The 72,089-nt window shown below is 38.2% G+C and overlaps 1 protein-coding gene across 2 annotated transcripts; it reads right to left on the bottom strand.

The window, feature by feature from the left end:
- Nucleotides 1-13,626: 13,626 nt before the first annotated feature.
- On the bottom strand, nucleotides 13,627-64,142 carry VIPR2 (vasoactive intestinal peptide receptor 2). 2 transcript variants are annotated; one of them, XM_023921901.2, is made up of 13 exons: nucleotides 62,686-64,142; nucleotides 59,201-59,303; nucleotides 47,569-47,676; nucleotides 43,834-43,931; nucleotides 35,970-36,067; nucleotides 32,801-32,942; nucleotides 29,941-30,091; nucleotides 28,927-28,987; nucleotides 26,518-26,587; nucleotides 23,549-23,640; nucleotides 20,806-20,935; nucleotides 20,678-20,719; nucleotides 13,627-19,170 (listed from the first exon to the last, which is right to left on the bottom strand). In XM_023921901.2, the coding sequence occupies exons 1-13, from the start codon at nucleotides 62,851-62,853 to the stop codon at nucleotides 18,997-18,999; spliced, it is 1,437 nt and encodes a 478-aa protein (XP_023777669.2). In that variant the 5' UTR covers nucleotides 62,854-64,142; the 3' UTR covers nucleotides 13,627-18,996. The 2 variants fall into 2 exon arrangements, with proteins under 2 accessions (XP_023777669.2, XP_086721037.1); XM_086864911.1 differs by lacking the exon at nucleotides 62,686-64,142 and adding an exon at nucleotides 62,175-62,510.
- Between the last annotated feature and the right edge of the window lie 7,947 nt (nucleotides 64,143-72,089).

Raw genomic sequence — 72,089 nt, 5'->3', positions numbered from 1 at the left:
AAACTAATAAGCATGAACTGCTTTTAACTGAAATTCCTCTCATGGTCTCTTAAATATTTCTGATCATGATGAAAATGAAAAGACTAGTGAAAAGGAGTTATGGCTAGTATTTGAGAATTAGAATTTATATTTTTATTTATTTAAATAAAAAAATTTCTATTAAAGGAAAAGAATTTCTGTTACAATCTTTGTAAATACAACCACACCAAAACTCTGTAGCTGAAGTAACTGTTTTCAGTAATTTGGTTTGGGTTTTGTTTGTTTGTTTGTTTGTGGTTTTTTGGTCTTGATTTTGTTTTGCCTTGGGTTGTAGGTTGTGGGGTTTTTTAGTTCCTTAGGAATCAAATTACTTTAATTAAGGATTGCATTGATTTTACTTGACTGGAATGCAAGCCACATAAGAAAAACCACAAAGGGAAAAAAAAAGAGAGTCTTGTAGGAAGATGGATGTGAAAAGAACTGTATACTATATACAACTTTTTACATTCTGTTTTACACTGAGTATAAATTACTTTACAATCAACTCAAAATACTTCTGCTATGTCATGTAATGGAAAGAGAAACCAAATATTACAGAAAAGAATATTCTGCTGACAGGATTCAGATTCATGTTCAGTAATTCTTTTTTGTTCAGGTATTTTGTCCTGTGAATGTAAATTGACAGGACTTCTGTGCTGTAAAGATTCTAAGGTAGTGTGTTCTGAAAAGAAGAAATTGAAAACATTGTGAATGAGATTCACAGAGTCCTGATGCATTCTTTTCTGTCACTTTTGGTCTGGAAGGTATGCCTGTCAAAAGATGGAACAGTAAAATCCCCAGCTGTAGGTCTATATGGCATAAAATGAGCCACAAATATAGGAAACATGTTCACTCAGAAAGGTGTCTTTTGATAATTTTGTGAAAATGCTGTCTGACTGCTTAGTAATGGTCAGAAGTCAAAGAGAATATTAAATAAGGATCTTCAATTAAGATCCCTTATTACATATTTCTTAACAGAAAAGAAACATATCTAAGTCATATAAACCAATGGTGGAGCCATCTCTTTGTCACTATGTGCAGCTCTGGCTCCCTCTGGGAAGGAGATGCAGCAGAACTAGTGATGATACAGAGAGGGCAGGAGGACAGGATCAGGGAGACAGAGCATCTTCTGCACTGGGATGTATTAAAGAGTTGCTGTGGATTGAGCCTGAGAGGGAGCTCAGCCCCACACAGCCAGGCACTGAACCTCCCTCAGTGGGAAAGGGACAGAAACAGAAGGGTGAAGAGGAGAAAACTCATGGGTTCAGATAAAGGTAGTTTAACAGGCAGAAAAAAAGCCATTTACACAGAAGCAAAGTAAAACAAGGAATTCATTCCCGTGGGCAGCAGGTATTCAGCCACACCTAAGAAAGCAAAGTTTCATCACACACATCAGGGACTTGGCAAGACAGTAATTCCAAATGTACTCCCTTCCTCCTTCTCCCCTCAGCTTTTGTTACTGAGATAACACGTGCTGTGGGACATCCCTTTGGTCAGTTGGGGTCAGCTGTCCGGGCTGTGTCCATCCCAACCTGTTGTGTGCTCCCAGTGCTCGCTGGTGAGGCAGTGTGAGAAGGCCTTGATGCTGGGTATGGGCAACAGCTGAAACATTGCTGTGTTATCAACACTGTTGTGGTCACAAATCCAAAACAGCACCCTACAGACTGCTATGAAGAGAATTAATTCTGTCTCAGCCAAACCCAGGAGAGCTTCCAGGTACTACCTGGTTTAGAGGAGTGATGATTGCAGAGAGGCAGTCATCACTCTGGAGCAAACAGTGAGTGGGCAACAAGGGAAGTGTTATTCATGACTTCCCATAACAGAAAACTCAAGGGACCCACGAGTAGATTATTAAGTTACAGTGTTCAAATAAAAATAAATACTTTTTCTGACAATGCATAGCAAAATTGTAGTATTCAAATTCTGAGGATGCTGTGGCAGTCAAAAAGATGTAATTGTATTCAGTTCAGGTGATGGAAGACAAGTTTAACACGGATTCCTAACACTGGATGCAGCTTTGACTCACGATGCTTCCAGGCTTATAATAAGCTGAGAAACTGGGAGAAGAGACACAGGAAAAATACATTTACCCATAGTTTTCTTCCCATTCCTTTTCCTTCTGCCTCCACCACAAGCTCCTGCCAGAGGCAGCCTAATCATCTGGGCTGATTTCTGGGTCAAGACAATATGGCATTTATGTTCTTATTCTCCACAAATTTTTTAACAGGTGAGCACAAACCAAGGCTGAGGGAGGGAAAATCATCACATCTCACATGTGCTGGTGGGCATGGCTGCAACCACCTCGAAACATCACACTCTGGGACAATAGGAAGCTCAGTTCACACTGCACATAATTAACATCTCTAAGAAAAGACTGAAAATGCACCTGTAAAACTGAAACTCTTTGGAGATTGGAATTAAACAGTGTCACCCTGGCAAGCAAATATTTAGAAGAACAGATAAATCCTCACTGTTATCCACACATTAATATAAGCAGTAAATGCAGGTTATGGGAAGATGTTATCATAACCCAAGCTCACAACCACCTTGCTATTCTCTGCAATTGCCTGGGGAAAACATTTCTGCAAAAATATAAAGATAACAGCTCAGTTAAATTTAGTAGACTATTTTAATCTTAAAATTCAGCCTCTAAACACATGTAATTGATGGTATATGAATGAGTCATGGAAACTTGCTTTTTATGAAGAAAATTACTAATGTTCAGTTCTGGCTCTTTTCATTACTTTTTATATCACTAGCTTTCTTCCAGTATGCAATTTAGTGATCCTTGATCCACAACATTTACAGCAATTTAAATGTATTTCAGATGCTGGTAACATGGCTCCTGCCATTTCAAATGTTCATGAGTTTCCAAGCTATTCTGCTTCCATTTTTGTTCTTTATGAGCAAATCATTATTTATGAAGTCTTTAATGATAAACTCCTGCTTTCTTTAGGCTGGAATGCCTCTCTTTCATAGACAGCTTGCTAAATCCTCTTCATTGCACTTCCAGTCCAACACAACTGGGAAGGCCAGCTGCGATCAGCAGAAAAAAGGCAGTGGGAGCGGAAAGGCAAAGGAGTTTTTGGGTGATGCATGATGTATCTTGATGAGCTCAGACAGCAGCTGATCACAGAATCACAGAATCAGCTGAGCTGGAAGGACCCACAAGGATCACCGAGTCCAACTCCTGGCCCTGCACAGGATCTGTGCATCATCTGATAAAGAGATGGCTCCACCATTGATTTATAAGCCCCAAGAGGCACACCACATGCCTGGCAGCACTGTCCAAACACCTGAGCACTGATTTCACAAAATGTGGGTTTCCAAGTGAGATGTTTTATGCTGCTCATAGTGATGTGCTCAGGAACTTTAACTTAAGACTGGGCTAAAAGGGCAGGATATGACTAGGAGTCAGCCAGGATTCGGGATGTACCTACCTAGATCTTTGAATTGTAGAAAGTGTCACAGAAAACAAACTATTTTGGGTTTTTTTCAACAAAAATTCAAGATTCAGTGGAAAATAATTTAAAAAAATAATATTTTTCTTAAAAAGTAAGATAGAGTGAAGTATCAAGAAATCAAATTTAGAATGAATTCTGGGGTGGCTCCAGTCTGGACTGTAGGATAAATTGCAAAGTTATGTTTCTACTTTTCTTCCAAAGATCTGAATAATGTCGGATTTGAGAGACTCCAGCATGCTGATAAACTGATGGCAGATAAGGAAGGAATAGAGAGTAAAAAATTTCATCTTTCAAGAAAAGCAGGTTACACAGACTATCTCTTCTCCAGAATGATTTCATAAGAATAGTCCAAGCTGGTCAACAAAAGTTTTAGTCAACTAGCACATATTTCATGAACAGGTGAATGTCAGCAGACAAATGGCTGATTTGTCCCCAGAAAGGGAATAGATGATGTCTCATCATGTACAGTTTGCATGCAACCCTGCAGCATGTCCATTTAAAACTTTCAAAAATGTCTGTATAGCTCTCAAAATTTCTGTGTTCTCTCTTCCTTTTCAGTGTCAAGCTAACCAGTCTTCTGATAGATTTGGGGTCATCTCCATGCAAATTCTCACCAATAGCTCCAAAAATGTAATACCATTAATCTTCTTTGGAATTAAGGTTTTGGTTCTTTGGCTTTTTTTTTTTTTTTGCAGTGGAGGGAAGGAGGTAGGAGAAGGAGGCTCTTTTGGATTACGAAATATGACTCAAAACAAGTCAAGTCTAAGGAAAGATGAATTTATAGCTAAATACAGGGCTGATATTCAGAAGATCTGGATTATATCCTGGACTGCCACAGACTTCCTGTATGATCCAAGCAGATGAGAAATATTCAGTTTTCTCCTAGGAAGAATATGATCAGTTTTATCAAAGTAATAAACTGGGATAATTTATTAACTGATATTTTTCAAGTGCACTGACATGTACGTTTGAGACAGTATAGAGCCACAAAAAATGGATTTAAATTATATTTCATCACTGTGCATAACAGGGTGTCTACATCTGGAACTTATTCACTTTTTTAGTGGAAATCATTCATGCACAGTAAATTTTACCATTAAATATTAGTATATTCTTATCTCTCACTTGGAAAAATTAATTTTATTTGATTTGTTTCTTCATCATTAATTTTCCAGCCCTTTCTCTTGAAGCTACTAAGTTTCCCCTATATTTATACTTTACCAGTTGCTCCTATTCTACGGAGATTCAACTTACAGCTCCTCAGATAAGCCACAGATAGGACTTTATATTGCCCCCACACATGGGCACACATCACAAGTCTTCCTTTTTGGCTCAAGCAGCTTCTGGCCCCCTTTTTCCATCCCCTTTCCTTTGTCAGCAGCTCTCAGTGTGCCAAATTAACCTTTTGCAGGGCAACATGATGAAACAGAGCCTGGAGTTGATCTAAGATAAAAATAACCGTATTTCCTGATTTTCTTTTGAGATAGACATCCACAGAATGGCACCTTTGCCAAGGCGCCAGAGAGAAGGTGAGATTAACCAGCAGCACCTCTCCTGTCTGTGCTCAAAACACTGCCATTCCCTTCCCTTGCCTGCTGGCCCAGGATCTTGTGAAGATTGCTCTGCACCACCTACTGCTCCTGCTTTTGAAGAGAGAGGCAGAAACCAACCCCCAGCTTCCAGCTCCACTTCAGTGAAACTAATCTAAAACAATGAGAATTGACAGCCCCTACAGGATCATTAACCAAACAGTTTGATTGCTTAATTAACTGCCTGATCAGTCTTGCTCCTTTCCAACAAAAGCAGTTCAACTGTCCCTTCCAGCTCTAAACAGAAGTAAGCTGGTCTTTCCACAAAATCACTCAGAGCTGGCAATACCTGGGATATGCCACATTATTGGAGTTCTGGATGTCACTCTCAGAAATAAATGCTGTGAGCTGAAACCCACAAATACAGCCAACATGCCCATAATTTATTCCTGAATTCAACAGGATATGAGTGCAATGCGTCCTAAACACCAGGTATTAGGGAAAGGGATATTAGTCAAATTAAGTAGCTTTGTTTCAATTTCACCACCTGTGGTATCTTTAGATCTTTTTACAGCCTCACAGGCAGAAAACAGCTTTGAATCAGGAAAAAATGTGCTTTGAAAATTATTCATATGATGCTACAAAAGGTTTTGCTAACCATTTTCTAAAGGACATGATATATGAAAGAAAAAAAAAAAGAATAAAAGAACTACTACACATTTTCAAAGAGAAAATTTTCCTTACTGGGATAATAAGTATCATAAGACAATATAAGACAACAGCAAGAAACAAACAAGCAAGATTTTGTAACAAACAAATGGGTACAACACGCTTGCATGAACATATGAAAATTCTGGGGCTTGGTCCTGTTTATATAGAGGGAAAAAAAGCAAAGGAAGGCAGGAATCTTAAAATTTCATCTTAACTTCACAAAGTTAATTCCACCTTCACTGAAATTGGGATGAAGGAGCCAAAGAAAACATTTATAATTAAATACATTCAATTAATATTTTGCAATTTTATTTGTTCTTGCAAATCTGCAAGGTTTCTGAAACAGTAGAGTCTGAGACATTTGACGTGTGATGAAGATCTTTATTTTTCTGGAAGTGGAAATCTTGAACAAAATCATCAGTACATGGAATTGATTTCATCTGTGTGAGCAGGTTGGGAACTGCTACCCTAAGGGCTGGGGAAAGGCAAAGAGCATCTTCCAGCCATCAGCAATAGCAAGAGAATATCTTGGTGTGCAGGAAAGCAGCATGGAGCTGCACAGGAAAATGCTTCAGCCCAGAATTCTGTAAGGAAACACGATACCTTAATTTGGAGACTTCGCACTAATGCAACTACTGTGTTATTCAGCAAGGAACCACTGAACTTAGAAAATGCACTGATCAGCTCAACAAACAGAGCTGAAAAGAAAGTTACCCTTCAGAAAGGACAGTCTACAGTGGGTAGGATTGGCAAACAGAGAATCAGTCTCAGGAGAGTGTTAGGGAAGAGTTAAAAGGTAGCACGGGGAGCTGGGTGTCGCGTGTGTCTGGGTGTGAGTTGGGGGCTCTGGGTTAGAAAGAGACCAAGCAGAGGTTGTACAGTAAAAATGTTGATGGGTTTCTCCTGAAGCTTTTTCTATATGTGGTCATTGATTTGATCTAGTACTGTACTATGGTATAGCAATGCATTCAGAAATGTTTCCAAGTAGATAAATAAACAGGAAAACCCTCCTGAGCAGTAGCAGACATCTACACAATTTATACTCAGTTTATAACAGGCAGTTGCAGTCTTTATTTTACACCAATTATTTCCCTTTTTAGGGACATCTCATAGAACCTAGTTGAATGATTTTTGGAGTAAAAAGGTACTCGAAGGACATAGCTCTAGTAACAATATTGCATTTGAATGTGTGACTTAGCAGAGATCCTTAAGTACTTTAAATGCACTGAACCATTCTCAAGTGCACTCATTAATTGCGCAGAAACTTGTGTCAGTGTCTTGTGTCAGTGATTTACACCCCATTTTTCAGTGTCCAGCATCATCTCTAGAGTTTGTTAATTTGGTATTAAAACATCATGTCATAAATCATAAAAAAAATATTGCTGGGGTAGTGGAGAGACACAGGAAAAGACAAAAGAAATGTTATATATATATATATATATATATATATATATATATTAGAAGAAAGCTGGAATTAATGTAAATATCATTCAGGATTACTGTTCTGTACAAACAGTGTTATAGACTACTGTTCTTATTATCCATAATAAGATTAATATCCATAATATTACCCATAACATACAACTGTTTTAAAAATAGGTTTGCACTGGAGGTTGCAAGGAAAACCTAGTGGGCTTCTCTGTCCACTTGTTTGAATTCCTCATCTACATTACAATGTCTGATTTTTAAAGAATGGTAAGTGATACTGGGACCTACATGGACTTGTCTAAATGTTTACTGGTTTACTGTCAACTGAAATTCAGCTATAAGCTTGCTTCAAGTTATTATTCACTAAGAAAAGAAACAAAATTTGGTCTCATGTCTGTCTATCTTGGCTGGCTTTGTATCCTCAGACTCCGAGACTGCTTTTAATTTACTCAGTATCTCTTCTTCCACAGTAACAAAGTCAGAGGCCTGGTAGGAGTATTCAAAGTATCTCTTAAGTTCAAGTTTTAAGTAATTAACTATGATAAAACCCATCTTGATTTAAGAAACTGCCATGAAGTTAAAACAAACATTTGTGAGGAGATATCTGAAAGAATAAACAGAAAATTTGAGCAATGGTAGTGAGACTTTCTGATGTATGAGCCAGAGATCCTGCTGGAACCCACAGCTGGGAGGTCATGCTGCAAGTCTGGAGCTGTCTGCACTGCTGTCCAATGGCCCCAGACAAGATTAGGGTGATTTAATCACTCACTGCATAAAGTCAGCTAAAGCCTTCAAAAGCGCTCCTTAGCACTGCTGCAGCTGATCCAAGCTCTGCCCTTATGCTCTTCTGTTGGGCTGTCAATTTATGTCAGCACCAGGATCACTCAGGAAAGGGTTTCAGACCCTCTGTGGGAGGCACTGTGGTATCTCCTTGGCTCTGCCCATGGCAGGATGGGTGCTCAGGGCTCATTTCTGCTGCATGTTGACACACTTTGGTCTTCCAGCACCCTGCCCTGGCACTTGCCCTCTTGGCTCAGTATTCCAATCTGTTTTCTTCCCTGAAGGGTGTCATGACTGCCTTGTCTCAGCTGTATCTGTGATCTTGTTTTCCTCCTGCTATAACAATTCCAAAAATATATCCAGAGACCATAAGTGTTGTATCCAGAGACCAATGTCAGCAAACACGTCCATATAAATTAAAGGGATATATGTACAACATCATAAAATATTCACAATATTGCAAAAGAAGAAACTGCATCCTTGGTGAAGTGCAAAAGATGAGTTACAAACATGCTGTAAGATGGGTAAGTATTGATAAGGGATTCTCAAGATCATATATAATTTACACAATGGAAACCAAAAAGCATAAGCAGGGATGAGCAAGCACTGTTGCTCTAAACTATTTATGATCAGCAAAAGACCAAATCAAAATCCTAAGTTCTGCTGATGTTTCAGGACTTAAGTATAGGCTTAAAGCTTGAGATGTGTGCAGCTGGGTACCTGAATAGGCATGAGAGAATGTGATTCTTTTGCAGGAAATGGGCACATATTCCTAGCTGCTACCAACCTGTCCATTGCACCCACAACAGATACAATAATAGAGTAGCTGGAAATTTGGGCAATAGGTAGATTGTACCTGAACACCTGAATTATTCAGACTGTGTTAGCTGCAAACTGGAGCAATACTGGAAAGGTTTTATATGCAGTGCATGTTTCTGAAAATTTACGTTCTAATTAAGCTTCACACATACACAATGGAAAATATTTAGCAAGATCGTTCACAGTTCCTCATGACAATATTCCTCAAGTAGTGATTGACTCAAATGGGATCTCCAGCACAGCTCCTGGCTTCCTATCACAACCTTTTTTCCAGCCACTTTGTTCTACATGGAGCCTCCCCAAACCAACACTCCCTTTCCTCTTCCATTTTCCTAGATCATAATTGTATTTCCTCAGAGTTAGATCCTAGCTTTTACCTCACTTTATTCCCCAACTTCACATCCTTTTTCTTGATGTTTTTCTTCTTATCATTTTGCATTAATATGAATTTTTCAAATGTGCTAAAGCAGTGGAAAACCAGTCATCCACAAGTTAGTTGTGAAGCTGTTTTCCACCCTACGAGCCAACCAAATACTTCAGCATCCAGATTGTCCAAAGAAACTACTATTTTTGACACCTGATGACACATTGCATGAGGAAAGCTAAAACCACTTGAAAACATTGCCAAATGCTGAGATGAATAATTACAACTCAGAGGAAATAAACTATTCAGCCCAGACATTTGGAGAACATATATAGCAGTACAGTTGTACTATTCATGGATCATTTTATGAATAGGAAATTGGAAGAACTTTTCTATGCTTGTGATGAATACAGAGCACAATAGAGGAAGAAGATGAACTGAGACTAAAAGTCTCTTTATAGTGATCACATTTCTTCCAAAGTATCTACGTCACAGCAGTTTCCATTCATCCAGACACAATGGAGCAGACTGAATCTACAGCTGAAATAAGTGACTGAAATGTCATTAATAGCGAGTTTTGTAATAGCAGTTGACAACAGATTAAAACCTAATGATTTTTGTGACTAATGCATCTGTCTAAACTCTCTGATTTGTATAAGTTTATGACATTTTTTCTAACTTTTCCTGTTTCTTTCCAAAACTTTGGACATATTAATGGGAGAGTAGGAAGTTTAAGTGCATGGGTCATGAGGTCCAAACCCCTGCTGCTTTAGACTCATATCACGTTACTCCTCCTAAGCCATATAAACAAGAATCTAAAAGTGGAATTTTCCTGAGATGCCATGAAGCTTTTTCAAAACCTCACTCCTCTGTTTATTGCAAATAAATTTCTAGTTTCCAGCCTCAGTTTATGTGATGCCAGTCAATATTTGACTTATTCTTGACTATGTAAATTTGCATAGGTAGCAGTACTATAAAAAACACCCACTACTGATTTTTGCGCTTCCAAGAACAGTTGTTAATCAACTTTAATCCTTTAAATCCATTATTATGTTTGAAAGCATTGCTCTAAATTCAATATTTCACTGCAGCGAAGCCAGAAAGGGTGGTAAAGTATTCTCCTACTGGATATTATGAGATTTGGACAGTAAAATCAGGGATCTCATGGTTTAAATTAAGATTCAGATTTTGTAAGTGGCTGAAAGAGTGGGAAAACCTCAGCATACCTATGGCACAGCCCTGTCAGACTGCCAGTGAGAGGGGAATAGTGTGTGAGGGGCAGAATGGCAGACCCTCGTAGGCACCAGGCAAGGGCTCCTCTGGATACATGAAGTATCCAAGAGGCAGGAACACTGCTTGGGCTGGACTTTGAGCTCTGCATTCAGCCAAAAAAGGGAACTGTAAATATAAACCTTAATTGAGAAGTTTCAAGTTCGACAGAGACAGACTAGGCCTCAATGATTAAAAAAAACCCCAATATTGCCCTCAGCTCATGTTTGGGGCATCAGGACAAGCAAGCAGAGCTATACATTGATCGTTGATCAAGGTATATGCTGGGCTTTTAAAAGATTACCCTCCCCCTCCTACTTATTAAAAATATTAATTCCATATGTTTCATGATAAAAAGGTACTTTCAAGTGTCTAAATTGATAAATTATTATTCTAATCCAATAAACAGGATGTTTTGGCCTGCAAAGGCAAAATGAAAATGATTTTTTAAAGATGTTGTGTGTTTGAGGGAAACAGTGTTTTTCTTCATATTTTTGTTGTTGAGTAATAAGGTCAAGTTAGGTGTTTTTTGAAGCAGGCCATATGATTTTGTTACTTATCTCAATAAGAGAAGCTGTAATCTGCAGGTTTGATTAAATTGTCCAATTCATCACCTGGTTAAGGCACAGACATCCTCTATAGCACCATTTTGTGTATTACTCAGATTATGTTTTAATTTTCAAATTGATTCTCGTGAATGCAGTTCTGTATAACAAAATGTCCCCTTGTAGTCAGCATCCATTATTAATTATACTGTTATAAACTTGCTTACTGATTCCCTCATTATTTCTCTCAGTATTTTTTCATATCCTACAGAGACAGGCAGGCAAAGCCCAAGGCACTAATTAAAAGCAGGTGAAGAATATAAGCAGGAAACCAGGGATAAGCAGTGGCCAAGGGCTCTTACTAAATAAAGCCTTTCTGAACAGAGAATTTCACAGCTTAACGGGATTTTGTTGAGAAGCAGTCTCAATTACAAAGGCACCAACTGAGAAATCCAGAAGGATTTAAACATGAAGCACAGCTCTTCATTTTGATTTCTGTTGTCTTCCAAATCTAATATCCATATTTAATGGAATATCCTAGGGTAATTTGTAGGATATTACATGAAAAACATTTACTTGTCCTGTGTGAAGTATCTATAACTATGTTGATGCAACACACAGTTATTCAATGGTTTGATGTAACATATACTTACTTATTAAATGGTTTGATACAATAATTCGACCTAAATGGCATGTCAGCCAGCTTGTAATATATCCCAGTCTATGTTAAAATAAGGATATTAAATATAGTTTATTGTAAATAATAGAACTTAACTAAAAGGTAGCGTTTCATTTTATTCAGTTGGACACGTATGAAGTTGGACTTTTTTAACATTGTGCAGGGAACCCATTTGCAGACTGGAATGACCTGTACCTCTCCAGAGTGACTGCTTTAAGAAAGTCACCCCCAAACTCCACAGACAGGGCAGAATTGCAGAGGGGCCACACACAGACAACCTTTGCAAAACAGACTGCAGGGGGTGGGGGAGATGCTGCTTTTCCTGAGCAGGGGAAAATTGCTTTTCCTGAGTTCTCTGCTCCTCCTCGTGGTCTGTGTCAACCCTCTGCCGCCAGGGATGACCTCTGCCTCGGTACAGGCAGAACTGGGGTCAGTGCTGGGAATTGCACTGCAACTGGGAGAAAAATGGGGATTTGGCTTATGCACTGCCAGGGGAGAACAAGGTGTTCTCTAAAAGTAGCCTCATTCTACAATTCACCCCAGACTGAAAAACAAAGACTCTCTAATACCTTTTCTCTAACTGTCTTCCAAAGCTCTTTGGTTCAGCTCTCTTACAGAGATGAAGGGAAGACAGATGGTCTTTTCTGACTCTGCCACCCTCCTGTCCACTGATCTCCTGTAGCTTTTCAAGTGTCCTGGTTAGAAGCTCTGTGGTGCAGTCAGAGGAAAGGAGTGTGTGTATCCACATACAGTCTGTGCTGTATTCACAGCTGCCTGTGGGTTGCTGTGTACGAGTACAGAGCTAGGAGATTCCTGCAGCTGATACTTCCCAGTGTGACCATGCAGGAGTTGTCAGAGAAGTATTTCCTTCTTTAAGCTGCTTCTGAAGTGCAGTCATCCTTATTCTTCCCCTCCACAGTACACTGCTTGTATTCTGGGGATAACCATGCCTCTAATTATACAGAATTTTTGTAAGGGATCCACTTCAGCATTCGAGAGGACTCAGGGTTGCCATGGAAACTTGCAGGTACTGTTGCCAGAGCTGATGGGAGCTGGTCCAGTGTCCTGTTCACCCTGGCAGTCCTGCACGTTCAGGCTTATCAGCTCCAAGGTGATCTGGTTGTGGGGCTGCCCCTTTAGCTCTGAGGGAGAGAGGGCATGCATGTGGGCAAGGACACTCAAGCACTTTGCTGACGTGGTGTTGGTTGCCAAAGGGTCCAGACTGAGGCAGCTCCTACAAGAACTCACATAAGGTGGGAGAGGATGAGAGCTCAGGTCTCCCAAAGGCTCAGAAGAGCCCTCTGGGTGGTGTGGCTTCTGTGATCATGGAGAAACACAGAAGGGGATGGACTCTCAGTCCATGAGAGACACCAAAAAAGGCTCCATCCTCTGTCCCTGCTAGGTGTCACAGCAAGGGCAGGGATCGCCCCACGAGGTGCCACCTCCTCCCCCACATGTACTCCCCTCTCTCTCTGGCCCCATCAGCAACACATCCCTGCCAGTCTCTTCCCTGTGCCCATTCCCATTACAAGTATAGGAAGAGTTACAAATCTTTTAGACAAAAACACATGATATATGGTGTTGCCTCTACAGGAGAGACCACAGCTTTCCTTTGCTCTCACTGCATTAGATTGTATTCCTGACAGACACCTGTACTTCTGACAGATAACTGGGCAATCAAGTTTGGAGCAAGCAAAAATAAATAATAAATAAATAAATAAATAAATAAAAAATAGCTGCAGGCCATGGAGAATGGTGCCATACACAACATGTGGGATCACCTGGTTCTGCTCTAGCTGTGTGCCATTCTCATCCCCCTGTAAGCACATCTGGTTACAGAAAGCTACATATTCCTCAGTGAAGCTAGGGGCTGCTTTTCTTTGTCATGTGTGTCTAACAGCCGGTGAATTAAAAAGTGGAATATTAACTTATTCATATCCTTCAGCATGGCCATGACCCACTGAATCTGTAACAAAACTGCATCACTGTACACAATTTTTAAAAAACATAAATAACAGAATTTTTGTGCAAAACTTTTAAAATTTTTATTCTCTGATTCCTCTTCAGTCCATTATGGTGTTATTGATTACTATTATCTGTAATAGCATAAAGATGTAAACACTTATTTGTTCACAGCTTTATACATAACATCTCAGAGAAGGCTGTTAAGTTTGTGACATTAAAAACTGAAACCAGAAAAGGACAAAAGAGCAAAACCAGAAGAAAACTGTAGTGAATTACAGTATGAAATCTATTTACACACATTAATCTATACAACATCATAATCTGTACATTTTGTAAAAAATAATCACATTCATTTACATAATCTTTAATTTTTACCATACTTGACAGATACAAAGTTATAACAAAGATGACAAAAGAGAAATCTGAAGTAATACTCATACTAATGTGCCAGGACAAAAAAACCTGCAGGTTTTTCCATAAACTTATTACAGTGCTTTGGGAAATAGAGGGGTTTGGGACATTTCAGTCACTTTTTTAGCTTACAATGCCTGACTTTGATTTAACTACAACCTGCTCCCATTGGGCAGAACCAGATGCAACACAGAGTGGCTAACCCATATCATAGAATGCTCCTTTTAAATGTTGTCCTGATGTACTCTTGTAACATACATGTCAGAACACTTCATAATTTTATTGTTTTTTCAGCAACAGAATAGCACTGCACCCTAACTTCTGCATTTGGTCATGTCAGGGTAGTACTGGCAGCCCACTGCTGATATAGGCACTCATGGTAACATGAAGGTACTCCTGTTGGTAAAGGTATTTTCTGTATCACTATGCACAGACAATAATTGTTCAGATGATGACCCTTATACACATAGCAGCTTTGTTTGTAGGTTACTTTCCTGTTCTTTCTTTTTGTCAGACATATTTAGGGCTTGATTTTTCCTTATGTCTGAAAAAAATCTGTATAGACTGAATCTGGACTTTATCCCAAATCACTTTGCTGAACTGGGCAAATTCACAGTTGACAGGAGATGATTTTTTGAAAAATAAAGGACAAATGATGCAGATGATTCATCTTAGTCTTTGCACATGGACTGTGTGACACATGCACCTGGCAATGCCTTATTTCACCACTCTGCCCCAGACAGAATCTCTGGTTTGCTGAGGGTCTATGCCTGGTGCTTTCCCCTTTGGTGTGTTAAAGGCAAAGGGCTTCAAGCCTAGGGTGAATCAGGACATGAAGCAGATGCTACAGAGTGGGGTAGGATGGCTCCAACTTAACTGTAGAAGGTTTTTTGTAATACTATTTGCCACCAGTTATCAATTGCTGCTACAGTACAGTCCCATCACAAGCTTAGATTGGGTATTCATCAGCTGGCTACTTGCAGTACAACATAAAGAAAATTTTGGGTACTGTAAAGCACTTTCTTTTAGCATATGGCTCCCCCTACAAAAGGCAAAAAGCCAAACACCTAACCCAAAACAACAAACATTGTCTGGAAGCTGAGGCCAGGGAAATCAAAATGAGATATAAGCCTGTGGGCTTTGTCATGGAAGGCAAGGACACCTCAACTGCAGGATCCTCCACTGCCTCACCTTTGGGATTACACTGCACTTTTCTTGGAGATTAAGTTTGGCCCAAGGTAATTGCCTTAAAAAGGGGTATCTGTGTAATATTACCCAGACAGCTTAATGATCTCTTCTGGAGGGATACATCTTACCTGATTCTATCTATGGAGTGAGAAATCTAAGCACACACCAGGCTCATTTTATAGTAAATAAAGAGAAAACTAGGTGCAGCTTTCCTGCCTCAGATACCCAGCTGAACATGGAAGGAATCATCTTCAGCTGGTGCCTCTTTCTCTATGATGACTGTGGAAAGCCCTTTAAAAGTGTCTTTAGCACAAACATGCAGCTTTCAGACACAGGGCAGATGAATTTCACCTGAGTTTATCAAGCACCCAGCTGAAATTGACTGCAGAGGAAAATTTAAGTCAGTGTCCATATATATTTTTGATTGTAATTAGTAAGTGGAGAGCAAGGCGTCACTGTGTTCCTCAGGCAGCAGCAGTAGGTAATGGTGACAGAAATCACTCAGAATTAATGGTGCCTCCAGGAGAAGTAAAGCACAGCAGTTAACCATGGTACTGGGAGTGAACAGTATTACCATTCTTACTCAGTAAGTACAAGCTGTGCTACTGGTTTTTCAGTGGGGATGGACAAAAAAAGCCATGTTTCCTGCCTTGAAGACTTTACAACTCAGTTTGGACCCTGATGCAACCAAAGGTAAAAAGGTAGTAAAGGAATGAAGAAAGGGAAAGGTTACACTTGTCTTGCAGCCTCTACTTCCTCTCCTGATGCTGCTAGGACTGAGTGAGAACTAGGATTAGGGATGACAGAAGGCCAAATGATGTTTCATTGCATTGTACTTTTGACTCTTTAGAGTCACCACAGCACAGAGCAAGAGCATTTAATCCCATACTCCTCAGCAAAATGCAATGAAAGACAAAGCCATGAGAAGCTGCCTTGTTCTGGGTGTTGTAAAGATGAAAACCACTGATTGAGTTCTAGATTTGTCAAATTTTCTGCATCTTTTACAGACATTTTTATTATGTGTATCTGTTCATGAAAAAGCAGCTGAAAGTCAAATTGGTGTACGGGGTTGAAGCTGTAATTTTGCATAAAATTATTTGGAAATCAGAAATTTTCTGGGAGTAAAAATGAGTGAGCGCAGTGCCCTCAGTGTCTTTACTGCTTGCACAAAGCATTATCAAGTTAAACTGTCTCATTAAACAGTACTTAGATTATCTGCATTTACATTATTAATAGAATGATGAGGTTCTCCAAAGTACTGTACTTTTGACTGGGTTGAAAGAAATATATACAGCACCTCTCTCTCCTGTGTGCCATTCTTTCCATGTCCACATTGTCCTTTACAAATTAGTGATACCCCTATGTTCTCCCACTGCAAATTTCTCATGTAGCATTTCACCCTACATGAAAAGTAGAATCAAGCCCAAATGCATCTGCACCCTGTTAAAGGAAACAATGCTGGTTTATTGCAGCATAAAATGTATTTTCTTATTTGGGCTTTTCTTTTTTATAACCCAGAAGTAATTAAAATGCAGATTTTTTCCATGCTCACCTAATTAGAACAAAGACAGTTTTCTCTAAGATACAATGTGTTATAAACACATATAATTGGTGATGCATCATGCAGAGCAGACTGATGGAAATGACTGCCTGAAACATCTATTTCTGTGCTATCATTCTGTCTGTGTGTCAACTCGCTCACATAACCTCATTTGAGCAAAAAGATGAGCACACTTGAATGCTTGTCACATGTGCCTTTCTACCCTAGAAATTAAGGGGAAAAAAGAACATCCTGCACATCACATCTCAGGGAACTGAGCAGTCCCAATTCCACTGCAGACAAAGAATCCTAATGTGTGCAGATGTGTTTAATTTAAGTGTAAGAGCAGCTCCCAAAGCTCCAGTGGGTCTTCATATATTTGCAGTTAAGAGCTTGTGATAAGTTTTTCCAGAGATCCAGGAAACATACTAAATTTTAGCAGTTTCCTTAGTCTAAAGTCTTTGGGAATATATTTAGTTTAAATACATGTGTAAGGGGACATCTTTAGACCCTATGGGAATGTCCTTGGTCAGCCTACTTTCATCCAGAATCTCATAATTTCTTTGCCAAGCAGAAAATATGAATAATCTGGAAGTGATTAATAGCTTCTTTAAATTCAATTTTTGTAAGTAACAATTTTTTGAGTGGTTGTTATTTAACTCAAATGATACCCTATTGGTGTCATGTAACATTCACCATGTTCTGCAGCAATGAACCATGGGGCCTTTTCTATCTTTGGTCTGCCAAAACTTCTTGTGACTCCATGACAATCCTGTTAAAACAAATTGTGTTTGACTGATAAATAGCTGGATTAAATCAGACTAAGAACTGTAGGGACACTTTGACAGCTGCCCAGTACTTTCCCTGTGCTGGTAATATTTTCAAGAATGCACAAATATGCCTGCCAAGAGATGCCCTTGCTGCTGTTCTTCCCTTTATCTGACAAGAGTAGGGACCTTGGATTCTGCTGGCTCCATAAAAATCTGTCTGAAATATGAGGGCAATGGTTTGTATGGAGGTACTCATGCAAATACATATTATTCCAACTTGTAATGTAGGGTGGACATGGTTAAATGTTGGCATGGGAAGAAAACATCACTGCATTTATTTCTGTTAAAGAGCGGAAATGTATACATTTTAATATGACTGTCGGTTCTCTGCCTTTTTTCTTTGTAAATGTGGCAACATAAGAGGCTTGGCATTGTTGAAAATGCCTTCTTTATGCCTTTTATGGTAAGTTTTAGGGATTCTGTTTGTTTTTTTTTCTGGAGTCATATATTTTAAATAATTTCAGATATATATGGAACTGAATAAATGTAAAAGAATTTACATTTTTCATTAAATGTGAGTTGTAACTTCACTGCACTATTCTTTGTCTTTTGTAGTCAAATATGTAGTTTCGAGAGACAGATTTCAATGATAATATTGCAAAAAATGGTATTTTCAGTATGTAATGTGCTATCCAAGACTGTTTATCCTATGCCAGGCTATTTACAAAATAAAACATACCTCTTCAGAAAATTCCTTCACGAAAGTCACATATCTGACTTTAAACAGGGGAGAACAACTGAGAACTACTAAATTCAAAAGTAATATAGCAGTTCTTTATGGATTGTAAAGGTGGCCCTACACTCTGCACTCAAATATTAAACTAGGCACTTTTGAAAGTAACAACAGGATTGAAATCAAACTCTGTAGAAAGTAATCTCTGAAATTTATACCATTAGCCTAGAAGTACTACCTTTTTCCTCCTGTGTAAATCATGTTTGTGATTTCCTGGATTAGCACACTGAATTCCCAGTGTGGTTAATTATAGTCTTAGATATTTTTTAAAAAAAAAAAATATTTTCCATAATTAGAAAATAATTTCCTAACCCTTAAGGCAATGTTTCCTTAAGTAAAAATAAAGTATAAGAAATTTTCTTGCTTCCCATCTTAACCCTTACTTGTGCCAAAGAAGTCTGCATTGAGCAGGATACCGTGCATGGATCTTGTAGCCATTTTGGAAGGTAAAGAGACCTTTATGGAAAATGAGTTTTTGAATTGTTACAGACAGTAAACTGCAAGAGAACATCAGAATTAATATGAATACCATTTGAACAAAACAGAAAGCATCCATGGGGCAGGCTTCTCTGCTATTAACAGCTTGGCTGCACAAACCAATTCCCCAAATACCAACATGTAGAAAAGCAAAGCACTAAACTGTACATTTTATAAAATATCACATCAAGCTGTATAATGAATGATATATCCACAGTTTTTCATGTCTGGGGGGACCTAGCTCATTTATATCATGGTGGTCTCTGTCTGCATAAATGAATGAGCTCTTGAATTCCGGTGGAGCTGGGAAACACTTTCTGATCCATTTCTAGAAATGGACGAGCTGTGGAGTCTGTAATCTCTGCCCGCTGTCTGCTTCCAGCACAAACTCCGCCACTTTCTTTTCAGCTCCCCCTGCACCTGTGTTTAAAAGGAAATGCACAATATGAGCTGAAAATCTTCTTTTATGTGAGGAACTTTTCCACACAGTCTATTGGCTGTCACATGGGCATCTCTAGGACCAGAATCACTGAATGGTTTGGATTTTTACAAATTTTTAAAGATTATGCAGTTCTACCCCCTTCTGTGGGCAGGGACACCTTCCACCAGACTCAGAGCACCATCCAGCCTGGCCTTGGAACAGGGCTTCCACAGCTTCTCTGAGCACCTGCTACAGTGTCTACACCACCCTCACAGAAAAGATATTTTCCTTCCTAAATCTACCGCAGTTATATCAGTTTAAAAGTGTCCTGACACTACAGACCCTGCTAAGAAGTTTCTTTCTTGCCATCTTCCTCATGACCCCCCCATATCCTTCTTTCCAGGCTGAGCAATCCCTACTCCTCCAGCCTGTCTTCACAGGAGAGGTGTTCCAGCCTTCTGGTAATTTTTGCAGCCTCCTCTGGATCCGCTTGAACGGGTCCATGTCCTGTACTGGTGACCATTCACCTCTCTTGACCTGCTGGCCTTGCTTCTTTTAATGCTGAATAGAGCTGGCTTTTTGGGCTACAAGTTGCCAGCTCATCCCTCAGTCAGCACTGCACAGACCCAGGTGCAGGACCTTGAACTCTGCCCTGTTGAACCTCTTGAGGTTCTTTCCCCCCTTTCCACAAGCCTGTCATGGTCCCTCCAGATGGCATCCCTTCCCCCTGGATGGCATCCCTTCCCTCTAGAGTATCCAGTCAGTTTTTACAAAGGTCACATAACTGAAGCAAAGACTGTCTACCCTGTCTGTGAAGAGTTGCCCTAAGGTTACTTCCAAAATTTTGTATCATTTGTGCTCCAACATTAATTTTGGCATCGGGCTATTTATCTCATGTACTTAAGGAACAGAATCAAATGATTAGCCCAAAATCAGTCATCTCCTGAGTATCAAAGACCAGAACAGCACTCAGGAGAGCTGTATGTTAATTGTCTGTGCAGGCAGGTGTCTTCTTCACACAGATTCCTTCTGTCAGACACTGCATGGTGGCTGAAATCAAAAGGAATTCCTTGCATCTTTCTCAGGTGAGACTATGAAAACTACGACATGCTGAGCACTTCTGAAATTCTGTTGCTGTTCTGAGGTTTAGATACTGACAGAACATCACCCCTAAATACTTACTAAATGGTATTTCAAGTTCTGGATAAATTGTCAGGCTTGCTGCACCTCACTCACACTTTGTTCCTAACAGAGCTAGATTAGATCATGAAAAATAGACACTAACACCTCAGTTTGAAAGGAATTAGATTTTAAACAGCTCTTAAAGCTCTTCACCCAACTACACTGATTTCTCCTGTTGTATAAATACTGTTGCAAATATATTCCACTAATAGGAATGCAGACATCTTCTAAAAGAGTTTTGTGTATCAAAACAGAATTACAGGGGCACTTACACATTTACTAAAACCAATATTTAATATTCTCAGTAGGAAAGGTGAGACTTACTTCACTGTTCAAAAAACAATACAGGACTGCAACAATCAACCCCTGGAAAGAGACAATATTCCTTAGTTAGTAGGCAGCACTCACTTAGGTCAATAAAACTTCTTTTGAATAAAAAACTTAAAATTTACCTGAAAAGATCCCAAACACAACTCAAAGATTATTTTATAATTGTTGGAACTGCGGTCAGGAAATAGAGCAAACACAGTGTAGTGAACTCCAAATAATGGAATAAGCAACAAAGTGGATTTTGCAAGTCTCCTGGGAAAAGGAAAGACAAAAAGCTGAAATTTAATGATGAGCTCTCGTTTTACTGAGATGAATGTTTATCTGTATGGTTAGTCTGTACATTGCACATGAACAGTATGCAAACAGTAATCCAGAATCGTCTCACTCGTGAAATTTTCATGAGCTCCAAATACTGAAACTTCATAGCTTTACTGAAGGTATTAAGCATACACCATAAAATGATTTTCAATGTTGTCAATTACAGAACACAATTTAGCAGAAGACACTACTAAAGTTAAGGAAAGAGAACTTTAAATTTCTAAGCAGAACTGCTCTGACAAACAGCTCGTGAAACTACTGGAATGATAAATTGCTACTTTTACCTTATCTGACATTTATTTCACTCTAGTAACATCAGTTCTGTATATTATACAGGGCAAGTCATGCACAATTTTGGATGCCTGGTATCAGATAAAATTTGAGAAGTTATAATGCTGAGTTCTATAATTCATCAATGTCTTGATTCAACAATGAAAGGATGCTGTTGTGAATTCACCTATTTTAACACAAAAGTTGTTTCAACAAATTTTATTTTTTCAGTCAGTCTTCATGGCCTTGCTTTGTTCATAATGTCCCAGGGGCTGCATCTGTTTATGTGGAAATAATAATTTCTGACAACAAAGCTTCTCAAGAATAGTAAACCCCTCACATCTAAAGATGATACCAGAAGCAGAAAAAATAGGGATTCTTTAATAGAAGAAATTCATTTACAACTGGAGGAGATGACACTGGCAGCAAATTTCCTGGTTTCCCAAGTGAAATGAAAAACTGATTTTACTTGAAATTAGACTTATCCACTACAAAAGTAAAATGAACAACAAAAAGGATGGAACCAGATACAAGCAGGTTCTGAGGAAGGGAAGTAAAATGGTGACTTGCATGAGTAGTATTCATTTTAGATTCATATTTCACTTTCACTCCATGCTTGGCTTTGTAATTTTTGTCTACCTGATGCTACTTTCTCTATATTGCACTTATATTTTAGTAAAAGAGACAAACAAAAAAGCCTTATTCTTCTCTGCATTTTAGAAAGTGCATTTGCAATTTTATACCAAGCCCCCCAGATGTTTTAATGTGGTCTGTAAATGCAGTTTCTTGAGGTTAATCTGCTTTCCCATGGGTATCAGCTAAAGACCAGAAATGCAAACTTAATCAGGCAATCAAATGCTAAAAGCAAAGAATTTACAGGGCTGAGTAAGGAAGGACAAGGTTGCTATTAACGTGAATATTTCATATTATAAAGTGCTACAGTAAATTGTGGAAAATGGTGAGACTGAAAGTAAGGGAATGCCTAATTTTCAAAAAGTAAATAAATATCACATGGAAGCAAAGAAAACTTCATGTCACAAGAAGTAAACTTGAGGGGATTTCCTGCCTATAGGTTGGCCATTGTGCTATATAATAATGTGGCAACTGCACAATCTAGATTCATCTAGATTCAATGAGCTCTCCCACATGTTTAGACAGTTGAATCAGCAAACACGAAAACAGGACCCTTATAGCTCTTTAAAATAAATGTGCTTGTCAGTCCAGTTGTGTCGATTTTTCTGTGGCACATCAGAATTTTCCACTTTTTGCATCAAACTTGTCACATTGTCCACAAAACACGTAAGGTCCTGCTTCTCTTTGCTTTAACAATATTCTTAGAACAGGAATTCAGTATTTTTTAAATGAAGGAAAGTTGTTATCCAGGAGCACATTTTCAAAGGCCATTTGCAACAGCTTTGGATTTTCAGTGCTCATGTTAGGTTTTGTCACTGAAGTATCATATTGACACCCTGAACTGTCAGAGTCTGTGTCTGGGCTTTCAAATAAGACTTACTACAACAGAATCTTGATTGCAGGTAATTATATATCCAGCAGCTCTTATAATTGACAACAATAACAGGTATTGCAACAAAAAAACAATTCTAGCAATGCATTTGAATTGTGCCCCAATATCCCTTGATTTTAAAGCTGTGGAAACAAAGAGTCATTTTAGGATTTGATGATCAAATAAAAAAACAAAAGAAGAAAGTCTGAACAGAAATGAAGTTGATTTAAGTCAGAAACAACTGCTTTCCTCTAGAAAAGGAAATATTAAATTTTAAAACATTTAAACATTAAACATTTAAATTAAAACATTATATGTAATTTTTAAATTTTTGCTAACAATGTAAGTCCTTTCCATCTCTTAAAACATATTTAAGTATTTTTAAAATTAAAAAAAAAGTTTTTAAGGAGGTTGAAGGAAAATGTTTTGACTCTGAAATTTTTCTTATGTCCAAATGAAACATATATATATATATCAAAAGAAATATATTACTCTCCATATTTTTGTATCAACATATTCGTTCATGGATTAAACTCAAATTCTAGAATAGCTTGTTGATCTTTCTGAAATGAAATATTTTTAAAATTTAATTTAGTGTTTGATAAAAATATATTTATCTCCATTTCAGCATAGCTGTATTTTATTAAACTATATCTAAAAGTAGTTCCAAATTAAATATAATTACAGTAAGACAGCAGTTGTTGGTTTTCAGCAGATGAAATCTTAAAGAGATTATTTTGGTTCTGTCTATAATATCCAAAAGTATGACTCACTTGTACTGTGACTGGTCATTTCCTCCGACATCTGGAGATCTTAACTTCTGCAGCAAGATTCTTATAATGCTAATGAAAAGTATAAAATTCACCTGCAAAGAAAACAAATATAATGGTGATTTCTGAATTCTCTGCTCAGTGTGCAGCACAAAGAAATGCTTGTCAAGTCAGCATGGGAGTCGTGCACCTCCCTCCAGAACCCCTCAGGCTCTGCAGTGCCAAACCTGTTGTGTTCTGCAGCACCAGCAACCACTTCATGCCCACCAGTCCTGCTCTGGCTGGCAAAAGTCTTCAAAAGCCCCAGTTTTCAGAAATATCTACTACTACTACTACTTCAGCTGAGGGCAGGTTTCCCAGCAGGATGGGACACTGGATGTGATTTTCTGCAACCAAGCACCGTCCTAAACTGTCATGTGGATTCGTAACTAGAAGCCCAAAGGCAGTTTTGACCCTCCCTTGCTCCTCACCTCAACTTTCAGTATTTTCTGTCTGAATTAGGGTTAGAGAAGATTGTTGCACAGCTGACTGTCTACTCCAATCAAGCACAAAAGGGGCCTCTCACAAGAACCTCACTGTCTTGGATATTGATGCTGACATTACCAATGAATCACAGAATAGCTGGGGCTGGAAGGGACCTCTGGAGATCATCTAGTCCATCTCAAGCCCTAATTCTCACAACAGCCTTCTAAGACAGTACAATAGCATCATTTTATTTTGTATTTTACTTCATGTTCTACTTTATATGAAGGCACTTGCAGAAAAAAATCATTATGATCAGTACCTAATCAGTCTAGAAAACTGAAGTATAAAACTCAGTATATCCTAAATCTCACTCCCATTATTTCTTCAGCATTGACTTTCTGCTTCCTCTGGTCACCATCCCTTCTGGTGCAGGATTCTTTGGAGTGGTCTAGAAAGCTGCCCACTAAATACAGCATGTCCTTACTGAAGTTGGAATCCCCACCTTCAGAGGTACAATGTATGCTAAAAACTGCAACTCCAAGCTGCATCAAAGGAACACAGAATAAATTAATCTAGAGAAAAAATATATCACGGTGAAAATGAGAATCTGGTTGTTTTAAACTAACCTCATCCTAAGGCCCAAAATCTGGAGGGGTGAGGTACCTAACCAGGCATGCCTGTCTCACTGCTATGAATCTCTTTCTTCATGTATTGGTGGAACTCTTCTTTCTACTAAAAATTTGGCTCTGGGCTTTCAAGTTCAATTAATTTCTGTGTCTTCTATAACACAGCCCATAGAATTTTGGATTCTAATAAATAAACCATGGTCATAGCAACTGCATGTCCTTCTGTTTTTAACATTTTGTTTGAAATGACAGGGATGAAATAAAATGAAATATAGGCTTTTGCTGGACTTAACATACATTTTTTCAGAAAGATGATTACTTAGAGGCTTATCTATAGAGGTAACAGACAGAAATCTGTTATTGCAGATTTTATCTGCAAAATTAATGCAGCTGAGTGCACGCAGCAGGGGATATTAACTTGCCATATGCACTGGAGCCCGTATTAGTGGACAAGGAGAGAATAGGGGTAACAGCACATTCAGTTGGAACATCCAACTGAGTAACTCTGAAGTGTGTACAGCATGAAGTGTGAACGTCTGCCAAATGACTTCTCACAAGCCAAAATCCTCAGGAGGAAATGCCAGGGACAATTCTGACACACTGAATTAACTGAAGCCATTCCCACTGTGCAAAATGGTATCAGAACTTGCTCTCACGATACTGCTGGACAGATCAAACTCTGCTGCCTGACCAGTACTCCATTTGTTTAAATCACAACTCTCCTCCCAGCCTTCACTAAGATCCAGCTGCAGTTCAGCTCTGCCAATGTGCCCCGGGATAACTCCCACTTCCAGGTCTAGGACTGCTTTGGAGGAGCTTTCTGGCACATGAGGTCTCAGATGGCTGTTCAGACCGAGCATCCAGAGAACAGACTTTCCTGTAAACACCAGGTGGTTTGTTTTGCTTTTATCTTCCAACATATTTTCTTCACTCTGGATTGTTCCCCATTCCCCAGCTCCTTTGAGGTCCAAGTATTCCCTTCATGCTGTAGTTCCGTTGCATGCTCATTTCTTCATACCATAACACATCTTTGAGGCCTAACTTTTTGTCATTTTCACACATATGGCCAACTCTTCTTTCTCTTCAAACAGCAGAATTCACTCTGATGGTGATGACAGAAATTTCTCCCAAAATGATTTTCAGCAGGCACAGATTGAAAGGCAAGCCCAAGCATAATGCAAACTCCTGAAATCTTGTCTAACCTAATAACGCCCTAGATTTTCTGCCTACAATTTTAAAAATTAAACAAATATATCTAAAATAAATTAATTTATTCTATATTTTCAAAAATGGACATATAACCACAGTATATTATGCCCAAAGTTAATTACACAATCATTACAGTGAACAGGAATATTATTACACTACTCCAGTAATTCTGATGAGTTCTAAACAGGAAAAGCCCTGTGAAACTTCTCAAATGGTATAATTTTGCAAATACTTCATGTTCAATATATATTTCAGTAGGCTACCAATTAAAGAAAGATATACACAGACATACTTTTTTATGACTAATATCAGATTCTAAATTTCAGGACTATGTATTTACACACAAAATCAAATCTGCAGTTCATTGAAAAGTATAATTACATTTTTCCTTCCTCCAGCCTCATAAATAGGAGAGATGTTAAAGAAAGAACAACACACAAATAAAAGCAACTGCTCATTTAATAGGAGGCAGATAAATTTTGAAGGCAACAAATTTTAATGGCCTTGGCATCTGTTTAACATTTCTCCTGCAGCACAATTTCTTCTCATTAAAACAGAATTCATGCCTATCTGTAACTAGCAGAAAGAATAATGGCTACATGCACTGCACAATGCTGAACAGATCTATAATTCATGCTTCAAATTTTTAGTTGTATAATAAGTTTTACTTACTATAATAGAAATTAAAATTGGTATTCGTATAACCCACCAGGGACCACCATGCTCATTTGTATCCCAGCAACTATAAAAAAAAGAGGGAAAATCATGTTGACATTAATATCATCTGGCAAGCAAGACCTATGAGGAGTAGTATTTCTTATAAACAAGTCAAAGCACACTAAAATAATGCCTGCTCTAGCTTAGAATTTGGCATTCAGTCACTTCCTGCTATTAATTTTATTTCCTTTGTTTTAATATGCATACTTGATTTCCCCACCAGGAGTACTGCATCCATTTGTGGAGTCCTCCACATTAGGAAGATGTGGATCTGTTAGAACAGGTCCAGAGGGGACCCCAAAGGTGATCAGAGGGCTGAAGTACCTCTCCTACAAAGACAGGCTGAGAGCATCGGGGATGTTCAGCCTGAAGAACACGAGGCTCCATGGAGAAATCATTGTGACCTTTCAGCACTTAAAGGGGGCTTATAAAATAGAGAGAAAATGACATTTTGCCAGGGCATGTAGTGATAGGACAAGGGAGAATGGTTTAAAAATGAAAGAGATTTAGATGTTAGGAAAAAATTCTTTACTCATAAAGTCACAGAATCATTTATGTTGGAGAAGACCTCTGAGATCATTGAGTCCAACCTTTGACCAAGCACTACTAGAACATGGCACTGAGTGCCACATGCAGTCATTTCTTGAACACCTCCAGGAAAGCTGACTCTACCACCCCTGTGGGCAGCCCATTCCAATGCTTTACAACCCCTTCAGTGAAGAAATTTTTCCCAATGTCCAAATTGGGGATGAACCTCCCCTGGCACAGACTGAGGTCATTTCCTCTTTTCCTGTCATTGCTTGCCTGTGAAAAGAGACCCACCTGGCTACAACCTCTGTGCAGACAGCTGTGGGGAGTGATGAGGTCTCCCCTGAGCCTCCTTTTCTTCAGACTAAACATTCCCAGCTCCCTCAGCTGCTCCTCACCAGACTTTTGCTTCAGACCCTTCACCAGCTCTGTTGCCCTTCACATTTCAGCACCTCAGTGTCTTTCCTGTCCAGAACTGGACACAGGTCTCAGGCTGTGGCCTCACCAGTGCTTTACTCCCAGGGTGATGAGACCCTGGCACAGGCTGCCCAGAGAAGATGTGGATGCCCCATCCCTGAAAGTGCTCAAGACCAGATTGGATGGGGCTTGGAGTACCCTGGTCTATAGTCTGGCATCACTGCCCATGGCAAGGAGGGCTGGAACTAAGTGATCTTGAAGATCCCTCGCAACCCAATCCATTCTATGATTCTATGAAATCAGCTAAAACATCAAGCACCTTGGTCTGTACCATTAGATATCATGGGAGATGTTGACCTTAGTGGAAACCAAGCTTAGTCTTACCTTTTGCAAGGATACTTTTTCAGTGTGCACTTAACATTCACCTCTGGGTAGCAGGAAAATCTAAAGCAACTGACAGGTGCAATTGAAATTACACAATTTCTTGTGGGATATTTAGGTTATAGATGCCTGGAACTTGTTTGTGAAAATGTGAACTTGAAACTCTGTCTGAAAAATTAAATATTTAATTTTCACCCTGAGCTCAACACTTTTGATCCAAACACTCTAAGTGCTTTGAAAGGTTAGTCAGATTAAAGATTAATTACCCTTCAGACTTCCTCTGTAATCATAATGACAGAGGAAAAAGGAATTTGCCTTTGGTTTACATGTCAGAGATCTTGCAAAGAAAGCTTTGAAAGTACACAGGATGTGATTTTTCAGTTTAATTACAAAATAAATTGAAAAATAATAGTTAGTTGGACAAAACAGGACTGTTCAAATTGTTTGTCCACTAGTTAGGAATTTTCTCTCATTCCTTGGGAGCAGCATGATCAAATCTGATCTTCCTACAAAATTCTTTTCTCAGATCCCCTTTTCATGCCAGGAGCCAGGCTTAGCTATAGTTAGCTTTAGCTTTACCTGGCTACATGCATCTGACATACTCTTACATCACTTCACTTCTGGGGATGAAATTTTTATGTACCCAAAGTTATCTACACTTCAATCTTCTGAGCTGCTAGTTAGTAAATGAGGATGCCCAGTGCCTTCCTGCACGTGTGGCAGCACTGAACCCAAGGACCCCACTGCTGTTTTAAACACTGACTTCCCAAGCAGATAGCTCTAGATGTGGGTGGGAAGGAGTAATGGTGTATCCTTTCTCTGCTCTCTCCTGCCCTCTGAGTTTTTCAAATAAACATCAAGCACAAACAGCTGAACAGCTCCTAAATACCTGTCCTCTTATTGCCATCTTGGAAATTTGAGTTCTGTGTTTGTCCCCTGCAGAGCAGCAAACCACCTCTGTGGGAGTGACCCCACATCCAAGGCAAGGCATGCACAGGCATGGGGGGGCTTCAAGCTTTCCCTCCCACACACACTCACCCAGTGTCCTCTAGAATGATCCGTGTCACTGTCCACGTGATAATGAATATCGTAGGAATTCCTGAAAAATGCCAAAGAGCTTTAGAGAATCATCACAAAAATGCAAGGCCATGGGACGAAAAAAAAAAAAAAAAAAAAATAATAAAAAAAAAAATCAGCCTTCTAGTAAGCAGTTATTCCCCAAAAACACAGCATACAGTAAAGTTCAGTGAATGGAAGGAGAGGCCCATCTGATGAGCTACATGATTACATGTATACATCAGCAATGTAGTACAAATACAAACAAAGACTGCAGGGAAGTGAATTTATTTCTCATAAAAATGTACTCACAATTACTAGTATACAAAAAAAATGCCTTTCTTAGGTGTCTTGCAACGTGTCAGAGTGACTTACAGGGAAATAGATACAAGTTATGCATTCCCAATGCACCTCCAAGGACTGCAGTATAAAATAGGAGTATAAATCATTTCATAAGGAACCTTGTCCACACACTGGTTTATTTCCATTTCCCAGCAACACCCAATTGTTTTATGACAACCTATTACTGGAAGTATTAAAGTGTTCCATATAAATACCATCATACTTTCTGTAAATGAAAGGAATATATGTATTTAAAACCAGATGGACAGTATTACTGGGCTTTTCAAAAAGGAAAATTGTGTAGTATAGCTCATGGCTGTGCAGCTAAACTTTAATTTTCCTCACAAATTAGGACACCTGAGTCATATGTTTTGCAGTGGCAGTCCTTGCACCAGGGCAATCCCTGGGTGTGGTGCAGATGGCACAGGTGAAAGCCATGCCAGGGATCAAGCCAGCAGTGATGCTGCAGCAGTTTTGTGCCTGCTCTTTCCCCTGCTGCAGCAGCTGTAACCTGTGCTGGAGCTGAGCTGAGGAACCTGTGAGTCTGAGGAATCACCACCAGAGACAGCTCAGCTACCTTGGTATGAAGTACTGAACCTTGCCAACACACACATGGGAAAAAGAACATTACTGGAAAGATGTGGAAGTTCTTACCCCATCCTATCAGCAGGTAGATTGTGAAGTGTCTGTTGGGGGAGAATATTAGCACAAGGAGGATGTGGAGGTAAAGTCCCTCCACTAAGAGCCAGTAAAAGTTTGCCATAACACCATACTGAAAAAACACCAGAATTGCCTTGCAGCCCACCTGAAATATGAGAAGAAGGATCAAATTTGTCGCAGGAAGGATGTCATGTTATTTTTATTACTACAGACAAAAATCTCAGCTGTCTTTGTAATATCAATAAACCAGGTCCAGTAGAAATTTTTATCTTCAGTCAAGTAAATGTGGCATTGTAAATGCTACTGTATATATGAAAAGAAAGTGAATTATTACATTTATTTAGATGGCTCTCATTGCAAATTCACTCAGAAATTTTGAAAAACACAGAGGATAAATATAGAAAATTATGGTGGTTATCAATAAATGCACATTTTGCAACAGTTTGTTTATGAATGGCTATAAAATTAAATTATCACCTACAAGGAGTCTAATAAATGTATTGAAACCTCACATGGCTTCCTAACACAGTAAAAATTAACAAAGAAACTACTTCATGATTTTTTCAAAGCTAAATGTGAAACTGAGTGAAAAATAAAAGTTTATGTGATGACTAAGTAGACTTAGAAGAAAAAGTAGGCTGGACTGTTACAAATAATGTTTTCCCTTTAGAAAATGTTTTAGAGTTTCTCAGTTAACTAAACACATAGACATGTATCAAAAAATTATACTTATAGCCTGTGTGCTGCTCTGCAGAATTAATTTTCAGATGTCTGTGCTGCTGATGTTCCACGGTGCTGGCTGCTGCTACTTTGGTACTTCCCAGCAGGAATCTGGGATGTGAGAATTGAATATGAAAATGTTCATATGGACTGAGAATGTGCTGAGAAATGTGATGATATGGTGAATATAACAGACTAAACAAACTGAGCCAAATAAAATCTCTAGTTTCTGCTAGCTTTATTTCATTTTAAATACCCTTCATACCTGCATTTTTCTTTTAAAATTCCAAGTATACCAGATACCTAAGCAGGTAAATTACTCACTTTCAGTGATTGATTCCTCTCTCTAAATATAGATGTTTATTAAGAATAGAGATGCTAAGCCAGAAGGGCACAGACCTCCTCAGGGATACTTCTTTGTATCCATCAGTTCCCTGTGATGTACCAGATACCTCAGTGCATCCCAAGTAACATTCATGCCTGTGTAGATGCATATACAGAAAATTAAGGAAGAGTCCAAAGGCTAGAATTCATTTCACCTGATTTTAGCTGCCTACAACCAAAGTTTGAAAGCTGGCTAACTTTGGTAAGACTGATCTTACCTCTGGACTTTGGAATATCCACTGCAGATCAGCAGTGGGCCAGAAAAATGTAAGATGGATAAAATTAAGCCTTTCAAAATGTGTGAAAAGTCGAACTTTCCAAGCAAGCTTAAATTTACTTTTATGCTTAGGACTCTTTACAATCAGATCAGCAGTGACAATTTTGTAATCCTTTATAAATTCCAGTATTCCCTTGTATTACATTCTCAGTTTACATACCAGAACCCTGCATCAAAGTATTTTCTCTTCCTCCTATATCAGCTCTATTTGCAGATGCTGAATGGTGAAGGTATCTATCAGTAAAGTTAGCCAAAATTAATTCTCCATGTAACCCAGAGCCAGGACCTACTTATAGAGCCTTATGAACTGTGTGTTTTAGACCTCTGTGAGTGCAGCAGAACTGTGGAACATCACACACACGTGACAAAAGGGGCAAACCCCGTGTGCTGTTATGTGTGAAAGGCAGCACCAAGCCAATGCAAAACAGAACAGCCTTGTCAGGCTGGTGCCAGATTTCAGAACAGAAATTAGCCAGCAGTCCACAAAGTCTTACATATTTAAACAGGAAAGTATAAGGCTTTGTAGCCAAGAATAACGTGAGAATAAATGAAATTGCAGAAACTAAGTAGTATTTTGAGAGTCCAATGAACAGTCTTTCAAGGACTAAGAACTTCTGAGTAGCCCTGGCAATCTGTCTACTCTCTACTTTGCCTAACTGGGATCCACTAACTCAGTTCCTGCTTTTCTCCATTAGAAATATCCCAGATTACGAATTCTTTGAGTTTGGTAGTCACTGCTATGAACTTCATGTTTTGGGACAATATTATTTCATCAAGACAAAAATACCTTCTTCCATTTTTTTCCTCACAAGCTTACACTGTCGTCAATTAAAATTAGAAGGGATTTTTGACTGAAAAAACAAGGCATATCATATAGAGGTCAGTCTTTTAACAGCAAGACTTGAGATTATTTTAAACCCTGTGCATGGAAATGCAGTAAACATATTAGCTTGCCAAGAATACAGATATAACAGTTCTATCATAGCCCAGAAGTACAGAGGAGTTAATGAAGACAACTTCTGCAAATATTTAATTTCCTGAGTTATTTCCCTCCCTCCACTGATACCTGTCCAATTCCTGGACCCCTGATAAAGCTGCTGGAACACTTCCAAAGCAGCTGCCTTTAATCATTCCCAGCTGACGGCACTTCTGTTTGTCTTCAACTCTCAGCTGATTAATGCAGTGGTCATATTTATTCTGAGCTGTATCTGGTTATGATTTGTCATTATCAGATACATAAACATCATGGCTGATGACAAGCTGTCCTTCATGGACATGCAAACAATATTAAAGTCTCCTACTTGTGCTGTAACCTTTATGTGGATATGTCTAACACACCATTCTCCTAGTCATTATATTCTCTTCAGAATTGTCTACACTGAAATCTTGGTACTCCTAAATATTTAAAAGGATCAGGGAGGAAAATTCACTGACAAAATAGTGTTACACCAGGTAGCAAATGAGGTTTATTACCCATGAGGTTTGATCCTCTGGACAGTGAGCTGTGTTGGAGCTGGAATAAAGAATATCATCCTTGACTAAAACAGAGATTGCTCTTAGAATGAAAGAGAGGAACAGGTTCAGATGGATGTAGTTCCGAGTACAATGAAGTTTTCTAAAAAGAGATTTAAAAACAAGCATTTTAGATTATGATGCAGAAACTGTTGAACAAACTTCTACTGCTCTGTGGACACTTCTTAGCAATATGAGCCTTGAGTAAGAGCATACTCTTTCCTTTTCTGTCATTTTGTCAGTGCTGCCTTGCTGTTTTCTTTCATCTCTGACTTCTGTTTAGTATCACAGACTAAAAGATCCCAGTGGCATTTCTCTCACATTTTAACATAAGCTGACAATAAACATAGGTTATTGTATCCTTCTGTGTGTGCACTCAGTGCTTTTCTTGAAAATACAACTTTGATTATCCTGGATATATTTCAGATGTGGTCTCACCTATCATCTGGTTTCATTCTTTTATTTAGCTCATTTGTTTTGCTACATAGTGACTTTTGATCCTATGATGTTGGTGTATGCAGGAGCAATTCAAAATGCATTCAGAACATTTGATCACCTATCCTTTCTATCCAATGAATGCAAAACTTCTTTAGTCTGGCAGCCATGTGAAAGCCTTACAAATAAATGACAGATTAAATATTCCAAGTAAGTGAATGAGTACACAGGGGAAGGAAGCTGTAAGTTGAAGTCTCTTCCCTTAAAATACACTCCCTTCAAGATTTTCCTATTTAAAAGATTCTTTTCATAGAAAATCCCTACAAACCAAACTGCTGAGAGGTTTTTGTGGTTGCAACCAGCACTTTGAGCTGCACCTGGAAATAGACCAGAAGCCAGGGCATTTTAGCAAGCATGAGCAGTGAAAATAATGAAGATGCAACAGGTGTAATGGCAGTGTGCAACTTCCAAGTATTCTCCCAGTAGTGATTTTTACCAAACATATATAATCCCTTCTGAAACTACCGAAGCAAGGATAGTTACAGTGAGTGTATGGAAATAAAGAATAGATCTGTCTTGCTAGCCCTGAATTTGGCAAACGACATAATGCCAGGTTGAATTTTAAACAGCTGTCAAAAGTGCAGTGACTGCTGTGGCCATTGACCCCCTTTGCTGTAATACCACTATTATGTGATTGCATCACAGGTTTCTGTGGAATGCAGAGATACATGCAAGCTGCAAATAGGAGTAAACTATTTTTTTTAATAACTCTTGTAAATGATTAGCTATTAATCCCATTTAGTAGCTCAAATAATAAATGTTGGATATATACAAGGCTGTCAAACCAATATTTTGGAGTTAGTGGGCAGAAATTAATTCCTAATTCAACTTACTATGTTGGGAAGCCCTAACTTTCCCAGCAAATAACAGAGGAAGATTTTTCTTGAAGGGGGGCTTAGAAGATTATATGTTGCCTCCTGAAATAAAGTCTGTCTTTTCCCTGACTCAGCTGGAATACTGAAAAAAAATATCTCTACTTGGATATTTAAATTATAGCTGAAGGTTTTGAGTAAATGCTTGATCTGTTACACCTGACTTCTGGTGATGGGTGACATTCAGAAGTCTGTGATTCTCTGTATTAAATGTGGTTTTAGGTTTTAGCAGTTTTGAAACTGCAGTAGTTTGCATTGGGATCTGCCTGGAGCGTTTGCTGGTAGAAGGAGTATAACCATGACTGGGTGAATACTTTTTTCTAAAATGTATTCCAAACATAAATATGGGTTATGTATCTGCTCTGAATGGTCTCTGAATATTTAGATATTGACAAAATTTGATGGCAGACTGAAAGGTTTACAGAACTTGCCAAAGGAGAGGAATGAGGGTCTGACAAACAACATGCTGTTATCTACATATTATTTCTACCAAAACTGTGAGATGCACTTTCTTGGCTTTCCTGGTCCTAAGTGGAGCAGAAAAGCTGTGTGAAGCTCATAATGGAGAATATAAAGGCTGCTCTGTTAGACAGGTGGAAGTGATACATAAAGGCATGAAGACGGAGAGACAGAGAAAAACTGAGATACTGATAAGACCATTTTGAAAGTTATTTTACTTGTCAAAGATTGCCTTCAGTCTAAGAAAAGTCACAGAAATTAGGCAAAAGCAGCAGGCAGTACTGCCTTTCCTAGCACTGCCTAACAAAAATATTGCAGACCCAGCACAATTATCCATACTTTCACTACTGTGTTGGAACCAGTGAGGCTTGTACCTCGAGCACCGCGTTCAGTTCTGGGCCACTCACTTCAAAAAGGACATTGTGCTGCTGGAGAGTGTCCAGACAAGGGCAATGAAGCTGGTGAAGGGTCTAGAAAACATGTCTTGTGCAGAGAACCTTAGGGAAATGGGGTTGTTTTGTCTGGAGAAGAGGAGGCTTAAGGAAGACCTCATCATTCTCTACAACCACCTGAAAGGAGGGTGTACCAAGATGGGGGCTGGTTCCTTCTGCCACGATTCAAGTGAAAGGATGCAAGGAAATGGTCTTTAGTTGCATTAGGGGAGGTTCAGAGTAGGTATTAGATAAAAAAATTTTCACTGAGTGGTCAGGTGTTGGAATGAATTGGCCAGGGAGGTAGTGGAGTCAACTGTCTTTGGAAGTGTTCAAAAGGTGTTTGGATGCAGCACTTGGGGATATGGTTTAGGGGTGATTATGGCAGTGCTGGGTTGATGGCAGGAGTAGATGATCTTGTAGGTCTCTTTCAAACTTGGTGGTTCATTGTTTTGGTGATTCTGTGATTTAAAGCCCCAGCTGGACAAATTAGAGATTGCCTTTTATTACAGTACCCCTGGAAACCACTCAGAAGCTTCTGCAAAACATGGCTGAACTCTTGTCCAGCATCCAACTAATTCTCAAGAGCAATTCAAGGTGTTGATTTTATTAACCAAATAGAAAATGTTTTATGCAATCATTCCTAAATTACTGTTCTTTCTTGCATGGGCTGTAATGCCTGTACATTTGTAAAATGCTTTGAAAGTTGTTAATATGATCAGTGCTAGCAAAAAATCTAGTGAGCATTACATTACCGTCAGCTGTTTAACTGCAAAAAGTATAAACTCAGTGCATTTTCTAAATAGCTGAGCAATCAGAAAACAGTTAAAGATGTCTTATCATTGTTAATATTTATTCATGAAAAACACATACCTGAAAAGGCAAAGAATTATACTTCCTGTTGTAAGAGCAATCAGAGATACGCTGTGTCCAAGGGTATAAATTGCTTTCACTCTCACATAGAAGTTGACCTGCACAGAAAAATACAGCAGAAACTACTTACTGATATGTCAAATTGTCTGTGAAATGATGTAACTGTCCATTAAATAGCTCTGAAAGCTATAGCATGATTTTCATTCTTTGCTCTACAGTACATGATGAGAATGTTATACCTCTATTCCAACACATTTTGCAAGGCAACATCTCAAGGGAATTGACTTCAGTAGAAAATTCAGCCTCAGGAACTCAAAACTTAGACACACAATCTGGTACTATTCCAGTTGATTATACCATGTCAATGAGGTCAAATAAAGTATCAGATTCATCAATTTCCATGTACACAATCAAACTGGTAAGAGCAAGTCAGTTTGAAAGAACGGATTATCTCTAAAAGAGATAATTTCCCTCAGTCCTTCTGCTCTAGAGTACTTTGTAATGCAGCTATACATGAATTTAGTTTTAAAGACACATTTAAGTCTCATTAATTTCCTATTCTAAATGTTCAAATACTTTATTAAATAGTGACCCAAACAACCCTTTCTTTAGTAAAGTTACTTGCTAAAATTTGGAAAGGAAATTTTTCAACAGAGGAAACGCAGGCCGAAATGCACAGTCTGCTGATTAACTGCATATCTGTAAATATACCAGCTACACACTACAATAAATCTTATTCTGAATAACAACATCAAGAAAAATAGGGCTAAATATTTTCAAAATTAAACTGCTTCTCCATTTATGCCTACAACAAAGTCATTAGACTGACATAAGTTTCCACTCAGACTAGATAAAATATTAAGCGTGAAGATTTTTTTATTACATTAAAATCATGAAATTAAAGACTTTAAAAGCAATGTGGAACATGCCACATATAAGAGACAGAATTTCAACATTTAGTGCACATGGTTATCATTTGCCTTTCCAAACGATGCCAGTAAAAAGCAGCAAGGAAGGAACACTTTTAAGTAAACTAACATAGCCAAAGATCACTTAGTGTATTTATTTTTATAGAATTCCAAAGGCCAAGTAAGGAAGTTATTTTAGCAATCCCAATTCATGATGAAATTAGCTGAACGTTCCCTTTGAAAATGTTATACAGATATGGAAAAGGCAATATGAAATGTGAAATGAAATGAAGACTTTTGCAACTGCACTGTTGTAGATATGGCTTAATGGAAAAATATGGGAAGCAACTGCCATGGATCTTAAGTGCATTCATAGCTACTATTGTTATATATTTCAACTATTAGACTGTAGAGTAAGGGAGTCTTTTGTACTTTGGTATAAAGAAAGTAGCTGTTCAAGCTGCACTGGGATGAATGAGACATGCCCAGCAAGAAAACCGGACTGGTTTAATTTTTCATCATTCCACACAATTTTGAAAATTCTGTCCAGATTTGATTTCAGGAAAAATCCACTGACAGAGACTCTTGAAATTGGACCTATCTGGTTTCAGAATTCCTAAATGAAGGGGAAAAAAAAGTGGAAACCCTGCATGAACTTCCTAACAAAGCGTCAGCCGTCCAGCCACACTGCTGTAACAGTGCCTTGAATTTATCCTCTGGCCTTGTACTCTGAGCTTGACAGAAACTGCCAGGCTGCTGCACATGAAGTGACTGTCACTTCGCCCTGCTAGAGAGAACAGAAGAGATGTCTTCTGCCAGAAAAAAACACACTATTTCATGTAATGTTTCTGGCATTCTGCACACACACACGACCCCTACAACAAAGTCTGACTAAAATCAAAAGAAGCCCGTGTACATTTAGCCCAGCAAACAGCTGTCAGTATCAGCAGGACTGAATCTCTCTGCTGTCCATTCCTTTGCCAAACACATGAATGTCAAATAGTTGCATGGAAGTATGTCAGGATTGAAGTTAATCAGCCAAGAGTGCTTGGACATTACCTTAATAATGACCATGGTCATTTTGCTCAAGCTAAGCATGAGGAAATAAGAAATAATTACATAGTGGAAATTATTTCTCATATGATAATAATTATCCTGTATTCTACACTTGAAATCATAGAAAAGAACACCTTTCCCTTTTCCTCAGATGTTTTAGTGGTTTAGTTTTATAATGGACAGTAATCTTAGATGCTACAAAATTTTCTTCTGACCAAAAATTAACTCTGCTTCTCAAACTGTTGTGAAGGGTAGTAAAAATTAACCCACTTCTAATTCATTACATCAAAAATTACAATTATTCAAATTCATGTGTTATGATTTTCAAAAAAAGTGTAGATTAATAGAATGCTTTAAATTATTAGCATGAAGTACTTTATCAGACTCAGCACCAAAGATGATGCAATCATACTGCTCCTTACATTTCCTGCATGAACATGAAACAGATGTGTCTTAATTTGCCTGTAAGACCTCTATGACTCCAAGTGACTCAATAAAAAATGGTGTTCTCAAATCATGTCTGTTAAATATACGCACAAACTCCATAAAGACAAAGAATTAAATTCCACGTTGTGCTGTGGCAGCTGAAAACTAGAAAATCATTAGACTAATATTGATTAGTCACAGCTATTAAACATTTGTCACTCGTCTGTATTTTAGCTTGTACCCTTTAGAAACAAACTCTTTGTATTGTCTTGGTGCAAAAGAAACAGGCAAAGCAATGCCAAATCTCATAGCACAAAAAGGAATATCTTTTATATACAAAATGAGATATTTGTTTCTTACTACTCTGTGTGAACTGCAATTACTGAAGTAACACTCAGCTTTAACCCCTAAACTTAAAATATAAATGTGAAAGATTGGCAAAAATAAAATGACTGCAACAAGGCATGGACCAAAAAAGAATTTCAGAAATTATATTTTCGACATTTTAACACAGATGAAAAATCATAAGCACTTCAGATTTTATAGCTCTTTTCAAAGAAAAAACTGATTTAAGTCATACACATGAAATTGAAATGCCATTATGAAATTGAAATCATATGAACTCTTCTGCAGGTCTAACAAAATCAGTACTTTTGCAACACAGTAAGAACAGCTGGCCTCTGCAAAATATTCACAGGGTTATTTAAGCAATGCGGATTCCAAAACTGAAATCCAACTATTTATTTTTAAACTTCTGAGGAAAATAATAAAATTACAACCACTACAGCAAAGTCAATAGGTGTTTAGGCACAGAAAAAAATCAGTGGCTAAGATTTTTAGAAGAAATAATGGGAATGGTTACAGGAAGGGTAAATGTTTTCTAAAGAGCTAATCCTAAAATGTTTACCCTTTTTTGTAGCTACTTAATGTTAATATTTTTAAAAGGGCATAAACCCCCACACATAAAATGAAATTGGATTAGTACAAGTTTGCCTAATTTGTCTTAACTTCAATAAATACTTTGCAAAGTCTATTTTTAGGCACGCTTCTGTTTCGTTTTCTTAGAAAAGACACCTGTTTCTGCTAGTGTTTCCTTTAAATTTAGTTTCATATTATTTTTACTGAGTTCAGGAGACAGAATTCTTCTGTTTATTTACAAAATAGTACAGAAGAGCAGAGACACTTCCTAGGCAAAGCTGACAGTCACCCCGTAGATCTCTCAACATCAGCCTTGGTTTGGAAGGACCTCTAGGGGTGAGAAGGTATCTAAGTGCCGAAGGAGAAAACACTGGAGAAAGTTAAGAGCTTCATTCTTTGTCCAAAGGGGTTTTGCTGTTGACCTAAAATCACCCTTAATGTATAAGAAAAGCCCTCAACTTTTTATTCATTTGCTTAAAAATATAACTTATCATTGCTAAGGAATATATGACTATTATCATCCCAACTGGCTCTTCATTTTGTTTATTCTGTGGGATAATATAACCCTGTAATATTGCATGTAAGAACTTCCTCTTAACAGATATAATTATTTACAACTGTATTAGAATTTGTGGTCTTAAATTTTCATGATCCATGTGTCAATATTTGAGTATTTCAAGATATTTGAATATTCATAGTTGAAGAACATATCAGAAAATCTTAAGCTGTACAATGTAAAATAAGAACTGGGCCTAGCAAATGTGTTCAGTGCCTTAGATTTATTACATTTTGTGGAAAATTTAATTTTCTCCTAAAGGACACTTCTACACATTTTAAAATTATGTATGTAAAGAAGAATAGAATTTACCAAAAATACATGTAATAAAATTATTATTCCTCATGGGATTTAATAATTTTTATACAAGTAATTAATGATATCCTTTTTCTGACATTTTTCCTTCAATTCACTTTGAACCTCAACACCACCCAAAATAAAGATGAGATCAGCATTGCCGTAAGTATCTCTTAGTAATAGTGGCATCATTAATTTTAATTATGCCAGTCAAAATGTCTTCTTATTCAAAGTTCCCTAACCACGGTAGCAGAGATGACAACTTTGTAAATGCACAAACTCCCACATTTTCCTGTGTAAATGTGTATCAGCAGATGTATCTGTGAATGTGAACACTCATTGTGTTTACACACATTGAATTTAGCAGTTTATTGAATATTCCACAATTAATTAATTAATTTCTCTCCATGAATTTCTCTTCATATGACACCACACATTCAAATCACACAGCCTGTAACTTGTACATAGTGGGGCTCTTGTGATCTAATAAATCCTGGGCCAATTCCCACCAAGATCAGACAAAGCTGCATTAACTTATTCAGTCATTATATTTAAATAAAGTGGACACATTTCAGTGCTTTACATTCACCAAACATCTTGCTGTGTATTAACAATGCTGACACAGAGTTTAATACCTTCTGACAACAGCTAGGACATGTCTCCAGCTTGTTCAGTCTAGATAGAAGATGCCAAAGTTTGTCAAGGAAAGACTGCAGTGAGGCTTGAGTTTGGTTAACACACCTTGATGTGTGTTCCTAGCATGGTCAAATCAAGCTTGCTTTTTTTGCTCTTTGCATGTTGTACTGCCTTGAGCTCCACAGAAATATAAAAGGGAATAAAAAGATACTTATCTGAATACCTAAGATGAACCTAAAACGTGGTCTTGAAGGTTAGCAGTAACCATTTTACTTACAGAAAAAGGTCTGGAAGTATATAATAAAGGTTTAGATCTACACTTCAATGTCATAACATACAAATAGTTTGCTCAGACATTATCACTGTCAGGCTTTAACCCCAGCAGCAGCAAAACATCGCACAACCACTCCCTCCCTCCTCCCCCTGCCATGGGGTGGGGAGGAGAGCTGGGAAGAACATAAAACCTTTAAAAAGAAAATTCCTTGACTTAGGGTAAGCACTAAGCAACAGATAAAACACCAGTGTGTTACCAACATTATTCTCACACTAAAATCAAAACACAGCCCTGTACCAGCCAGTAGGAAGAAAGTTAACTCTATCCCAGATGAAACCAGGACAGTCATATTTATCAAACTGGTCCCCCATAAATAACGACAAGAGCAGTAAAGAGCACTAAGATCTAGATAGAATAAACCAAGGGTTTAAACAGGCACTTACAGTTAATTTCAAAATGTTAAGCAAATAGTTTCTTTTTATAGAACCTGCTAATATATCATTAACATGGAATAAAAATGGAACATTTTAATGTGAACATGAAATCAATGCAAACTGTGGAAGCATGCAAGATCTTTCAGTAAGGAAATAAGAGGTGACATGTTTATGCTATTTTTAAATAAGCTTTCTTATTTCAGTGCATTTTTAAGCATAGCAATTTGATACCTGTTAACAAATTATTCAATATTTGCTCACAGATCTCTATAATTTAAACCTTCTCTAGAATATTCAAAGCTGCCCAAAATAAATGCATATCTGCAGACAGATATATGCCTGTGTGTATGCATATATATAGAATATGTAGAATATGTATAGAAATAAGTCACCTTTGCATTGAAGATAAAAGTCTGTACCTTAAAAGACAGAAAAAACCCCACTGGAACAAATACTTAGTTGGATCTATAATGGAAATTCATTCAGCAATGAAGATACAGGCACCAAAGCTACACCAAAAACAGTTTCTACCTATTCCTTTAAAATTGTCTTCAAAGGAAAATTTAGGACTCACTCTAGGAAAACTATTTTACCACTTCCCTAAAATATTAGTTAATGTAACTTTGAGGACACCCTCATATGCTTCATCCCCCATACTGCAGAGCATGTTGTTGCATGACATCTTTATGCCCAGAATACTCAGTATCCAAATATTAGGACTTTATTTTTAGCTTTCATAGTTGAAATATTAGATTAAAAAAAAAATAAAAATAAAGAACTACTGATTTATGCTGAGTAAAGATTTTGGTTTGGGGGGCTACCATCGAGCACTAAGATCCAAATTCAAGAAAACATCTGTGTAAACAAGTAGCTGATGCAGAACCTCAAATGCCTCCTGAAATCTCACTGCTGCAAGATACTTGCATTTTTCCATTGTCTCTATGATTTATATTATATGTATGATATTATATTGATTGTATGTTTGCCACTAATTTTCCAGTACCTGCTTTCCACATCCCTCTCCTGATTTTCATCCTCACACTTTTATTATTTGCTTTTTTGCTTTTTTCAAGGCTTTTGCAAATGTTCCTGCTATATCCTATTTCAAGTTGTCTAGGTTAATTCCTGCAATATACTCAATTTGCATTTTGTTCACCTCCTTCAAATTACTAATGAATATGTCAAACAAGAACTGCTTTTCTATTATACTAGTTCATCTTCTGTTTCTCACTACTTGAAATATTATATTTTGTTAATTTGAATTTTTATGCTTTGACCCATTTTCATACCACATGGCAATTCTTGGGTTGAGTGACAATGTTTAAAGTGGCTGTTTTAGCAGTAATACATGTGTGCTCCCAAGCTGTCAGATGACACAGATGTTTTAGAATTTGTCTTCAGAAAAGTTGGGAAAACAATATATTCTCTCAATTTTCTCTATTATCTATTTTCAACTACAGTTGAAATACAGGCTTCTAAATACAGAAAGAAATGCTAAAACCTTCCTGCCTTAGCTGGAATACCAGTGCATCTCTGCAAGCCAGACAGAACAGATCTGCTACAGCTATTCCACACGTACTAAAATCCAGCTGGCCAAGTATCTTTGTTCATGAGAGGACTTAATCTGTTTTGGGTAACAGGAATTTTACTGACACTGTGAGCTCATCATTGTAAACAAACTCTTGGTCTGTTAGCCTCAGTAGGAAAACAGACAGAAAATACATAAAACATGATGACGAAAACTCTTCCCTCGACAAAAAGAGATAGTATCTGCAAAGTGAACAAATTCTGTTTTCCATGCATAGTGTATTTAGGATACCTTGACAGCTTTATGAATAACTTACAATTGCTAGCACAATTTCAAGTCCAGTATAATCCCCAACTGATTATAGTAACTCCAGTGACCTAAATCTATTCTATTTTATTTGTAACTTCAACACATAGCATCAACCAAGTGGTTCACGTAATTCTAACAGATTATTAGTATTAAGTTTTGAGATAACTTTTAAAAATATTCTTTTGAAATAAAAAACTTCTAGAAATAACACAATGCAAAACATATGGTGCACCAGCTGAGTACCACTGCAGTATTAGATATACAGATCCTTTACTGCAATTGCCAACTGTTTATAGCCTTGAGTTTCAAACAGTTACTGGGTTCTATATTCCTGATTTTATCTCATTAGACAACTGCAATCCAAGCATATTGCAACCAGTGCCATGAAAAATTACTACAGATTTTCATTAAATCTCATTTTTATTCAATCTGAGTAAAATAGGATTTATTTAGAAGCAGAATATATCTGGTAGCTGTACTGAACACCATCATCTAAATGAATAGAAAAAGTATTTTTCCTACCTTATAATCGTCTTCGTAGTCATTATATCCACAAGTACTTAAGATGTCAGGAAATATATCTGACCATCCATTACTTGTACAATTTTTGCTAATATTTCCTGTAAAGCAAAATCAGAGAGTTTAAAAAGAAAGATTTAAAACTCTTCTCATCAGTGACTCCTTAAACAATGTGTCATTAACTGGTAGCAGCCTTGCTCTTTTTCTTTTATTTCCTAGAACTCTTCCTTGGAGTTGCCTTTGCACTACAGAAAAACAGAAGTAAACCCCAGACTTTTCCTTTGATATAACAGCTATTTCTGTTGCACATCTGAAAAAGTGTAAATTGTTCTGCTATTTTATTTAAAATACTCAGGAGGGAGCCATACATTTCACTCTGTAAAGGGGGTATTTGTAGGTAAAGTAATTTGAAAGAAAAGTCATTTCAGTGAGAGTTGTTCTAATCTCCAGTTTAAGCTTTCTGAGAAGCCAACAGCAAGGGATCTGCTGAAGAGTTACAAAAGCTCTTAGACATTAAGGTGATGACTTACTGCTACAGCAAATGTTGGTAAGTTTTGTAATGGTTTAAAGGCCAAATTATGCTATAGGCTGAAGAATGAGGAATAAAGATGCATGCTGAATTTCCCTCTTTGAACCAATACTGAAACAATGTTGTACAAGGAATGTACAGGGTGTTTGGAAGTATGGTTGGAAAGGAATTTTGAACATTTATTTATTTCAGAAAGTTTCTGTTTGGAACTGGCAGAAAAAGTTGACTCCAGAGACAAAATCACACAAAAGAGATGGAGTAAACTCATGATTCTACTTGTTAATTTAATTAAAATTATTTAATTTTCATCCAATATGGAACAACTTCAAGAGGGAAAAGCAGAAAAACCTGAAGTCAGACTAATAGTCATCACATTTGTTATAACTTACTATTACAATGTTAATTCACAGTCAACTTCCCCTCACATTTCTTAGAGCAATTTGTATATCTATGATACTGGAAATCTATAATAATATACTGCTTTGGTTTGCAGTTTACCACTGGTTTATAATTGACTTAAAGATGTCTGACTTTTACCATAGAAAAATTAATTTATGTGTAATAGATCAGTGTTGGTCAAGAATAACCAAACTTGTTTATATACACTCCAAACTAAAGCTTTTGTGATATTTACTTTGTTGATTTGTTTCTGGAATTTCTTCTTTGTATAAAGTCTTCAGTGGAAAGTTGTAAATATCCCATATATGGTTCACCAGCCAGCAGTCAAATCTTTCCAGCTAATAAAAAGGCCTTGACCCGAACCCACAGTCTCCTCAAACAATGGGACCACTTTTGCCGTTTGGCATAGAAATGACATTTTTAAAAGAAAATGTAACCTATTTATACACTGTGAAGAGTCTTCACTTTAAAGTACATCAAGATTCTCTGACTAGGCAGAGCAGAGGAATGTGTTAACAGAACCACAAATTGCGTCAAAGCCAGTTTTGCAAGGAAAAACTCAATGTACTCAAGATACTGAAGTATCTTCTACATCAAATACTGCAATACCTTCTAACCTAAAGAGAGTTGGGCAATGTTCTATGGAAGGCAATGTTTATTTCTACACCATCTTTTCATGCAATTAAATATTTCTAATGGCAATCTGATTTAAAACCTGTAACATGACACATACATTTGAATAAAAACTTTACAGAATAACTTTCTAAGGCTCATAAATTTGTACAATACAGGAAAATATTACAGGGTAATATGATTGCTTTTACAGTAAAAATACTTTTAATCAAAAGTTACTAATATTCAATATAAAATAAACCATGTGGCATGCTTAAACTATAATGTAGAGCACCACAGAAGAAACTTAGAGTCAGCTCTCCAAAAGTTCTAAAGATGAGAAGACAGCTACTTTTTTAAATTCACAATTTAAATTTGGAAATCCTTTAAGGAATTGATGGTATTTAAAAGCCTATTGTAGTTTGGAATATTTGCATAAAAATAAGGTAGTCTAGATCATCTTGTAGTAGAATTTTAACTCCTCTAAAACACTAAAAGCTAAAACATACATCTCACAAATCTGGCTAAATAAAAAGATTTATATTTCTTGTTTGAAGGTATTCTCATAATTTTCCTCTATAAGAATGAAATTAATTTGTAATGTGAATGAATTAAATAAATTACATATTCCTGAGCATAATCAACTTATGAAAATACCAAGATGCTTAGTTAGCTCTTAACTGAATCAACCATGTAAAATGTTTGTTGTCTTCCTTCTCTGAAATTATTGAAAGACAAAGTTTATAAAATGTATAAACCTTTATAAAACTTTATAAAACTCTTAATTGAAGAGGGACCTCTAAAAATCAACCCTGTTAGTTCCAGAAGCAGGAAGGAAACCAGTAGTTACAAAAAAAAGCTGGATCTGGGAAAATTATAGCAAACTATAAAATGAAGTAATCTTTCAGTCTTGCTGGCACCATGGTGAAGTGAGATTGGGTTGGAATGCACTGTGAAGATTTCAGACTGAAATATTTATTGCAGTTGTTTTATAGTAAAATTAAAATATTGTTGTAATATAACTAAAGTTTGTGAAATAAAGTCCAGAGAATGTGCATGCTCTAGCTTTTGGCAAATAGACAGAAGCAGTATGATTTAATTCAGATTTTGAATTTTTGATATTTATTAGTTTGCCTTGTCTCTTGACAACACTTTATTATCTTAGTTTGAGTAATTTGAAAACTTTTATAGATTTCACAACATTTAGTGATGATTACACATTCCTTCCCCTTTACAAATTGTTTAGACTATCCATGACAAACTAATCAAGATTCACCAGTTCCAGAAATGAAAACCTTTGCTTGTCTGTAGATTGTTTCACTTACCTATTTTCTACTGGAAAAAGACTTGTTCAACAGTTTTGAGTCTAAAGGTATTTTAGTCATACCCCAAATTAGCCTCTAAGTTAAAAGTAATATTTCTAAAGCTCTCCACAGAGACACCAACCTCCCGTTCCTCACTCCTCAATAAAGAATTATATAACTGTGGTAAGGTTTGCATCTTTTACCAGCTCTGCAGGACAATGGTTTCCCACCTGAGCAATGGGGATAAGGTTTTTCCTAAAGCATTTTGGGATACATGTGAAATACTCTGTGTGCATCATCTATTTTCAAAACCCCACTTAAACGCCACAGGGCAAAAGATGATTTATTGACAAGATGGTGCAGAAGATGGTGGACTTAAACCAGTTAAATGTTTCAGCAGACAGACACTGATGAGCTCTTTTCAAGTTCCATTAAAAAGCAGAATAAAAGCTTTCATAATAACTACCTTAAATTGCAATAGCAGTAATTTTTAGGTATTATCTGTTAATGTAGGCTCTTTATTCTCATGATGGCAAGGCAGAGCTCCCCTCCTGAGGCACAGAAGGAACAACCTACATGTGACCTGCTGGCAACTGTTAGAGATGTCAGTCAGGCTCAGATGCTTTAATAATTAACAAAACAGGTAAGAAAAGAGCAAGCAATGTCTGCAGCTTTGGTGAGTTACTGTATCAGAAAATATATTTAGGATCTAACTCAAAGAACACCAAATAGAACACAAAGATGATAATTTGGTCTTTTCATGGTGTATCCTGTAGCTCTGACATAAACTCCTAATCTATAAAGAAAATTAAATCCCAAATAAAATATTTTTAGCACATTATGTTACAGAATACCAGAGAGAAGCCAGTAAAAGTAAGCCTAAAAATAAAATACCTGGTTTGCCAGAAAAAAGGCTAAATACTTTTGGACAAGGGACAGTGACAGTCTCTCCAATCTTCGCAGGACGCCAACAGGTGATGTTATCCCAAACTCCAACACATCCTGAAACAAAACCAGCATGAACAGACTTGAAAGCTGGGTTTAGCTTATAGAGTCCTGGTGAAAGCTTTGGACAAATGGTTCAAAAAATATTAGACACCTTCAAGAAAGCTGCAAATATGATATTTTCTGTGCAAACTTGAAAGGAATCATGAGTCTGCTGATTAACCAGCCAATTTTTAGGTCAGTTAATACATTGTTTGCAAAATGTCTAATTAAAACAATGTCATTGTGATGTGAGAATGCTAAGAAAAAGTAAGAAATATTAAAAAATTACTCCTGAGCATTGATATCAATCATTAAGAACTGCAAAATTTTGAGAACTTCCTGATCACAGTTAAAATGGAGTTTCTATCAAGCAGATTGAACATCACAAATGAATATGTAAGTAGGTCATTGTACTCAGCACCATGTATGATTGGAATGCATTATGATTGGAGAGTGTTTGGAACAATAGGCATAATTTATATTTATAATTTATTTATAATAGCCTTATTTTACAGGATAATATCTTAAACTAAATAACAGACACTTGAACAGAGAATGCCTCTATATATTGGTTTCAAGAAGGGGAGGGGGCCTTCACATTTTGTAGACATATTTTATAATGGCAGTAAATGCTTGTTGCAGGTAGAGAGTAACTTGCTACCACTTTGCCCATGTCGATGTCCATATTAATGGGGCTCTAAAGCTACATCTTGTGAATGAGTGCAAATCCTCCTATAGCTGCTATAGGCACTTGGCTTAATCATGGCTTAAAGATGTCTGTTTATAATGCAGATCTTCTAAGCAAGCAAAGAGCATGAAAGTTTGTCAAAACAAGCCTTGCAAGGACAAAGAAGTAAGGACATGTTACTCATATTATCTCAGTTGAAGTTATTTTAGAAAAAAGAAATTGTGAAAAATTCTGCGCATTTATGTCTTCAGATAAGGCGATTAAAATTTACATTTGTAATTAATGGTAAGGGCAGAAATCAAACTATTATCCCACTGGCATTATCTCCATAAGATTATTAGCAGTATAAGGGACAGTTTGTTCCTTTCAGTAGAGAACATAAAACTTGGATTGGGAACTGTTCACAGCCATATTATTCTTCAGAATATTTATAGTATTAGCAATTAATTATTAATTTATTGTGTGCCAGTGAGGTCATGCCCAAAATCAAGCCACATGAGTTAAATGAAACTTGAAAAGGAGTATTTAGAAATTCTATATTTGTATAAAAACTTTTTAGTGCGATTAAACTTGGACAGCTTGTGTTGACTCAAAATATGCAGCATTCTGCTTTCAAAGTTTAAGTTACTTTCAAAGCACACTTAAACTAGGGAAGCAAAGAATGTGTAACAGGACCAGCAGCTGGATTTGTCCCAGGGCTGTGTCCTAACTGCAGCACGAAGATAAACCAGTGGCACAGTGTTCCCATGGGATTTACTTTCCTTTGGAAACATCCATCCAAGTGTGATAACTGTGAGGGAGCCTCTGTGTGGTACCAAGAACAAGGTTTGGAAATGATAAATGAAGATGAGAGGAAATTTATGGGGTAAATTCTGCATTTGATCACCAATTCCACAGAGTCCTCTTTATACAGTTTCCCAAGGAAGTGCAATTCTCCAGAGGATTCTCTTGCTTACAGGGATTGGGTATTTCTTTGCTCCTCTTAGGATTGTACAGGTCTAAATGCAGCATCTGTTCTATATTCAGAAAGATGGTGCAAAAATAAGGGACTACTAAAGGGAACATTTCACAAAGTTTATCTCTGTGCATAGATAACGTAATGCCTTATCCTCCACTGCCCTGTATGCTGCAGCAACCTCTCCTGGCATTACCTACAGTATCCCTGAGAGCTCTTGGATGGTGGCGTGGCCATCTGTACACAATTTCAGGGGTTTGCAGTGAGCAGGTCACCTTCATAGCCTTTGAAATGGAATTTGAACATGTTTAGGTGCTTCCTCAGCTTCAGTTCTGGGTCAAAATCAAGTCCAAATCTCTGTGATGCAGCACCAGGGCTTACACAAAGCAAAAGAATGTTTACCTGAACCATGCTTGCTCCCCAGCTGATTTTAAGCCAAAAACAACATCAATGACATGCAAGTAATCAGAAAGACAAAGAAACTATTTTCTTCATCCGCCAGCACTCCGAACTACAGTGACAAAATGAAACTCTTTTGGCTTTGATTGATAGACTGCCTGAGCCAGCATAAACAAGCCCTGGAGTACACAAGAATAATTATCATCTTGTAAGACCTCAGACGTTTTTATTTCAACCCCATTTTCACTAACAGTGAGAGCTGAGTCATGAAACTCTGCACACTCATGGAAGCTGATGACTTTCTCAAATTTTCCCTTTTGTTTAATCCACTCTCTGTAAAATAGTGGGTTACAGTCTGCAAACAGCTCAGAATTTTTAAACTTTATAATTTTTTCCTATCCTGCTGTGTATTGACTGGGCTAAGGTTTTGACAAACAGGCAGCTGAACAGCCTGGACTTTAAAGCTCCATTACTATATTTTCCACAGAAAACACTTAAAAATCTTATTCAAGCCTCAATTGCATGGAATACTATATAGAAAAATTGAGGTTTAATCCCTATTCCTACCAAAATTAATTAACACAATTTGTATCAAATCTCAAAGCTTGCTGGAAGGAACTCAATATACAAGTTTTTGATGTGCAAAACATCACAAGTTAATAGTGGTTTCTGGGGAATATGCTTTTTCCTTTATTTTTCCTCAGTATAATAGGACTTCTATATATACAGGCATCTGTGGCCCAGGAGAGAATGGCACTGTTTCAGATTCCTTAAATCAAATGGATGTAGTTACACCAAAGATGTACTTCTTATATGTAGACTACATTCAAATGCATCACAAATCATGTGAGTGAAACTGAAGTTGCTGTCACCAGAACTCAAAGAATATTAAGCCTCAATTTATGTATATCTACAGGCTTACTAATAATGGTACAGGACATCTGAGAAAACTGCCAAAATGTCCTGGAGGCATCTATAGTCACCGAATGACTGCAGTGGGCATCTGAAAACTGGTTTAGTCTGAATTCTAAAATGGCATTACTGGTGTAATTACTGCTAGAATTACAACTGTTAAACAACAATGGACTTTCTGGGTTTTCAAATCACACCTTTCCTCATTGCCCCCTTCTTCCAATTACTACAGATTTTTACCAATATTGCATTCATGTATCTTCTTTTTCTCTTAGGGAAACATTCCCTTATGCAGAGGTGGGATACAATTAACTAACTTCATCCTAAAACCCATGAAATTAGGCCAGGTTAATTGCTCCCAGCAATTGCCAGTGACCACAAAGCAGTCTATGGAGCTTTAATTGCCTCGCTGTTGGGAAGTGAAGGTGTGGCAAACGATATGTTAAATGTTTCTGGTTTTCTACATACAATATCTAACTTGATCAAACTTGGTATTCTCCTCTCTACTCACTCTACAACTCTCTGTCCAGCCAGTAATTCATTCAGTGTTAGGACTTCTGGACTGTCATCCATCAGTGCAGCACTCATAAGATCATTATCTGAAGTCTCATTTTCTGGAAATTTTACCCATCTCTCACATACACAGGCCTGTTTCCTACTGTCTCTGAAGGATATTAATCAAGTAAGATAAAAAATACTCATATTTTTAGGTTTAAGTAAGGTTTTACATTTTAGTTCTGGCACCAAGATTACCAGTTAAAATGATGCTTTCTAAAGCTAGCATTCTATTTTTTTCTGTAGTTCACTTTTAAGGTAAAACTTTAATTGCACCAATGTTTATTTCATATAATGTCTGTCATTCTTATTTACAATATTTTTAAATACTATAAGTACCCAGAGGTACTTTAATGTACATATTTTATTATGTTCATTATTGGATTTAGTCTCTATGTTTGCACTGTGCTTCAATAAGTTCTCAAGCACTGAGTGTTTTTCTCCCTTCACTTTGATAAGCACACATAAAAAGACAGTCCAGCTTAGATCTGTATTAGCTCCTCAACTTTTTCTGCACATCTACTACCATATTCTTCACCTTTTTCTTTAACTATTGGGCTGGTTCTGGTTGGGATAGAGCTCATTTTTTTCCTAGTTGCTAACATGGGGCTGTGTTTTGGATTTGTGCTGAACAGTAGGTTTTTGCTTTCCCTATTAAACTGTTCTTATCTAAATGCAGGAGTTTTCCAGCTTTTGCCTTCCCAATTCTCTCCCTGGTCCTCCTGGAAGGGAGTGAGTGAGTGTCTGTGCAGGGCTGGGCTGATCTCTGGGGTGAATCCTCTAACAACTTCATAAAACTAGCAAAGGCAAAAAGAAAAAGGGTTCTTCATCCCTGATTCTGTGGTGTTTTTCTGCAGGAGAACACTCCTGTAGCCTGCATAGAACAATCCCTTTTCAATCTCTTCATTTGCACCATTTGTTTCTCTGATGTGTCACACACAGCATATCCAAGGAAACAATCAAACTTCCCCGAAAACCTTTGCTCAGTGACTTGCCCAAAAGTCTCTTACACTGATCCCCTCTCCTGTTCCTCCAGAGGATACTGCAGATGCTATTGTTAGCAAGTTTCAATGAGATCACTTTATTTAAATGTTTGGTCTTTAATGCTTGTCATGTATCTGCACATAGTTCATAATAAAAGGAAACAGACTATAAACTACATTTTTTTCCCCCCATTTTCTTCAGCTTACATAAGTACTGCCACCCCATTCATCATCCTGCTTTTTGAGATCCAGTCTTTGAGCAACAAGTTCACTTACCTACGTGTGCTTCTTTATCTATAAAAACATGAAACACAGGTTTATGCTGGAAAATTTTGTTTATAGACACATTTTATAAATATACAACCACTAGGTGGCACTTCGTATTTGGATTTAAAATTTGTCACTTCCAAGAGAGGTTTAGCATTTTTTAAAACTGTCTAGGCGTGCATAAAACATGCAAAAACAACAGAGTGCTTTGAAAGTGAGTCAGAAAGTCGACAGCTAGGGTTTATTTTTCAATGTTTTGAGTTTTGTACTTGGCAGAGCAGGAGCCATCTCACCTCTTATGGGCAACGATTTCTAGGCTGCAGGTCTGTGTGCCACAGCATGGAACTTAGGTCGCATGGGAATTATGAACATATATGGACTGACATTCCTTCTGCATTTTCACACAAGTGATAGAAAAGAAACGACAAGGAGGTGCTGCACAAGTAGCAAGCTAGCAAACTGGGAGCAAAGCTTAGAGTGGGGGTAGGAATGAGACAGTCCCAAAAAAGGCTGCTGCTCCACCTGCCTTAGGGAGGGAATTTCCCACCTGCTTTTGTCAGAGCCCCAAGAGCAGGAACAGACTGTGATGGTTCTGGGGCTGCACCTGCCTTCATCCTCCTCAGAGCCTGTGCCTGCCTCTTCTCTTGCACTGTGGCCCGGCTCTGATGCTCTGTGCTGGGCCCTGACCTGCCCATGGGGGCTGATGTCCCTGTCCCAGGGAGGTGACACCTGCCCATGGGGGCTGATGTCCCTGTCCCAGGGAGGTGACACCTGCCCATGGGGGCTGATGTCCCTGTCCCAGGGAGGTGACACCTGCCCATGGGGGCTGATGTCCCTGTCCCAGGGAGGTGACACCTGCCCTGCCCTAGGCTGTCCTCACCTGGGGAAGGACCCTGCCTTCCCAAATCCCCTCTGCATCGTGTGCCTGTAAAAACACTGGCAAAAACGTGGTCAAGAAGCAGCCCCAATTACTCAGAAACACTGAAGAAATGCCAGTGTAAAAAGTTTTAATTTCTGGACAACAAACACTACTTGTAGACAGCAAACAGAAATTTGAAATTTTACTGATTTCATCAGATTTAACTAGTTTAAACAGAATGATGAAAACAATACACTTCATCTCATATTAACCTGAAATATTTGCAATTCATAGGTTCTTCAAAAGCCAGTTCTATTATCAGGAATGGCAAAAATCCCCAGATTTCTAGGGGATTTCTGGATTTTCACAAAATTAAACACTTCAGAAGAAATGTCTTATTTTCCTTTTGAAGAAAAGTTTCCCCTTAGAGACTCAAAAATACATTTGCCAGTTTTACACTTAATTTGCTTATTTTTAGGGTTCTGTGAGAAAATATAGAAGTTGCCAGCTAAAACTTTGAAAAAAACACCCTCTCAAAAAAGAAAAAAAAAAAAAAATCATCCAAATTTTCCAGGTAAATCCTGCTTTCCAATTACTCAAAATGTTCTTTAGTGGCAAGAGCACTTATTTTTGTACGACTGAACAGCGTGCTAATCTTACCATAAGAACATTATTTTCTATTCTTATGCAAATATATTAATGCATGTATAGTCAAAGCTGTAAGAGGTACCTTCACCTTTATGTTGCCCCAATTCTGACATGCTGTACATTCTTGAAAATTATCATTAAAAATAAATATCCTGCTCATAAAAAACCCACCACAAAATATTAAAAGTACCTATTAAGAAGTAGGACCATATATTTCTGCTACAGTATATGTTATGTCTAACCCATGTGCTATTTGCTGTATTAGCTGAAGCTTTTTCAGTGTTTTGGTACTCAAAATTCCTTCCTTGTGGTATTTCAGCTTTGGATGTCATGGAGAATAGACTGCCATGGCCACAGCTGTCTTTATCAGGACTGAAGCACAAGACTATGCTGGGCAGTATTTCTTTCAGAATCCTCTGGAAAACACAAAAAAATTCACTTATGGCTGTGCATTTTCTTTCTTCAGGGCTACAAATGCCATATATTAATGTCTACTGCTAAATTTCTGTTTATATTTTGGTTAGAGCAGAAATTTCATGTCTTCAAAATCATTGTGGACACCTGGTGCTTTTCTTCATTCCAAAAGGGTTTGTTATTGTTACTCGTAGTAAACTTTATTATGTGAGATTTTTGAATGAGGCTGATCAGGATGTTTTCTTGGTCTTCACCATTTTATCTACAGTTAGTTAATTTTAGTAAGCAACTCCCTCCATTCAATGTTCTTTCTCACCTTTCTCACCCAGCCTCCTTAAAGGACATAGCTCTGCCTCTCTTCTGCCCTCAAATATTTAAAGTACAGCTTCCACAAAACCCAGATATAGTCAATACCATAAGGGTCAGTTTTATGTGGTGTCATTAATGATGACACTTCAATCAGTGAAATCCAAACATAAAAATATCCAAAGCAGCCTGCTTAGCTTTCTTCATTAAAAAAAAAGTGTGAATTAAAAAGTAGCAACATATCTGCACTACAGCTGGAAAAGCAGCAGCACAGATATTTGAGAAAGTTAAAGTTGTTCTTCCAAGAGTTACTGGTGCTGCATGAAAGAAGTTCCATGACCCCATCATCTCATTTAATTCTACTTTGAATTCTACCTCAGAGGACTGTCAGCACCACTGAAGTCTGAACTACTGACTCATTTTACAGAGAAAATAACCTTAAAACTAAACAAAACCTGATGCAAGACCTTGATGAGACAGGGAGCATTAAGAAAGGGGAAACCTTGAGGACATCCCTTTTCACATAGCAAAAGAAAGGCCTCATCTGGCTTTGAGTCATTCTTCTATTTACTAAGGTGGAGAATAGAGTGATCACATTGATGTAGTTACAGAGAGGTGTGTGTATTGTACACAAAGGTGTGAGGATGTGTGTAAATGCAAAATAGGCACCTTTCTTCCTGGAAAAACAACCTTAACAGGTAAGGTAAATTTAACTTCTAGACAACTTGCCACAGGTCCAACCTTCAAATGTTCATCCCACTGTTCTGAACAGCTCTATTTCATCCACAAGATCATGAGCAAAGTGGTGGAATCACTGAGGAAAATTCTATTGACAATGCAGCTCAGGAGGTTGGATTGCACAGCAATCCACACAACAAAGTCAGTCCCCCTTGCTTTAAACTTACCAATAACTAAGAGCATACTTTTGGTGTCTTGTCTCTTAATTTCCTATTACAAGCTGCATTATGAAGCTTCTCTTTGAGAGGTTTATGAAATTCTTTCCAAAGCTATTTTTCTTCTCTTCTACATCCCTTTCTTAAAAGTTAAAATTCCATATCTAAAATTAAAAACGTCATCTGATATATGGGTCACACAAAAACCTATTCTGGAAATCAAAATCCAAAAAGACGCATTTAACTGTGCAGCCATTTAGTTCAAGTTGAATCAAAATCCCTAAACTTCATTCTTTTCATAAGGAAATATTTTTTTTAGAACTTTCAGGTGTAGACCCCATTAAAAAATCTCCAGAATTTTAACATTTTTGACCATAAGATTTAATTTTTCACTTGAAGGTAAAGAGAAATAAGCCAGTTACTTTGTAAGGAAAAATTCTAAATACTGAATAAAGACAGAAATTTGCAGAAACACAATTTTTATATATTTTCAATCAGTTTTCTTGGGAGCTTCCTATTTTATTTATTTTTATTTTTTTTGGTAAGACAAGCCGTCAGTAGATGAAAAACAAATTATTTATTTTCCATATAGACCTCAAAATCGGTAGTTATTATGAGCTGGTTAGAATGCAATTCATCTGCCCTTCAAAAATAAAGAAATGTGCCTCTCCTAGGCTTCCAGCTAAGGTGCATCCATACCTCAGGGGCCAAATTACAGGAGTAAAGAAGACAACAAATGTGGGTAGAAGCTAATGCAGTCTTCAAAAAATAAATTACTAGATGTTCTAAAGAGCACTACAGAGAGGAAAGCACTGTCACAGGTCTTTGGAGAGTGACTTCTTCCCTAAATGGAGTGTAATGCTGTCCACTAATGGAAAAGTATGTGCTAATGCCTGAAAATCCCCCAAAGGGTGCAAAGCAAGAGGTTCGGGTGTCTCACAGTTTGACACTGGCAAATGAACGGAGTTTAGACCAACTGGGTCCTTTGATTTTAGCATATCCTTAGCATTATTCAAAGGATACTTACCCTGTCTTTGTACAGTGTTTCCTTGCAAAACACGTTACTGCTTTAAACAATGAAGTGAAGAAGTGCTTCATAGACTTCATAGTCAGTGATTTTATGTGCAATGCAAAAATCAGTCAGCAAAATTCTTCAGCCTGTCTCTTGAGACAGCTCAGGTGAAAGATCATTTTATCATGTCAGAGAAACCCCAACAGCCTTTAAATGTTTCCTTTTCATCTCCCTAACTGGGAACTGAGAAGATTAGATAAAATATTCAATACATAATTGCCATCTAGTTCAAAGAAAGAAACTACTTGTCCCATACAATTTGGGTCCTCCAAAATTCAGAAGCTGTGCATGCCAGCCAAATTCTGGAGCATGTGACGTAGAGGTGCAAAGGTTTCCCAGGTGCCAAATAAATGAATGAAAATGTTCCCACTGTTTTTGATAATGGAGGTCCAAGTGTTCTGCAGAAAATCTCAGGGAACTCTTATTTCCAAATTCAAAACAGTACCTTCACAAGATTTCATGAAAAGCTTTTGTAAGTCAGGTAGCACATACTAAAGCTAGAGAACTATGACAAGGGCTGTATAACCATCTTTCCCATTCAGGAAAAAGTGGAGTAGCATTTATGAATATATTGCAAAGAATTATGTTTCAAATGTATTACAAGTTACATGTAGAGCTACAACCTGGACTAGTTCCAGTTTGCCAATTTTCATGAGTAATTCTTCTTTATCAGCAGTCAGAGTATTACTATACAAAATAGTCCTTCTTTGTATGATTACAGAGAGCTTACTAGGAAACTAAGGACATGCAGAGAATGTCTATTTTTGTAAATGCAAATGCATATATTTAACATAGGCTACTTTCTGGTACTTGGTGAAGGTATCTGTAACAGGAAGCATGGAACAATATTATCTTTTGTAATATTAAACATATAGTTTAATAAACATATAATTTAATAAAACCCCACAGGGGCTTTACTCCAGTCTCCAACAAAATGGAATATTCCTTCAATTTTAGATGTGCATTCAATAAAATGTCTAAATCCTTTCACTGCTGTTTTGCCACTGTCTGCAGGGTTGGATCAACACCATCAGACATCCTCAAGACATGAGTTTTCTTTCACAGAAGTTTGCCTTTGGAGACACCCTTCTTCCAGTGAAAAGAGTCTTGGAAGAAAATATTGACAGCAAACTTCTTTCTTCCCCTAGGGAACCCAAAATAAAACTGGTGTGCTTCACAAAGATACCCTTAGAGCAGTCCAGCATCTGAATCACAGAAGTGTATCTTGAGGAAAGCTTGACTTTGAAGGCCATGTAACAGCTAACAGTGAATTTATTCGTTCATGATTTAATTCATTAAGCTGGGCTACTAATTATTTCTCCATCTGGCTTCGCACTAATATTTTTTATGTAACAGTCATCTCTCTTCACCACTCATATATAAATAAAAACCATAAATCTAGATTAATTATTCCAGTAAGGTTTTGCAATTTTTAATTACTGATCTTGATTAATAAAATGGAAAAATTATAATAAAATACAAACTGTTGATAATCCTTTGAATTTTTTATTTTATACAAATTAGTATTAGAATATGCACTGAGAGAGTTGAACATTTAAACTGAGGAGAGGTGGAAAATGTATTGTAAGTTGAGACTCATGTTTATGTTCAAAGAGCACTGCAGATGGCAGGTCTCTGAGGTCCCATAATCATCTTCAGAGTGCATTTAAAACAAAATGAACACAAGAAGACCAAATAAACCACATATTGACAATCTGAATTTATCTGTCACCTTTTTGCTCCACTTGGTGAACAAATGGCTTTTACCAGCAGTTTCAGCTTACAAGAAAAACATCATTTTTCCATAAACTTTTTTTCTCTTCACATGAAAATGTAGGAAGGAAACCTAATAAAATCTAAAAAAAACCCCAAACAAAACCCAAACAAAATCCAAACCAAAACAAACAAAAAAACCCCCCAAAAAACCCAAACCAAACTAACTCCAAGCCCAAAAACTGAACAAGAACTCCTACATCTACTATTCTTCTTCCTTCCATTAAATTACAGTTTGCTGTATGACTAGCTATGTTTATCTTTCTATGCAGAAGGAAAATGGAAACAATAAAGTAACATAGAGGGTTGGGGTTTTGGGCATAACACAACTGTTTGGTTTTCCCTTTGCACAACTCCATGGTCCTCTGGGTGTGAATCTGATCCTCAGTCTGAAACACTGTCTGCTTGGGAAACCCAGAAATCCTTCCTGCCACTAGTACTTTACTCTCACCCATAGCCAGGGACAAGTGCTTGGAGCCAAGGCTTTCAGCTTTCCCTCAAATTTGATCTTTCTGCTGGTCCTGTCATCACCAGCCTGCAGATGCTCTGTCAGTCAGAAAATACTACAACATCTTAGCACATAAGAATGTGTTTGCTCCCAGCTGATGTCCCAGCCAGGGCATCCTTAGCACCTGCACACCTCTCACCACAAGCTTGCTGCAGCAGTACATTTAATGCAAAATTGCATAAATTCCAAAAACAGTAAAATCCCAAGCACAGTTCAGACAACTAGGAAACAGTAATAAAAACAGTAAAGAAGGTAAAGAGAGAAAATCTCCACTACTCCAGTCATCTCTACATCACAGTTTTCGTACCTTTGTAGTCCACTGGCTTTGCATTCTTTAGAAGCTCCATGCACCTGGTTTCCTCCTTGTGAATCTCCAGCTGAAATCTGCATTCTGGATGGACACCATTCACCTGTGCCAAATTAATAAACAGGTTATGTCTTGAAACTAGAATTAAAATGCTTCATGAAGAATGTAACTACCAATTATGAAAGTCACAACTTCAATAGGCACAGGTTTCACCCAAGCACGTGCGAGGCATTTTTCACTTGACACCCATCTTAGCTTCCAACTAAAGCATTGACTTTTTAGAACAAAATGTTGAAACAATCTACTGGCTTCTTCCTGTGGCATTCATTTAGTTTTCTAGTGCATTCCTCAATATTATGCCACCAGATCTTTTTCTCCAGAAAAACTCTGAGCTGAAACTGAAACAGGAGAGTAGGTACATTTGCTTTTTCCCCCTCTTTTAGTAAGTTAGGGAGCTGAAAGTTTAATACAAATCACAGAACATGAAAATTGACCAAACTTCATTCTCTTTGACATGGTAAATTCTGCTTTTCTTCCCTTTCCCACCACGTATATTTTACCTCCTGAAGGCCCCAGAGGATGAGTATTTGATTCAAGCAAATGCTACACAGGAAGAAAAACCCACTGCTTAAAAATTAAAGCACTAATGCCTTAATTGTTCAAAGCCCTGCCCTCAGTTCTTTGGTTTTCAGAAAAGTTTATGCATGTCCATGGGAAGGGGCAGGAATGCAGCTGTACTGGGGAGAGAAATGAGACCCTGGAAAGTTGTTCTGGGGTCAGCTGAATTTGGGGAGGCAGTCAGAACCTCACAGAGAAACACATGGAGTCCCTAAGAGACTGAATGGGAGAAATTACTGCAAGGAGGTGGCAAATAAAAAAGTTAGAAATGTCAGTGGAGCTGATGGGACAGTTTGATTAGCTCAAATGAAATCATATCTTAAATAAATAAAATGGGAATATGCAGTACTTCTGTCATCCTCATACCTCTCATTGTAGTTACCAAGAAAAAGGTGGTCGCTCTCCAAGTTTCTGTCTTTTCTTTAACATCTTTTATGAGACATTCAGTAACAGAATCTGGTAATGATCTCTGATGCATGACACAGCAATTTTTAAAAAATTATAATTATTAAGTTGTGATTCTGGACCCAGAACCTCAGATCCAGAGTTAGGACTGAGAACCTGGTGATGCTGCAGTGTCTTTGTGGACAAACCACTTGCACAGCTTTTAAAAATACATTGCAAGAGCCATAAGCATAACAGCAGGGGCTGTTACGAAAAGTCAAAAAAATCTGTCTCTTCTCCAAATGACTTATTTCACCATCTACAACATCAGAACCTGACTTCCTTTTCCATGTCTTTTCTCTGTGTTGAATATTGAAATTATATGTTTTGAGTGCAGAATTCTTTTCCTTTCAAAGACACATATTTAACATAAATTATAATTTCTAGAACTTATAATTTAAAGTTCAGCATTATACTGAAAATACCTACATCTTGGAATGTATAATCTTTTTTTGCAGTTAGCGGCTATGTCAAATAAAAGTCCCATGCATACATAATGTTTTTTAATAGCACTTTCCTTTCACAGAACATATTTTTGACTGTTTTTCATTTCCAAGTGCAAACATTCAGTAACTGAATGTAGATTTCCTACTCATCAAGAAGTATTACAATTACTGGGTCTTGGAAAGGAAGGTTCAGTAAATAAAAATGTTAATTAAATGAAGGTTAAGTCAAACTAGCTACTGTAATTAAGAAACCTGCTGAATAAACAGCTTCTCTTTCTGGTACTTCCAAAATATCAGTGATTAACAGTAAAGGTTAATTTGAAAACATACACTTGTTACTACCCAGAGGCAGCATGTTACTTTTCACAGCTGGGCTACATGCTAAACTGTACTATACCTCATTCTAATACATCCAGTTCATTCAGACGGACTTCACAAAGCTAAAGAGATTTAGGGTTCCAGACTAGGTGGCTCTGACCACCTCCCGAAACACATCAAGATTTTGAGGGCGCTCACCACTTTTTAGGACTTGTGCTCATCCATCTTTCCCTCTGCTTAACCGAGGGTAGATTATCGTTTGTCACCAATGAATACAGAACCACATGTAAAGGTGCAATCTGAGCTGGAAATACAGCTCGGGAGTCCCTCTGCATTGTAAGCACCTTAACAATTTCTAAAGCATCTAGACCAGCAGTTTGACGGACAAACATTTTCTCTGACAGGCAGCTTACACTCACCTTCAGTATGGTTTCCCGACTTTTGGTGTTAACACAGTAAAAAAAAAATTAAAGCCTTTAATTTTTTTTTTTTTTTTTGTGTGCATCATATTTCCATCAACGCAACTAACTTTTACAAACTACTTAAGAAACGCTTTAAAATATAAAGATGATGAAAGCAGGCGCCCTAAAGAAGACTTCAATATTCTGAATACTTCGTACATCGCAATCCCACTGTACATATTACAGAGCAGTTTTTATAAAAAAAAAGCAGGGCTTTTCCCCCCACGATGACGGCCAGTGGCCTCTGGACCGCTCCCGGGCTGCGCTCCGTGAAAACTCTCGGCAAACCAGCGGTGTCCACCGGCTACGGGGAAAACTGCGGGGATGGAGCGGCGGCTCCGCGGGGACGGGACCGCGTCCGGCGGAGCGGAGCCGTGCGGAGCGGCCCCGGCGCTGCGGAGAGCCCGGGGATGCGGCAGGGAGCGCAGGGGAGCGCCCGGGGGTCCCGGCCGGGACCGCTCCCCTCGCGTTCCCCGCCCGGGGCCGGCCGGAGGCCAGCGGGGGGAGGCAGCGCCGTCCCGGAGCGTGTGGGGGCCGGAGCCTCCGCACCTGCCGCGCCTGCCGCCGAGCCCCCGCCCGCGGAGGGCTCCGCACAGGCTCCTCGGGAAAGAGCCGTGGGGTCATCCCCGCCCGCGGTCGGGAGCGGAGCGAGTGTTCCCTTGGGCGGGCCGTGGCCCGGAGACTTACCGGCCCCAGGCTCCAGCAGAGCGAGAGCAGCAGGAGCGGCAGGGCGCTCATGCCCGCCGAGTGCCGGGCCCGCCGGGCTGCGCTGCCCCGCGGCGCTCCGCGGGCCCCGTTCGAAGGCGGGGAGCGGGGTCCGGGTCCCGCCCGGCACCATAGGGCCCGGGGCCGCTGCCGGCTCCCCGGGGCCGCTGCCGGCTCCCCCGCCCCGCGGGCAGCGGCGGTGGCGGCTCCGCACCTGCCCCGCTGCGGCTCCTCAGCTCCGGCCCGACCGCGGCCGTGCCGCCGCCGCTCTGCGCGGAGCTCCTCCTCTAGCCCCCGGCTCCTGCCCGCCCGCCCGTGTCTCCCCAGCCCCTCTCCTCGCCTTCCTTTTCTCCTCCTCCCGCTCGCTGCCGCCGCCGCTCCCCCCATAAGAGGTGCGAGTCGCTGCCCTGAGCCGGGACGCCCCCGCCATCGCTGCTCCCCGCAGGTGCCACCGCCACCCCCGGGCTGCTGCCGGGCACTGGATGCCTCTTACCCCTCGCTGCCCGCTCCCAGGTGCCGGAGGAGCCCCTGTTCCCACGATACACGCCCGGGGAGCCCGGCTGCCCGTCCCGGCAGCGCATCGGTGCCCGCACTGGGGTGCCTTTTGCCGGTGAAAATCATCAAACACCGTCCACTCAAGCCAGGCACGTACGAAAAACATTGAGGGGTGTGTGAAGTGATCCCTGGCAGGTCAGTGTGCAGAGCAACAGCTGTATTACTAAATCTTTCTTCCCCTACAACTGATTTTTTTTCGAGGTCTCAGTAGAGAACTAAGAGTTTAAGGCGACTCCATGTTACTGGCGGGTAGTTTACACCAGGCAAGGATCTGGGCTTTGCCTCACAAGACATAGAAAGTGCAATTAAGTGACATGTTAGCACATCCTTTATGTTGGAGAAAAAGAAGCGTTTATATATTGGCTTTTAGCTGAGAATAAGAATATATTAGAGTTGCCTTTCCATTGACATAATATGTGATGTAATGTAAGTATTATGTATTAAAAGGGATGAGGAGGCAGTGTAAAAGTCTCCTAAACTAAAATAAATAGCCCGCCAAAATAGCCAGCTATTTTGTAAAAATAGTAAAGTGTAAAGCAAGGACACTTCTATGACAAAAGCTAAAGAGAATGTTAATTTTTTAATGCATATGCAAAAAATATTTTCACATATTAAGAAGAAATACCTGATTATAACATCTTTGATATAATAAAAAATAAAGACTGCCACAAACTAATAAACAGTATCATAACCTGCATGCTGAGAGCAGAGGGAAACATCGTAGAAAGAAAAACTTGTGGGATTGTCAGGTAATGAAAGTATTCTCACTGTAGCAGAAAAGAGTACGCCCTTGGATTGGCTTTGTTCTGTATGTGACAGGTGAACTGAAAGGCCAGATTGCACCTACTCCTGACACAGCTGATTTGCAGAGGAGACTGGTTATGCCATTAGCTCTGAGATTCCCAGGCAAGCTCTCAGATCAAAACTCCTAGACATGGAGAACTGCACAGTGCACCCCCTCTGATCCTGAGACCAGTGTCCAAGATTCCTCTTCATGCTCTTGGCTGACACAGGCAGTCTGGATGTGCTCTTCACAATTTCTTAAGAGCTATCAGTCTTTCCAAAAGAACAATCTCAAAAATATTTCTTTTATCATTCACAAGAATCTGATGTTTCATCATTACTGCAAGGCTTTGGAAAATCCTTCCTGTCTTCTCTTTTTAGAAGTTCTTTCTTGCCCTTTGTGATGACTGGCATCCCGCTAAGAGAGCAGTCGTTCTGGTGAGTGGAAATAACACATGCCAAGGCTCATCAGGTTCTTCAGCAATAAACCCCAGAGCAGTCCCTGTGCAGAGGAGCCACCAGGCAGGCTGTCCCCCAGCTGGACTGCTCCAGCAGCTGAGTACACAAGAGTTGCCAGACACCAAACCCCAGTGTTTAATTCTTTGAGCAAATGATTCATTAGGCTGTTGAAGCTGAGTAGCCTGGGAAACCAATTAACAAATTACTGTTAACGTTCTGTGCAGAAAAATCTTGGGAACTGTCATCATTATTCCTTCTGTGGAATGACAGAAACTAATATCTCAAGTATTAGTAGTCCACATAACCTAAAACTAGCAAAGAAGTTTTGAAACTTACATCTGTTCTATCAGAAGATTGTATACAGTCAGATTTTGTTTTCAGTGAATCAGCATTTTTAGGTGAAAAGAAATATTACCAGTTATTTCTTAACCCTTTCCTCTGTTGCTGTTCCCAGTGACTCTTTGACATGAAAGAGACAGCAGATGAAAGAGATGCATCAAATACTAATATTTTTGTTTATATATAGCTAAGTGGTTTTATTTTTCCTAAGAAGAAAAATTCTTCTGGATGAAGCCCAGAAATCATGGTTCAAGTTCTTTTCACTTAAACATATCACAGTTCAGTGCTCTGTTACAGGATGTAGAAGGGAAATAAAGAACAAGAATGAAACTAGAAGAGTTGTTGATATATAGAGGTAAATACAAATGAGTGATACTCTTAATCAGCAAAAAACAGATAGGTTTATGAAAGAACAAAAGAGTCATGTACATTTAGACAGAGTTGATTTGATAACATTTCAAAGAAGGGATTGTCAAATTAAAAGGAAAAATTTTATGGAGGTATCTATGAGGCACAGGACTGAAAACACAAAGAGAATGGAGTCCAAACAGAGGTAGAAATTCATCACAATAGAGGTGATAGAGAAGTAAATGCATTTTGACTGAAATAAATATTATTTTGGATCAGCTAAGCCTGGGTGTTCCTCAGAGGGCAGTAAAAGTGGAAATATAAAGTTCAGTGACAGGCAATGGACACAGTGGCAGGCAGTGCCAAGGTACAGCAAGTTCTCTGCTCTCACAACATATTCAGGACCCAAAAGCTTCTCTTCAATTCCAGTTGTTGGAAGAGTCTGCCTGCCAAGGAAAGGTACATGCCAGTAGACCAATAAGTAACAAGTACTTGCTGCCTGGCTTCTGTCTGTTCAGAATCCTCTAATACAGTGCTGGCAGTAAATGGCTGATTTAGACTTTCCATACTGAAGTAATGAAACCAATCCCCCTTTGAGCTCAATTCTTATTTAAATTGTTGGTGGAGTTCAAGATGCTTTAAAAATTTATATTTTACCCACAAATCTTGTTCATGTTCTGTGCCCAAATTAATTGCTTTCATTGTTTACAAGGAGTTTTCTTTTGTTCAATCATGTAATAATTATTGCTCACATAATGCATAACATACAGTTGCCAGAAATACCAAAGCTGCATGAAAAGCTGTCCCTCAAAGCATGTGTGCAAGCCATCTTGAGCAATGTGCCTCTTGCAAGGGTGGCTGTCTCTTGAGCTGCTCAAGCTGTTTCATGTGTTTTGAGCCCTGCTTTCCAGATCTCAGAGAGTTTATGTGGAATGCTGTACTAAGTCTCATTGCCAAAGGAATGCTCTTCCTAGGTCTTCACACTTTTCAAAGACACTAGGTCTTCATCAGACATTCCTAAATCTCCCAAAGGCACTCTCTACTGTCACCCTGCATTTTGTAAGGTTGTTTGTTTGGATTTTTTTCCCTGCAACTATTTAAGGAAAGATTCGATCAGCCTTGGAAATAGATTTTAGAAAGTGTTTCCAGGAAAAAAAAAAGATTGTGATTAATGTATGTGCAGTTTGGATCTTTTATGTTGGAGAAAATTAAAGTAGTGTAAAATTTTAGTAACTGTTAACACACTTGATCTTACTAAGCCTCTCTCAACAAAGAGAAAAATCAGATACAACAAAGAGGGTTCCAGGCCTGAGTGAGGCAAAGAGTATGTGTCCTGCTCATGACAATGGGATTTCAGACTTTGGGCACACTCCATGGGACATGTGGCTGTAGCACCATCCTTTGAGAAGCAGCACAGTGATGCCACTGTCCAACCCTCCCGCATCAAATATTGTAGCTGAAGTAAGAGAAGAAGATGAAATTCAGGTTCTCTCAATAAACGGAAAATTAAATTTAGGTTCTCTGTGTTTTATCTGAAGATACAGATGGTATCCAGAGTTCTTCTAAACTTTTGTCACCATTACTGATCATATTATGTCCCCATAATCCCTTAAATCCTGTGTTGTTTTCCAGGCAGAGGAGCAACACCACACAGAGAGTTTTCTAAGAAAAGGCTGTCCTCAAGTGTGTCACCTCAGCTTTTTCATTCTCCTCCCTCTGAGCATCCCCAACTGTGCCCTACTGTGTCTGGGCATGAAGAGTAGCTTTATGATGTAGTTGAGGATGCATCTTCCAGTGGTGAGGCTCAAACTGCTCCACAAAATAATTTTTGGCAGTTGTCTGTGAAGTGGCAGTTTGCCAATATCAGCACACCAACTCCACCCCAAGGCAGAGATTCCCAACCAAGGACAGTGATATCAAGAGCCCCCCAGAGTTATCTTTCTGTAATGTGCAAGTAGCTTGGCTACACAAAGATGTTCCTGCAGATCACAAATGCAAAGAAATTCAATGAAAACAAAGACATTTTTCTGTCTGGTTTGTTAAGCTCAGGATGGCTGAATAGCTTGTTTAAAGTGATGTCTGTAACTGTGAAATCCTCAGTCAGAAAATGGCACAGGGATGCTTTTCACTGAAGACACAGAATGTAGTCTACAGTACTTAGTGTAAAGTATGCAATTTTCTTCTTTCTCTCTTTCAAATTTAGAAGATTTCCATGTAATTTCAAAAGAGTGATAGAGATCCCTTTAGTATCATGAACTTTTTCAATTTCTTGGCAAGGGTATCCAGTTTTTCTGATTTCCATTATACTCAGGTCCTTATTATACTCATTAAACTAACAGGCATTCAGTTACATTCATAAGTGTAGGTGAAGTAGAATTTGATCTTTTAAATTTATAGGTTAGATTTAAAATAAATAAGTTGAGTATGTGGCATAATGGAAAGTACTTGGCTAATGTAATTTTAACTCTAATTTGTTTCAAAGCTCCAGAATTGGTCAATGCTTTTTTTTTGAGAGTTTAATGGGCATGAAAACAAAAAAAACAAATCATTTTCTTTTGGTACAATGAGAAGAAAATTCTCCCATTTAGTTTTAGGGGTTTTGTAATGGTTAGTTAGGATGGGGTTTTTGGTTTATTTTTTTTTATTATTATTATTATTTTTTACAACTTAAAGTGAAGGGTAGATCTTCACAAAAACTCTAAAAATGAAACACAAAAACTACAAAAAAATTAACTGATAAAGTGGCATAAAAGGCTTTAGAAGAATAGACAAGAATAAGTGCAAGCCATGAAAAATAAAATAAAATACAAGTGGTGTCTATCAGAGGGAGCCAATACTAGCATGAGATGATAATTTACTGAGAAAAAGCTAGAAAATGTCTTTCTATATGAAGAAAATTAATTTGATTTGTTCTAGATAGTTGTCACTAATGTGTTTGATATGCTGCAATAGAAAACGCTAGTTGAATTGATAGAGCTTAATGAAACATCTATTTGGTTAAAATGTGATTAAATAAGCCTGACTAATAATGCTGATGTATAAACAGGAGGAAAAAAGGAAATATCAGTAAATTTCCTCAGAAATCAGGCTGGGCTCCTGCTTTATTCCTTTTAGTAATTATTTTAATTTTTGACAAAACAAAATTTGCTGCTGATTCAAGGTGCTGTCAGTAGTAAGAGGAATCCAGGTAATCCTACAGAACTGGATCACCTGAAAATGAAATCCTAAAAAGTAGTTGGAAATTTAATAAAGCAAGATGGAATGTCATGTGCTAAAAACCACAAATAAATGTGACCACCATAAACTAAAGGGCACTAGCAGGAAGTCCTGTGTATGCAAGTCAGTGTGTGGCAAATATGAGTATTAATGTGACATGGCTATGAAAAATAAATATGATCTCAGGACACATGGGACAGAGACCTGTAGAGTTAAAAAGCAATGGATGAGGCCAGGTAGCACCCAGAGGTCTGCTCAGGTCTTATCCAGAGCACTGCACATAAATTTAACAATCTGCAGTCAAGAAAGATGAATTCAGCAGATGAAGAACATATTAATGAAGACTTAAGGATTTTAGAGAATGTTTGGTTCAATTGCCTGTGGAAATGTAAACTGAGATGAAATATGTCATCAGGAAAGGAACTATGTAGACTAAAGGAAATTTGGCAGAAAAATGGGTGGATTAAGCTAGGTGAGAGTAAATGCGCAGATTCATATCCAGGTGGCTGTTCTGGACAAATATTTTAACAGTGAAGATAAAGATTTATTTTTTTCTTTTCAAGATAGAACATGATCAACCGGTTGAAAGGATTTTGAACTGTGGCTTTGTGCACAAACAATAGCCTGTGACTTTCTATTGGTAATTTCCAAGCCCCTATCCTACTTTGTCATAAATAGTTCTTCTCCAGCTTTTCTGTCAATATCACTGTTCTATAGAAAATTGATTGCTGGATTTTTTTTCTTTTTACACAGAAAATATAGTTTTCTATACAGACTGCACACCTTTGTGGAAAATTCAATTTTTCATCAAAAATCTGACTATTTTTGCCAGAAATACAAATATTTGGTTTTTAGATAAATATTTCCATTTGAGGCTTTTCAAAACAATAATAAATTTTGCTAGATGGGAAACAGAAGTCACTACTAGGCTCTACTTTCTGAAATTTCTTTATTAAATGGAACCTTTTCTTGGAGCAGAGCAGATTTTAGGCAAATTTGTAAAACCTGCATCTAGATCCTCATTTTTTGGTAATCTGGGAGTATTTGTATTAAGAAACCTGTAATGTCCCCTTCTCCAGAAATAGGCGAAAGTAAAACATTTTGATTTGTAAATGGATGATTGGAAAAAGACATGAAAAATCACAGCCATCACTAGTCTTGGTAAAGGGAGAGGGACAGAATTGCTTTTATGTAGTCAAAAGATTAGGAGCTAGTTTTGTATTACTTTAAATCTTGGAGTAGAGCCAAGTAAATGTATGGTGAATTTTTAGTCAGAGTAAGTTGCAGTAAGAGGTTGTTTCAACTGTCAAGTATTTGTATATTCAGGACAGAACATTGTTTACACTGTGGTGATTTTTTTTGACACTTCAAGAAGAAGACTGAAACACCTTTGAAATTAAGAACAGCATTCTGTAAAAACTTTGACTAACCATGGGCCTAATGGATATAAATAAATCAAGAACTATAGAAAAAGGAGAGATGAGGTGAGATTTCAGTGTAGTTATCAATATGAGGCTTGGTTTCTGTTGCTTAGCTCAAGCCTACCCAGGAGATAGAAAGGAAAAATGTTGTCACTGATGTAATTGAACTTTTAAACACTCTAAAGTTACTGTCTCCATTAGGAGAAAAAATCATCAGGTAGAAAACAACAGGGTAAATGAAGCCTAATTGTCCAGTGTAATATGGTCATGTGATCTGAATGACACTCTGACCAGGAAAGAATTACTGAGGCTTGTATGAAGAATTTCCCCACGTAACAGGAAAAGAAATACATATTGACCAAAGAAACCCTTGTAATCCCCACGAATGTTCCACAGACAGAATCAGAACCACCCACTTCAGGTCCCAAGTTAAACAGAAAACACCAAAGAGGCAGGGAAAGGCAGGGCAGTTGTGCCATGGGCTGCCAGCATTAGTGGGTGAAGACAGATGAGCATTCCGGTGAGCAGGTGTCTCTCTGGAAATGGCAGTGTTAGGAGCAGAGGTGTGCTCTGTCCTTCTCTAGATTAAATCTTTGGTACTGTGTCTTGGATTGAGATGAGCTACCTGGTTTGAAAATTGTTAGAAAGAGTTGGATAGAAAATGAGAGCCAGACCCATGGTGGCAGAGTGACAGGGGTCACAGGGGGGATGTCACTGAGCAGAGAACCTGGTGGTTTGGACAGCCAGGAGTTGCGTGCTCAGACCTCTCAGGCTTACATAACCCTGGATGCCTGCATTACCACCTTCTGGAAAAGTGCATTTATTGCTGTGGTATTACACAGAATATAGGTTTTAACAACTTTGAGCAGATAAAATAAAGTGCTTGTAGGCCCTAGATACTTGCCTCTGGGAAAATGGGTGTCCATAGACCAGATCTTGCCCCATATTTCCTCAAACATTCTATAACAAGTGCTAACTAAACCTTGAGAATGTAATTCTGAAATCTCTTTAGCTCTGGTCCTAGGGAGATGTTGAGAGTCCTTGGGTTTCTGTAGCTGCACTGGATATTGAGAAAGCTCAGACTGGAACATGGAACCCTCAAGAGAATCTTGAGTATTGCATTAATCCTTCTTTCGTGGCCCAGCCCTGTTCACCTTGAGACCAATGGCAATAGTCCCATTGGCTTCAGCCAGGGAAAAAACCAAGCATTTGGCTGTGAAACCATGTAAATTTTACTCAAATCTAGAATTTCTATAAATTACACTGCTCTTTTTGAGATGAGCACATAGCTGGCTGGGCATATGATCACCAGAGGAATGATGGCAAAGACCCTTCCTTTTTTAAGTATCCTACATCAGCTATAGTGATGGGAATCTCATGTACTGAGGAATGATGTGCACTAAATATGCCAGTAATTAGCTAACTCAGTCTCCACAATTGAAATGCCAGTTGCAATGCTGTTTTGGACTGAGAACCTAGAAACTTATTCTAGAAGTAATTTCCTTGCTTTAACATATACTGTTATTAATGGAATTTTGTAGAATGATTAGTGAGAGGCAAATGTCAACACCAGACAGAAACTGACTCACCAGTCATAGAATTTAATATTAAGGTCAGGCTATAGAAATAACAATGGCGCTCAGTCTTTATTATCTTGTGCTTAATGCACTGATTTACATTGGGACAGAATGACTGGAGTGGATATAATGTGCTATTTTTCCAAATTTGGTGATATTTTGCATATTCCTTCCACACTCGTTAACAATGACACAGGGCACAAAGCAGTCAAAACAAGACAAGAACACAAAACAAAGGAACAAGCTCAGAATGTCCTAGAAAATTATTATGAGTAATTGTTTGCAGGGATTTAAAGGTTTACTCTTTTTTCTTTTTATGCAGGATTGAAATGCTGATTGAAATGACTTTCTGTCCAAATAGAGCATAGCAAGAACACACACAGTGCACACTTTCCCTTGCTAGTTATTCCACTTTGCTCCTGCTTTTTCTTAATGCATTTGCATGTGCCAATTGGTAACAAACCTTTAATATTGATGCTTTTTATTTGAAAAGCAGCTTTCATCACAGAGCTTTGATTGCATGGACCACTCTGTGGTAAATGAGCTTCAAATTACATTATGCTTGAACAAACTGCATCTGCTCACTACAAGTATCTCAGTCCACAGTGGCACAGGAAGACTTGAAAGGTTGTTTGTTCAACTGATAGTATCAGCTTTCATGGATTACTAAACTTACATGTTAATGGTGCTTGATACTCTTTCTCATTTACTGAAGCAACCCCAAACTCTCATGCTGCATAAGTCTTTGCAAGTTCTGTCCCTTCACTGCTAGTCATCACCCTGTGCTGCTGGTTTGTGTTTCAGTTGTAGAATGGTGATGAATTACAGGCATCAGATTCAAAGTGTCATCTACTCATGTTCTCAATTTTTCTTGTGTTTGATTATCTCAATGTTTATTATCATGTGGCCTTTCTGCACTGCTGTCAATCCACCTTGTACTGGCTGGACACTAGATAGTGTCCAGTAGCAGTTTCACTACTTTTTTTCCTTGACACCTTCTTAAGTTTTCCAACTCTCCCTCATCAGGCCGTGATGATAACTTGCCTTGGGAGTGCAGTGTTTGGTCAATATATGGATTTTAGAATAGCCAGTGGCTATAATTTTTGACTGCAGTAACCATAGCAACTTCAGTAGTACCTCATTTTGAATATAGTGTTCATGGAGGTCACTTATCTTGCTGAATTTGAAACTAAGAGCCT

The sequence above is a fragment of the Cyanistes caeruleus genome, chromosome 1 (genome assembly GCF_971803275.1).
Source record: "Cyanistes caeruleus chromosome 1, bCyaCae1.hap1.1, whole genome shotgun sequence".
Taxonomy (NCBI): domain Eukaryota; kingdom Metazoa; phylum Chordata; class Aves; order Passeriformes; family Paridae; genus Cyanistes; species Cyanistes caeruleus.
Note: the sequence above shows the minus strand (reverse complement) of the source record. Positions and strands in the feature narration are given on the sequence as shown.

Bases quoted from the DNA above. Each gene is read 5' to 3' on its own strand.
- VIPR2 (XM_023921901.2), bottom strand. From the start codon at position 62,853: ATGTTTTTCGTACGTGCCTGGCTTGAGTGGACGGTGTTTGATGATTTT. The intron at 47,677-59,200 runs GTACGAAAACTG...GTTTTGTTTCAG, and splicing joins AAAGCCAGTGGACTACAAAG to GATGTGTTGGAGTTTGGGAT. The intron at 28,988-29,940 runs GTAAGAACTTCC...GGCATTTTTCAG, and splicing joins CTACCTGCTGATAGGATGGG to GAATTCCTACGATATTCATT.